The 72089-nt window shown below is 35.5% G+C and overlaps 3 protein-coding genes across 3 annotated transcripts; 1 reads left to right on the top strand and 2 right to left on the bottom strand.

Moving 5' to 3' along the window:
• Positions 1–22551: 22551 nt before the first annotated feature.
• On the bottom strand, positions 22552–28917 carry LOC104599740 (uncharacterized). The gene is made up of 2 exons (XM_010262410.3): positions 28477–28917; positions 22552–28009 (listed from the first exon to the last, which is right to left on the bottom strand). Exons 1-2 carry the CDS (start codon positions 28801–28803, stop codon positions 27902–27904), a joined length of 435 nt encoding a protein of 144 aa, XP_010260712.1. The 5' UTR covers positions 28804–28917; the 3' UTR covers positions 22552–27901.
• ABI4 (Integrase-type DNA-binding superfamily protein) lies at positions 22812–24250 on the top strand. The gene has a single exon (XM_010262583.2). The coding sequence runs from the start codon at positions 22812–22814 to the stop codon at positions 23682–23684; it is 873 nt and encodes a 290-aa protein (XP_010260885.1). The 3' UTR covers positions 23685–24250.
• Positions 28918–50145: 21228 nt separating the features above from the next.
• On the bottom strand, positions 50146–51720 carry LOC104599741 (transcription factor MYB114-like). The gene is made up of 3 exons (XM_010262411.2): positions 51475–51720; positions 51272–51401; positions 50146–50856 (listed from the first exon to the last, which is right to left on the bottom strand). Exons 1-3 carry the CDS (start codon positions 51590–51592, stop codon positions 50457–50459), a joined length of 648 nt encoding a protein of 215 aa, XP_010260713.1. The 5' UTR covers positions 51593–51720; the 3' UTR covers positions 50146–50456.
• Positions 51721–72089: the final 20369 nt, after the last annotated feature.

A 72089-nucleotide genomic window follows, 5' to 3' on the forward strand; every position in this document is an offset into this window, starting at 1 on the left:
ACTCGGTTCGTAGAACCTGCATCAAACCAGCTAAAAGGACTATCTGAGCCATCCGAGCTAGACATCAGGTGTGAGAAGATCCAGGAAAGTACTCACCTGGACAAAGGCTGTAAACCACAGCATCTCGGACGAGCGGAAGACCTTGAGCGCGAACTAAAAAAACCTGGACGCGAACTGAATGCGAGCTGAAACTTAGACGCGAGCTCGAGAGAAATACAAAAGTGACAACAACTGGGGTCCCCCCCGCTATTTATACTCACAGTGACCGAAAGGCAACGGCTTAGATCAAAGCCAATCCGACGGCCTACAGCCACACTAACCACACGTCCCCCGAGACCGAGACGTGATTGGCGCACGTCTTTCTGAAACTGACAGAGCGCCGACGCGCATCTTTTCGAAACTGACGGAATGCCAGCGCACGTCTCCTCAGTAAAAGCGGTAGCGACACGTCTTTTTCAAATTTGAAAAGACGCCCGCTATCGCGCCCCCCAAGTGGCGTGCTTTTTTGAAATTCCGAAATAAAGTGCGCGTCGCCAAATCTATCAGCGTTTAGGCAGGCCGGCGCGCTTCCCGCCTAATGGACACTCGAAGAAGCCCAAGGAACCATGACAACGCACCTCGCGCCGGCAGAACCAAGATTCAAAGTGCAGGGCAAATCTACCTGACACCTTGCGAACTCCCCGCGCCAGGGCAAGACCCTTAGCACGAGGAGTGGGGGGCAATTGATGAAGGAAGATTTGGCCCGACCTCGCAAATCATGCCACGTGGCAAAAAACAAGTAGCTTGGCACTTAAAACAGCGTACCGAGGGTACAAACACCAAAGGGAAGAGACCAGTGGTCCGAACTCCCCTCAAGGAGACCGAACTCCCCTCGAGGAGACCAACTCCCCACAAGGGGCCCGAACTCCCTACTTAGAGCTCGAACTCCCTACGAGGAGCCCGAACTCCCTACAAGGGGCCTGAACTCCCTACTTAGAGCTCGAAATCCCTGCGAAGAGCCCAAACCCTCCCTTTGGCCCCGAGTCACACAAAGCAGAGACCCGAACTGGCCCGTCTTATGACAGTTCGGGACACTCCCCTATCCGAACTCAAGACTTCACCTCACGCACCGCTCCAGGCACTTCACCTCCAGAGCCTTGAACTGGACGAACCACACTATACCTGACACCAAAGGAGTCCGTATCCAGGGGTGGCGCACCTGACTAACCTGGGATCTGACACTTGATGGCCGCACTTCAACGGCCACCTGCCACCATCACCTGCCACCGCCATCTCCAGTTACAGAGACGGCTTCGACAAAAAGGGTAGTGACGGTTCTGCCCCAGCAGAGGCAATGACGCCCGAACTGGCAGAAGCACGGAAATCATCATTCCCAACCTGACAGAAGTCTAGGAGTGAGTGCGCGAGGTGGTTATAAAAGGCTCTCCACCCCCCCAAAGAGGAGGTATGCAAACTTTGCGCTATCTAGTTTTATCTTGCCTTTGAAGGATTCTAACTTAAGCTTCGGAGCCTTTACACCGGCTTCTCCCCGGAGTTTCCCCATCTCCTCCGTTTCAGGTTCCCCGCTACTTAGTTCAGAGGTAAGGTCGTTGACAGCTAAGACCGGCCGGATTGCGCATCATCAGAACCAGATTCAGTAGTTAATTAAAAGATAGGTTTTTTTTTCTTGGAAAATTCCCAATCAATATCCTCTACTTTGGCTCGAATGACAATTTGGTCCCTGAACTTTAAAATGTGGCAATCCGGTATCTAAACTTTCAAAATGTGACAATCCAATATCCAAACTTTCAAAATGTGACAATCTAGTATTTGTCGTTAACAGTCTGTTAATCAACCGATAAGTGACATTTGAAAAGTCAAAAATGCCCTTTGAACGCCACTTAATTCTCTTTATCAACCATCCAAATGTTGACAAAAAAACTGACAATCTCAAATCCTAGCCTCTTCTATTCAGAAAAGGTGACTGTTTAGAAGAATTTAGAATTTGAGACTACTCATTTTATCGTCAATGTTTGGATGGTTGATAAAGAGAATAAGATGGCATTCTTAAGGCATTTTTGACTTTTTCAAATGTCACTTAACGACTGATTAACGAACTAGTTAACATTAGGTACTAGGTACTGGATTGTCACATTTTGAAAGTTTAGATACTAAATTGTCGCATTTTAAAATTTGGGGACCAAATTGTAACTTGAGCCAAAGTACAAGGTACTGATTAGGAATTTTCCCTTCTTTTTTCTTTTTATAACTAAACTGTGAAGGGAAGGGAGATCCATCATATGGATGGCCGAACCATGCAGGGTGGTTGGGCGAAATTTCAAAAATTTATTTTCTCCCTTTCAGGAATCGTATTCCCAGTTTTAGAAAAATTGCATTTTTCAATGATCGTTCTTGATCCAAACTAGACCAGATCTGAAACCAAAAGAAAATGAGAGCAATACCTGATACAGAATCCCCACGTGTAGCTTCCAAAGTAGGTGTTCACACCCAAAGAGGGTACCAAAACCCGCTTCCATTGAAGATGGCGTAGCTTGAGATGAAGCAGGTTCAGCAATGCAGTCCTTTAGCAAGAACTGCAATCCAACGGCTTGGATCAAACAAGGGAGGTGAGTACAAAATAGATCTGATATTTTCTTACTTATATCAAAATCAGAACTGATCTCTATCAGTTCAAGAATGAAGGACGAATTAGGGTTAGGGCGGCAAGAGCAGTAGGAGAGAGAGAACTGAGAGCATTGTGTAAAAAAATTGGAGTAGTTCGCCCTCCTCTTATTTATATAGATCTTAAAGAGTTGATCTCCTAATCTGATTAGGAGTTTCCTAATCCAAATCTTTATTTGGATATGGACTTTTTAAGTGGATAAGACTTATCCTCTTATCCTTATCTACTGATCCAATCCCATATTCATACCCAAATTTGCCTATGATGATTAATCCAATTAGTCTTTGGGCTTTAGGCCCATTAAGCAAGTGGCTCACGTCCTTTTATTAATTGGTGGTTAACTTGACTCTCTTTGTATGGTGTGGGACCCTAACATTGACCTCACAAAAGCCATATGGGTTCAGCCTAACTTTTGTGACAAAGCCTGGCCGAATTCATTACTAAACACAGTGAACCCCTAAGTCCATCAGTATGGGCTCTTAATGCACCCGACATTTACACTAAATGGTCTTTGAGTCCAGCCATCTTATGAAGGCCCAAGGACAATGGTCTTAAGTGAGATTAGCCCATCAGGTATAATAGCCCTAATTGGTCTTACACTTAACCTCTCAACCCATAATGATCAAACACTACCCGATAAGAGAGGACATCTCCTTGGGTTGCAAAGTACAGTTTTGCACTCTCTGCTCGGATGGATCCAGAGAATTAAAATTTTTTGCAAACCTTTTTCATAAAACATAATATATATATATATATATATATATATATATATATATATATTTTATATAAATATATTTTGCAAAAACAAATATCAAACACGGTTGAAATTGACTACCAACAGTTTTGATTTCCATCAGAGAGAATGCAATCCCCAATCATTCACTTTGTCCGACAAAGGGGCTGATCCTGTCACTATGATCACCCACTCGAGTGAATTCTCAGACTGCCCCAACATATCTAGGTTTTGATCCCTGCTAAGGATCTCACTGATTGGCATATCAAAGACAACCCAATCTAACACCCAGTGCATTACCATAATCGAGTCTAGGGGTTAGGTATAACTTTCCAGTTTTGCCCACTAGTCTCCAAGGTCCAGGGCATAACTAGAAAATGGTCTGAGTTCAATGTTTCAAGTAAACACACACTACACGTGCTTCGGGTCTCACTCAGACAACTGAGACAAGGTACCCCAACTGGCTTGGCAACACACTTGTGTCAGCCTTGGCAGGATAAACCTCCCCAGGTTTATCAAACAGCTATGAACATTCTAAACTAACACGAGTCTCATAAGTGTCTAGTTTAAAGGTAATTACACAGAAACATACCAGGTATAACATGAATCAAATTTTATACTTTTATTCATTTACAATAAATGTCTAATGTACATCAATCTAATTGGAGCTAAGGACATATAATGTGTAACAAACTTATCACATTATAATACTGACAAATTTTTTTTAAGGACAGGTAATTAGACTTATAAGGCAGAATTTTGGATTAAAAAATGTATGTTGGCAGTTGTAACAACTCATGACAGACGACAATTTACTTCATATGTTTGTAGAAATGAAGGTTTCGTGCACAACTGAGCTTGAAAGGACACCGGCAAAAATTTGAATTGTTCTTGTTTTCCATCTTTCATTAATTAGTTTATTTTTTATAGAGAGAAATCGGCTTGTTAGTTTAATAACTTTATAATCTTAATATTGTATCTATGGATGTGGGTAGTAGGTAATCTGTACCTTATATAATATTAGAAGTTGACATTTGCAAACATTTGAAAATTGGGAGTTTGAATTTGAATTATGCTAGCGCGTGATCTAGCTAGAATTAAGTATGTGGCAACTATATCTACGTATCATTTTTTTTTGTAATAATATTATTTTATTGAAGATTTATTATTTATCTAGTAATTATATTTAATTTAATTTTTTTTATTTTATGTAATTAAAACAGATTTAATTTAATTATAATTTAAAATCCTTAATAATGACTTTTAATTATTTGAATTGCGAAATTGACTTACAAAGATTTATATATACTTGCCCCATATATTTTTGGAGTGAAAACTTTATATGCATGTGTCTAAAGTTAACACATGTTTTGAAAATGGAATTAAGTAATCTCACTTTTTCCTAATAGCAGTAGGTAGACATGTTTGAAGAATAAACTTCCATTTAAGGCCTCGTTTGTTTCTGGATTCTATTAAGGGGAGAGTCGGTCAATATGGGATTGTCTTGCATTTCTTTTGAGAATTTAGGTGGGATTCACGATAAATATGTTTTTCTCGGGTATCACTTATCCAAGGAGTATTACCCTTCTCCAACTTGGGAAAGTTTACTTTCAACTTTCCCGAGTGGAGAGTAAATTCTCAAATTACAATTACTCAAACATACCCATTAAACATTCTTTTAAAAGAATATAGTCCAAAAAACATGGACTTGGGCCCAAGGGTAAAAATGATAAAAGATGAAAAAATTTATAACTTGTCCAAAAAAGAGGCAGTTGAGACCAAAGAACATGGGAAAGTTGAAAAAGCTCATTTTCTGAGTAAATTTAACAAAAAAAGAATATAAGTAAGTGCACTTACTCGGGTAAATGGCTTCCTAATGAACAAACCAGGCCTAATAATGAAAGGTAAACACTTTCTATTGCACCGCTCCTCTAAAGTTTTCTTGGAGGAGTGGTGCTGTTGTTGATGATTGCTCACATTTAGTGTTCAAGTTTTGATTGATTTGTTTATTTTTTCAGATGTACTTATTATCAGGTTCGTGGTTTTAAAACTGACCCGGAAATGGAGTTATTTTGACTATTGGTTATCAAGTCAAACATTCTGACGGTCATCTAGTTTGAACCCTGGTCAAATGGTTTTTGGGTCTAAGATCAGATCCAGAGCCATGACCAGTTCTCAGCTGGTCAAATGGTTCGATAGTCCAGTCCAGTCTAGTTTTCAAGACCGTGATCAGGTTTCTAATGTCTTAGTTCAAAGTTCTGTTGGATATGTGAGTCGATCAATCTGGATAGGTAGAGTGTTCCAGAGTGTATTGCTTCTTTCAATAAGTTTTTCAGTTAAAAAAAGGGACCATGTTTGGTTTGAAGGAAAATGTATGAAAATGAAGAAAAAGGTGGGGAAACCTATACAAGGTTTGTAAAGATTTTCCTTCTATTCCCTACTTTTTTCTTCAAACCAAATACAACCTTAGTTATTGGCTTGTTGTAGTAGAGAATTGGGACCGAATCCAGCCTCCACTGGGGTTTGTATTAGGACGGGCTACCCCACTGTATAGTCCCATTAAAAAATAGGCATCTGCCATATGAAAAAAAAAACACTAAAAGTATAAAACTTAGGAATGAAAAGGGCCTTTTGCTAATAAACTCATGCATTGGATGGGGCCCAATTTCTAGATACAATACAAAATTTTAACTAAACATAAGAATATATTTGAATATAATCAGATGGGATGGGGTTGAATTCAGATTTAACCTAATTAGAAATTAATCAAATTCAGATTATCTCTCTAATTGGATTGGATATGATCTCAGTAATCAGAAGCACTTTGCAACCCTAGGGAGAGAATAAGTGATGGATATGACTATCCTTAATTTAATTGAAAAAAAAAAAGTTCAACCAGTTAACTTAAAGGAATCAAATGTGAATTATATCAGGTCAAAATAAAGGTATAAATGATGTTTTATACTTTTTTTTAGGTTTGTTGATTTTTTTACAGGATTGAGGATTTAGAAACATTTAAACAATCATATGAGAATCTTTTTCAAAGTTAACCAACAGAATGCTAAGAGGTTCTCAGGGAGATAATTGCCATTACCCCAAATTATAGGCTAATAATCTATAATATACCCTTATATTTAATAGCTAAGTGGCACTTGCAAGAGGAAAAGGCATGATTATAATGGGGAGAGTGTTAAGGAAACAGATCCATCCTAGCACGAATCAGCCCACAACGAATCTAAGGTCCATGAGAACAAATCTAAATCACTACCTTGTGATTAGACCTGGCAATCGAGTTGTGTGGGTCGGGTTCGGGTTGGGTTAAATTATTTCGGGTTGAATTTTGGGTTGGGTTGTCAAATGCTAGACCCTAATTCTAAATGTTTGGGTTTGGGTTGATTCATGGGTCAATTCAGGTCATCCTAAAAAATAATTAAAATTAAAAAAAAATTACATGAAAAATGTCAAAATTAAAAGAATTAACCTTAAATTTTCAAATATAAAATAAAAGCTTGAACATTTAACAATTTAAAGAGTAAATAATTAAAAGTAAAGACTAAATAAAAAAATTGAAGAGTGGAAACTTCTAACAATGCATAAACAATCCCAATTAAACTTGATAATCGGGTCAACGGTTTGACCCATGACCCAACCCAACCCAACTCAGTTTTTTTCGGGTTGGGTCAGGTTGGGGCGATTTTACATTCAGGTTGCTAAATATAAGACCCTAACCCTATTTTTTCGGATTGGGCTGAATCGGGTTCGCGGGTTGGATCAACTTTTTGCCAGGTCTACTTGTGATCTTTATTTGTAATAAAAATACTCTTTTTTAGGAGTTCACTTTCCCTCCTTCAAGGACGGACGAAAGCATTCGTCCCAAGATTTTTATTGGGCCAGCTGGATTTATTAATCCACGTCAGAATTGCTTGTCCCAATGCGTTTAAATGAGAAACGGTTGGTTATGGCGTTTATCTAACGACGTCAGGTTAGATCTAATTTGAATAACTCCAACTATTTTCAACTTTTACAACTTACATCTATTTGGGTTTGAGTTTTTTTCCCAAAATCAAAAGTAAGAGAAGAGGGAGGCCGAACTTACTTCTCCCCATCACCATTGCAGAGCACATGAAAAGCACAACCATTTTCATAATACGAACCGGTTAGCCTTTATTTTTTATTGTCTATTTTTTGTTTTTTCATTCTGGTTTCTGTTACGCCAATAAACCTTTTCATTTCCGCCTATTACCCCTTTGTTTTTATTATTAGAACAAGTTAGCTTTAAGCCTTTAAACAAAAAATCTTCTTTGTTCTGCCGATAACTTAGATCTAAAACCATATTTCATCTTTTTTTTTGCTTGATATATTATATAGTTTTCAGAATGGTGAGACAGAGTTATTGGCGTAACAGAAATCAGAATGAAAAAATAGACAATAAAAAAATAAAAGCTAACCAGTTCCTGCAATGATGATTGGGAGGAGTAAGGTCGGTCTCCCTCTTCTCTTTGTTTTTTTGATTTTGGGAAAAAAAAAAAAAAAAAAGAAAAACTCAAACCCTAATAGACGCAAGCCGTAACCAATAGTTGCTCATTTAACTGTTGAGACAAGCAACTCTGACGTGGATTAATAGATCCAGCTGGCCCAATAAAAATCTTGGGACTGATGCTTTCATCCATCCTTTGAATGAACTAAAGTGAACTCCTTTTTTGGAAAGAGAGTATGGATTTTAACGCTATGTTTGGTTTGAAGGAAAGAATAGAGAAAGGAAGGGAAATGCAAAAAAATCTATACAAGATTTGTAAAGGTTTTTTTTTCTTTTCTTTCCCAACTTTTTCTTTCAAACCAAACATAGCCTTAAATGGTAGATACTTCTACTTCTACTCTAAGGTTACCTCTAAGAAAAAAAAAATCAAACACAAAACAAAAAATATCAATAAATTTTTATGATAAATAATGGATGTCAAACAAAATTTATGGGAATACTGGCCCCAGGACCTTTGATTAGTGGGGTAGGCATTATCATACCAACAATTTAGTTATAACATTTGCGTGATTAAAGTAAAAAATTGAGATTAAAATTATTGCTAGAAAACAAAGTTGAAATTATCTTTTTTATAGAAAAAGAGGAGTTACACAAAACGGGGTAACTCTACCCAAGAATCAGAAAAACAAATTACACCAAGTACTTATTCAAAAAGTACTTAAAAATAAGTGTTTATTATTTTTAAGTGCATATTCAAAGATCATGCAGGATACAAAGTTGAAATTAGAAAATCCAACTCGATTGTCTTTTATCCTGGTTTTTCTGGCGTTCTCAAGAATAAAGAGATATAAGGATCTAACAAATTAAAAAAAAAAACATTGTTCCTGCTAACACAAGGACAGTTAGGATGATTGTTGCATAAACTTATTATCAGTTCGCGGCTTGGAAGAGGAAATCAAATGACTGAAGTACTGAAGTGTTTCTTGTATGTACCCCTCTCCTCCCATCAGTTGTTGTGCATCAGATCCTCAATCAGGCGAACTAATGAAACAAATGAAGACCCACTTTCCATCAAAACCGCTCTGTTCTTCTCTCCCATCTCCTAATTAACCCTTCTTTTCACCCCACTGTCACCAGCCATGAGAGACCTTCTACTTCTCTCCACCTCTTCTGCACTCGCCAAGTCCACACCGTTCCTGTACTCCATCCTTAACTCCACAGCCAACCCCAATTCCTTCACCAACTCAAACGTATTTAAATGTTGCTCCGCATAGAGTGGCCTTGTCGCCAGCTGTACACCATACCAGAGACTCTCCAATATCGAGTTCCATCCACAGTGAGATACAAACCCTCCGATGGCTGGGTGGAGTTTACATTCTGTGAACGCGTGGGTTCACGGGAAGTGTCAACCCACCAATATGCGTTGAATACATCACCACTAATGGCTTAACAGGTAGGCTAACGGGAATTAATGGAGTTATCTTCTTAATGGCCATTTTAGTGGTTGGATCAGGCATTAAAAGTTATAGTACCTGGCCATCCTTTGCTACTCTGTTGCCATCCGGATATGTGCTTGGTCGCAAGATTCTTCTACTAGGTCGAGTTCGACACAAAATTTTCATTGTTTGTCTTCTCGTTGTAGAGTTCTGTGCAGAGAGTGGGGATCCAATCTCCATGGGGATCATCGCTTCAACTCTGAACGTCAGGCTGAACGGGCTGGGTCTCTCTAGTGGTCGTGCGCGGTGTGGTTCTATAAGCCTAGAGGATGCTCAGCAGCTCTTCGACCCACTTGCTTTTGCCTTATTGAGCCTTGTCTTTAGGCCGTAGAGCAAGGTTCAATTGGTCACTTTGGTCTAACCGCTGCCCTGTGGCCGATGAACTATAGTGGTCCAGTGGTCTATTTTGAGCTCAGTGCAGAAGGCTTCAAACTTCCGGTCAGTGAAATGGGAGCTGTTGTCGGTGATGAGGACCCGAGGGATGTTGAAGCAATAGACAATGTTCCTCCATAGGAAGCCTTGGGCATTCTACGAGGAGGTATTTCTTCTGTTCAGCCATGGTTGGGAACATTCCGAGGATGTCCATCTCCCATTGGGCAAAGGGCCATGTACTTGGGATGGGCGTGAGAAGGGCCATTGACGAATGGTGGAGATTCGAGTGCCTTTGGTAGTAGTTGCATCTTAGAACGAGTTGAGTTGCGTCTTGCTTCATGGTGGGCCAAAAGTAACCCTACCGGAGTGTCTTGTATGCCAGGGTTCATGCGTCAGGGTGGTCTCCGCAGATACCCTCGTGTATCTCCCTAAGAACATAGTCAGCTTCGGTTGGGGGGAGACACCTCAGGTAGGGGAGAGTATGTGACCGACAGTAGAGTTGACCATAGATGAGGCAATATTGGGCCAACCTATGGGTGAACATTTTTGTTTCGATTCAGTCCCTAGGAAGGGTGTTGTCCTGGACATACTGTATGATTGGATCCATCAACGACAGTTCCTGTTGGACAAGGAGGACCAATAGGGCTGCTTCCAAGATGTTGGATTGCACTAGGGTGTCCATCTTGACCATGGTGCTAAGGTCGGTGCATAGTGAGCTGGCAAGCTTTGATAGGGCATCAGCTCAGATGTTCTCGGCTCTGGGGATTTGTTGTATGGTGAAGTGCTTGAGCAGTCCAGTGAGCTCTTGTACTTTTTGTAGATAGCTTTCCATGGTGGGCTCCCGCATCTCGAACAGACCAATGACCTAGTTTAGTTGAACACCAATTGGAGTCACTGAAGGCTTCCACGCGCCCCACTCTAACGTCCACTGCCATCCGAAGCCTAGCTATCAAGGCCCCGTATTCCACTTTGTTATTCGATGCCTTGAACTTGAACCTCAGGGCGTGCTCGAGGGCGATGCCATCTGTGTAGAGGAGAGTGAAGTCGGCGCCGCTTCCTTGCTGATTGGGTGATCCATCCACATTGAGGGTCCAAACCAATGGAACTCCGGCCGGATCTTGAGCTAAGATTGTGCATTTGGCCAAAAAATCATCTAGGGCCTGGGCTTTGATGGAAAGTCGAGGTGTGTAGTCGATGTCAAACTCGCTCAGCTCCATGATCCACTTGATTAACCATCCTGACGTCTCCGACCTGTGCAACACCTGCTTGAGCGGCTGGTCGGTGAGTACTCGGATGTTATGTGCCTAGAAGTACGACCTGAATTTCCTTGCCAAGGTGACCTTTTCGAGGTTTGAGTACCGTATCTCTACACCGGTGTGGACCTTGCTGGTGTAGTAGATTGGCCTCTAGGTATGGCCTTCCTCCTTCACTAAGACCAAACTGACCACTTCATCGCAAGCAGACAGGTAGAGCAAGAGCTAGTCTCCTGGGTTCAATTTCGTGAGTAGTGGTGGCAAGCTCAGGTAGTGCTTCAACTCTTGGAAGGACCATTCGCACTCCTCAGTCCACTGAAAATCTTTTACCTTTTTCAGCGCCTTGAAGAAGGGCATAATGGTAATGGCCAAGATCTTCTTTGGATCCGTCTGGTGAGGCACTACACTTATTTGTACATCCGCGGGGACTGCATGTCCAAGATGGTCTGAATCTTCTTTGGATTCACTTCAATTCCCCTTTACGTAACCATGAAACCCAAGAATTTATCGAAGCTGATGCCGAAGGCACATTTCATCAAGTTTAACCTCATCTGATATTTCCTAAGGGTGTCGAAGACTTCCTTTAGGTCGGCCAGGTGTTGCTTAGTTTTCTTGCTCTTCACCAGCATGTCATCCAAGTAGGCTTCCACATTTCTATCAAGGTTTTCCTTGAATATGTGGTTCACCAGCCTTTGATAAGTGGCGTCGGCGTTCTTTAGGCCAAAGGCATCACCATATAGTAGTATAGTCCTCAACCCATGATGAAGGCGGTCTTCTCCTAGTCGTCTGCATGCATCTAGATTTGATTATAACTAGAGAAGGCGTCCATGATGCTTAGGAGCTCATGCCCCGCCGTTATGTCAATAAGCCGATCGATCCTCAACAGGGGGAAGCTATCTTTCGGGCAAGCCCTATTCAGGTCAGTGAAGTCGATGCAGATTCTCTTCTCATTGGCTTTCTTGACTATCAGAACGTTTACTAGCCAGTCCGGGTATGTCACCTCTCGGACGAAGCTGGCGTCGAGTAGTTTTTATACTTCTTTGTTGATCACTTGCCACCGTTCGAGGCGAAGCTCCTCTTCTTCTATTTCACGAGTCGGTAACGTAGGTTGGTGTTTAGGCAGTGCATGAGGACCTTTGGGTCGATTCTCGACATGTCTACGGATGACCAGGCGAACATGTTGGCGTTGTCCTTGAGGAGTTGCACAATGTCGTCTTTGAGGATGTTGACTGGCGTCAGGAGGTCCTTTCTGATGTCGAGCTATTCGAAGGCTTCCTCAAAGAGGATGTTGGCCAAGCTCCTTGTATCCACCAGTATCCTTTGGACTTTAAAGTTGGTGATTTTGGCGGTTATTACCAGCATGTCATTGTGCAGTGTCTGCACTCCCCTGAGGTTGTCATTGGTAAAGGTGATGGGAGTGTCCTATCACGGTCTCTTCACTTCCATGTCCTTGACCTAATTAAATCTGGCATAGGCCTTGCGGGGCAAGTTGCTCTCTCTAGAGGCTATCCCACCTGAGATGACAATGACGACTTTGGCTGGGGGAGCACGGGCTGGTGGTACATCAGTGCGGTGTGGTTCTTCCTTCGGCTTGTGCTCTTTGATGTCTATGAACCCGCCGAGAGACCCCCGCCAAACGAGGTCCTCCAAGTGGTGGTGTAGGTCTTAACAACTTTCAATCTCATGGTCATAGTCTCAATGGAAGTTGTAGTATTTGTCTCGGTTCCTCTTGTTGTTTTGGGACTTCATCTTTTTAGGCCACCTAACAAAGTTGCGATCACAGATCTACATCAGTATGTCGGCCAAAGACGCATTCTGTGGAGTAAAATTCTGGTACATTGGTGGTGGGGTCCTTGGTCTGTAGTCAGGCCGACGGTCCTACCTCTTGCTATCTCAGTCCGATCTCCAATCATTGTGGTCTTTTCGCTTTCAATCATACTTGTCCTCTTCACTCCCGCATAGTGCTTAGGTTTCCTCAGCATTCATGTACTTTTGCACGTTCTTCATGAGTGCGGCTAGGTTGGGTGGAGGATTTTTTTGCAGCAAGAAGCTGAACATTGAAGAACGCATCCTGCTCATGATGGCAGTTATGGTCACTGACTGGTCCAGAGCTCGAACCTGAAGGGTCTCGGCTTTGAACCTTGCTAAGTACTCTCTCAAATAATCTCCTTTCTTCTAGCGCACTTGCATGAGGCTGGACGAAATCTTCTAGTGCCTTTGGATGGTGGTGAAGTGTGTTTCCAACTATTCCTAAGGGGAAATGGACTACAGCAGAAGGGAGGCGTACCAGGTTCTAGCAACCCCGTGGAGGGTGGCGATGAAGGCCTTGCACATGATACCCTCATATGAGTCGTGTAGCATCATTATTGCCTTGAACACTTCGATGTGATCGTTAGGGTCTGAGGTTCCACCGTTTGGAGGAAGCTCGTTGACGATCTCTTAGACGAAGATGGGTTCTTACATGGGCTGCTGGTTGTGGTGCTGATCTATTGGTTAGGCCGTCGGAGGAGCCACACTACGATCCACTTGACTGCATTCCAGTTCAGCCAACCATTCTCGTAGATCTTTGATCTTGGCAACTTGATCGGTTGGGGCTATTTCTGTAGGCATTTCGGTTTAGGGATTGCTCGCTAATCTTGTACCTAGTTGGATTCAGCTATCGAGAGAAGGGACTGGTGCATGTGCTGGTCGAGACGTTCTTTTGTCAAGATCCTACTAACGAAGTGGTGGGATCTGCTGTGGGCGCCATAAGTGGGACCGTGCTTGGGAATCAAACTTTCGTGATGGTGATTAGGCTCTCTTTTGGTCCACACGATGCCTTTTGGGGTCCTCAATTTGAGGATCAACCATCGTAGGCGTCGATGCGATGAGGCGAGGAGTTAGGGGAGCCTAAACCAACTGCCCCAGCATCTCCATCATGGCTAGGATATGATCAACCTTCTGCTACATGGCCTAGAACTGGGTGGGGTTGACCGTAGCCTAGGGCTAAGATTCTCGAGGTGGAGATGTACAGAATGAATGGAATCCCCGAGACGGGGAACAAGCTGTAGAGCGATCGAATGCATTTTTTGACATGATTGCGTTTGGTGCACGTTAGGAGGTTAGGGAATCGGCTTTTTGTATGGTTCCCACAGACGGAGCCAATCTGATGATGTCTGATAAGTGTTCTGAACAGAGGTTGTAGTCAGATAGTCTTGCTAGTTCGATGAGACCGAGATGGAAGGATGAAACCGCACATCAAAGTCTGGAATCACAGGAAGAGTTAGAGGCCCAAGGAGTCATTCCCCTACTAGGCACTCCGACGCTCAAGTGACTGAGTGGCAAAGAGATCAGTCAAGACGAGCCGAGGTGAATGAAAGAAGGGTGCTTGATTGAGTTATGAGTCCAAAAGTCCCTTACTGTGAGTATGGCATACCTATTTTATAGTAGGATATCTATGTTCTGGTCGGATAGGGCTTCTGGGGTTGTCGAGATGAGGTTGTCCGCCGAGGTCCCTGGGGGGTTCCCTCTTCCCTAGTAGAGTCCACTTCCTTGTCCGTATGGGACACTCCTTCCTGGTTGTTCTCATCCTTCACACGGTTTTAGGTGATGATGCTAATGTGGCCTTGAGGGGCGGCCACGGAGTTGGTCACGTGGCCATCTTAGCAACCAACCAAACAACGAGATTCCCTGTAATTTTAGGACTTGCATCCATATTTATAGTATGAAAATGTTTCAAAGTACTTTGCGTTGTAAGTCAAAAATCAAAGAACAAAAAAGAGTGAAAATATAAAAAGGAAACATGAAAAGAAAATAAGGCAATCTCATGTTGATTAAATTAATTGGAGAGAGAAATAGATTTTACCTTATTTTTCCTCTATTTTATAGAGATAAGTATAACTACAAGGTTATATTTGTATACACTAGTAATTAAGTACGTGCTTTGCATGAGAGAATTTCTTCTTCATATTAATTACTTGAATTTTAGATACATCATAGTTAAGATAGAAATTGAAAATTAACAAAAGTAACAATATGATTAAAACTAAACTTAAATGCTTGTTGTAAATGTGCACATGCATTGCACATGGAAATTTTAAATTATAAAAACAGTTATTATTATTATTATTATTATTATTATTAACTTTTTGTATTCCATTTCTATCATAAATAAAAATAATTTTTATTTTAAAAATTATGTTTGTTTAATATGATGAATATAGAACATTAGAAATGTTTTCAAATGCTTTCGAAAAAATTCTACACTTTTTCATTTTTTATGTTCTATCTTTTTTTTAAATATTTATTATTCACTTATGACATCATGAGTTTCTTTGAAAAGTTAGACCATTAACCCACCATCTAAATAAGAAAATAGCTTTGTTTTCATATCAGTTTTAAGTTATATATTACATCCACATTATATAAATAATTTCTACTTATCATACTTAATTTTTGTTTGACAAAATCAATATATAATTTTTTATATATTCTTTTGATTACTTGTACTTTTTATTTTTTTTAAAGATTTATTATTTAGCTATCATATCATCAATTAATCCATTTGACCTAAAGCACTAACCCACCACCCAAAAAGAAAAATAGTTTGATTTCCATGTTGACATAATTTTGTATTACATTTTCATCATTGATAGAATTATTTCTTATGCATAATACTTATTTTTGTGCAATATAATAAATGTATAATATTAGATATGTACCCAATATTTTACTTTTTATAAATATATAACATTAGATATGTGCCCAAATGTTTCTCTATTTTTTTATTTTTGTAATTAATTCTTTGTATTTGTTATTTTTAAAAATTTTATTATTTGGTTATGGCGTCATTTCATTTCTAGGTTGATTTTAAATTTGGCATTCCATTTTCAACATTAATAAGAATACTTCTTACATTTTATACTTGCTTTTGTTTAGTATAATGAATATACAATATTAGAGATATGCCCAATTAAATCTTTTTATTTTTAATTGTATTATATATTTAATTTATTTTATTATTTAATTATGACATTATTTATTAACCCATTTGACCCCATATGGTAGAATTGTTTATCTATCACCGGAAGGGAAGAAAATGGTTTTGTTTTTAAATTCTTTTTTTTTAATATTTATTTTTATACTATTAAAGTTAATGTTATGGATTTAATTAGTAGAATTTAATGATGAGAAAAATATATTTTAAATATAGGATTTAATGAGATAATATACCTTAGATATGAGATTCAATGAGTGAAAATAGGAAAATAGTTTTATTTTCAATTAGTTTTAAATTTTACATTCCATTTCCATCATTAATAAAATCCTTTCTTATTTATCATACCTATTCTTGTTTAATATGCCGGATATATAATGTTAAAAATGTTCCCATTTTTTTAATTTTTATATTTTTTTTGCATTTTATCTATTTTTGCATTTTATTATTTAATTATGAGAACATGGATTGTCCCATTTGACCCAAAATGATTTAATTTCTTACCACCACCAAGATGAAAACACTTTTTTCAAGGTATATTTTAAAAGTATAAGTTTTTGTGTTATTAAAATTATTAATTTATTATATATGGATTTAATTAATAGATGAAGGTGAAGGTGAATACAAGTTAATACCTTAAATGTTGGATTTAATGAAAGGGAATTAAATGCATTGAATATCTTAAAATTACATCTTTTGAAGTCATTTAATATCAATAACCAATTACTCTATTTGACCTATTTTTTATCAATAAATTTAAATATGGAGGGGTAAATTTTGTCCTCAAAAAATTCTAAAAATATTATTGAGGCTATTCGTACTTTTTTAAAGTAGTATCGATATAGATGTTAACCTATATACATACTTATTTTGCAAATATATTAACATATATACGTAAATATATGTATACGTATTTGCATACATACATATATACATACATACGTATTTTAGCGTAGGTTCATTAACTAACCCAAGCCCGGCCCAGGCCCGAACCCAACCTAAGTGCATAAAATTACAATGTGGGTTGGGCTCAAGTTGGAAAGATTGGGCTTGAAGCTCAATCTAGGCTTAGGCCTTAAGTCCAAATTTTAGGGCTAGGCCCAGGGTGACTATAAACCCGACCCAACCCACCCAACTTGCACCCCTAGGTGTGGTAGGTGATCTTTCTAGCAATATCATCTCTATATGATATTGTGACACTAGATCTCGCAGCACTTACCATTGAGGTGATCTTGCAATGTGGAGAACATCACTAAACAAGCATGACCCAAGGTTTCAATTAAGGCAATCAAACTGAGCTCTAATCAAATAGTTAAGGAGGAAATTCGATTAGGCTTGATTCAAGTTCGATTCTTATCAAGCTCAAATTGAGTTCAAACCTTGGGGTAAGCTCGATTAGTTATTCAAGCTTGAGCTCAACCAATAAAAAGTTTGGCTTGAAAGCTCACGAGTTTGGCTCGATTAACACATACATACATACATATATACATACATACATATGCACATATATTATAGAATATAAAAATATATTTTATAATATATAAATATATTTTTATATTTTATATAATATAAGAATATACTATATATTATAAAAAATATCATATATATAATATACAAATATATTTATTTTCAAGCTTTTGAGCCAAACTTAATCTCAATGAATATTTAATCAAATATAGTTTGAGTCGAATTCGAGCTCAAACTCAAACATAATAATATTTTAGGCAAGTCGAGCCAAGACATGCCAAAGTTTGGCTTGGCTCGACTCGATTGCACCCCTAGTCTCAATGCATTTGCGATATCATTACATTATAGCGTGAGTCTTTCCTAGCCTCAACCTCGTTTGGCTAGTTCGTTCTCGTTTTCACGTCTCGACCATAAAATAAAAGAAAATTTTATTTAAAAAAAAATTGAAAAGAGAGGTTAGAAAAATCTTGGCCCAAAACAAAGGTTGAGCCAGCAAAAGTGAGCTATATAAAAATTACAACCCAACCAAATGCCCATAATCACAAATGTACCCAAACCAAAATCAAAACACTCCCAACAAAAGTTAAAACAACATTGAATAACCCAACTATGACCCAAAGAAAACTACTTACTTATAGGTTCAAAGTATCGACACGTATCAGCCGATATGTATCATTCCGGGACCTCTTTGATACGCCCCTATAGTGGGTGTATCGGGGTTTTGACCGGTTCAGGAGGTGGAGGAGCCCTAAATCGGGCCCCCTGAATCAGTTTTGAAAAAAAAATAAAATAAGTAAAAAAAAAAAAGGTATCAATTCGCCCGATACGCCCATATTGATATTTTTAGCCCCAAGACTCAGCTTGAACCAAATTATCAACATAGAGGTCCACTAGTCTTCGCAATTTTGGGTTTCTAGGAATGCCATTCAAATCTATACATCTCAATTAGGATTTAGGAGTTACCTTTCAACATTTATATAGAGAAGCAAATCAAGCAGCGGATTAGTTAGTGCGTAATGTTTTTTCTGATAATTTTATTGGTATTAATTGTATTCCTTAGGATCTAAATCTACCAAAAAAAAACTATACATCTCCTCAACCGGTTCCTTTGCACCCTCTTCAAGGAATTCAGCATTAATCATAGAAATGCACCTGTCTTCAAAGTTTTTGGCTATCAGGCAACCCACCAAATCTGTATGTTTCCTCAGCTGAATCCTTTAGCATCTTCAACATCTTCATAGATTCCTCGTTCAAGCCATACCAATAACCCTTGGAAGATATGCAAATTAGAGAACAGTTAGGCTTCAAAAACTTACCCACTCGATCCAATTGACCAAAAATATGCAAAGGGGCATTTTCCCATTTACAAGAAATTACATTACAAATACAATTAAATACAATTAAGAAGAATAACTAAGGAAAGAATATACATGTAGATTGTAGAGAATTAGTCCCAAGTTTCAAAATATCGATACAGGGTGATACATTAGTAGGGCGTATTAGCCTGTATTAGTATTGTTTTTAAGTGTTTTTTTTTCGAAATGGTTTAGAGGGGCCGGTTTAAGGCTCCAATACGATACATATCGATCGATACGGGCCAATACATGATAAAATTTTGAACCTTGACTGGTCCTAATATATACGAAGCTAAGACCTTCCATTTTGCTACCTCTACCAAAGGGTCCCAAGAGCAATTTTGTCCCTCACAAGATAGTCAAGCTTTATATATATGCTTAGTACAAGCATGAAAGAGAGGATTGATTGACATGTGGAGAGTACTCAAGTTGTCACAAAATGGTTGAGGTAGAGCCAGTAAGGATATGCCTATGTCTTCTTGTAAGAGAACATATGCTTAATACAAGCATCAAATACAGGATTACTGCTTGACATGTGAATAGCCTTCGAGTTGTCCCAAAATAGTTGAGGTGGAGCTGGTATAGGCTCAGGAGTACAAATACAAATATGTAGAGTGTAAAACCTTGTATTTTGTATTACTTTGTATGTATTGTATTTGTAATTCTTTTCAAACTGAGCCATAAGTGGGCCATGTAACCTCAACCATGGTGTTTAAAACCGACCTGGTGACTGAACCGGTCAGGGGTCTAGTTAGCGGTTCGAACGGGCTGACCGTTCAGCCCGTTCTGAAAAAAAAAATTTTAAAAGTTGAAAAATGGTCAAAACCGTTCGAACGGTTAACCGGCCGGTTCAGCAGTTTGCTGACCAAAATCAACGATTTTGAGGAAAAATAGAACCAATCAGATGACCAAACATCTGATCAAGGGTTCCAAGAAAACACAGTAACCTGTAATGTTGCCTCCGGTAATGGGACATCTGGCCCAATCTGCATCACAAAAATGGAGTCCAATATCAAGGGTTCCCTTGATGTTTCTTTGCTTTAGATTCTCTTTATGCCAATTAGCAATAGCAGGGGTCTATATGTTGGCATACACGATTGATAGGTAGACATAGAGATAGATCTGGCTATATGATAGTGAGATATAGGCACCCATCACTTGTCTATATATGGTGGGAACAATGGATCTATTATGGCCATGATGCAAGGTCTCCTTAGATGGAAATCACATCCTTTGTACCCTTGGAATAAAAAATTTTCTCTGCCAGATCAATAACAATCCATCATATCATTTAGTACAGAAAATTTTCTATACCAAGGGTACAGAGAAATAGAGAATCATTGTGTTGGGAGAGAAACACTCCACCATTTAACTGATGCAATTTAATACCTAAGAAAAATGAAAGATTCCCCTATATTTGTGATTCAATCTTATCAATCAATTATTGCAATAGATAATCATTGTCATTGGTTATAACTAGCAATATCATCAACATAGAGCAACAAACGCAATATCATCAATTGAACTTTGAGAACATCTCCTCTATTTACATGTCCCTATTCATGGGGAGATATTCCCAATGTACAACTATAATGATGTGTGGGTAAGTGTGGGCAAATTCTTGTTGGGAGGAAATCTGGATTGTTATCTCTAGCCTTGGACCTCCTCTTTTGCATGCTTTGTCCGGTGTAATTGCAACTTTTTGCGCCCAACCCTCAACCAACCTGCATGTGAATGATGATTTTGCTTCACCCTAGCTACGACGTTATCATTAATTGATTCAAACATTAGATTAAAAGAATTGCACAACTTACATCACAAATATAATTAGTTGATGAACTATTGATTAGCTTTAGTGCACTGCATTTACTATGATTTTTGTGATAACAATGAGTAACATATCAACCCAAGGTGGTCTATGTAAATCATCAAATCCATGTTAAAAGTAAAATAAAAATAATTAAGCAAATCTAAAAATAATGAATATAAAAAAGTTCCTTATTATTCCAGAAATAAAAGCATAAAATGTCATTAGCTAGAATTGAAATCCATGTCTATCTAAGAGACTTAACTATAGGCTTTGACTTTCCATTGTTCTAAAAGTTGGACTAAAATGGAGGGTTATGTGCGACTGTGATCTCTAATGTGGTGTTTGAAATTCTGAGTCACACAGAGTGGATGATCAAACTATGATACAAAAATCCTTAGGCTCAGTTTTGGAAGGAGTACAAATACAAATATATACAGTATAAATACATACAAAATATAAGATTTTACGCTCTACATATTTTATATTTGTACTCCTTCCAAATGGAGCCTTACGATCCGTTGGACTTAATTAAAGAAAAAACAATTTAGAATCAATGATCCAATCCTTTCATGGGGAACGTTTCTGCCCGGTGCAGAACTCTGTAGATATACTATAGTTCTTTACCAGCAAAAATGATCACAATGAACCATCATGCATCGCCATGTTAATGTGCGAGGTAATATTAATTCATTTATAATCCTGACTTGAGGAAAACCTCCATTAGACAAATTTGAGTTGTGAAGTTGTGATAACCCTAATCAGTCATCAGATGACCCCATCATGGGTGTTTTTGAAAACCATTAATTTGTTCTGATTTTCAACATAACTGAATATGTATATATATATATAGTAGGAAAATATACTTAGACAGATGGTAGGACTGTAGACCCTTTTAACCTATAAATAAGAGTTAAGAAAATAATATATATAACACTCTTACCAACATATTGTGAATTAGCTAGAAAGTGTGTAGTATACAGTTTACCATTCAAACAAATAAAAATGTTGGGCCTAGTTGATTTCATCAACTATAGCATGCAGTAAGGTTTCTTTGTATTCTGAAAAATGTAAAAACAGAAGACACCAGAAAATGGGGTAATCCACAGATATCACATATCTATCAATCTGTAGCACCCAACATGGGGAAATCAAACCATTGGCCTTTCTCCCTGACACCTGCACCACCAACTAAAGGGGTCTCTCTATTGGCAACCCTACAGACCCAATATGGTTTTAACTTATTAGAAATATTTGTACATGCTCACAATATCAATCCAACTGTATGTGTATATGGTCGTAGCAGAGCTTTTAAGCAGTGTTCATAGAGGGCATCAATCAAACAGCTAGTACGTTTGAAATTTTTTTTTTGGTAAAAAAACAGTACTTTTGAATCAATCACACCAAGAAATTGGTTTCATCGGATTCATGTTCTACCCATTTCGGAACTCGTAAGTGAGAAAAGATATATATCCATATGTGATGCAGAAGAGAAAAAACATTAATAGCATAGCTTGTTGCAGCTGGCCAGGCCACCATCCAACGCCCCGTCAGAAATCGATTTTCATGCGCCAATGGGAAGGCCTCGAGCAAAAAACAAACCTGAGACTGCCTGGCGACTAGCGGTAGAGAGAGAGAGAGGAGAGGGCTACTAGTTGTATTCGTTAACCGAAACCCTAATAAAGGAATTAAGTGGGATCCATGCCGTAAGAGGAAGAAATAGTACACGTGTTGTTGATTTTCTGAACCTCATTACACGTGGTATTGATGGGATAATGGTCGATAGCATGCAAGCTAGACAAGAGAGAGAAGAGAGAGAGAGAGAGAGAGACGAACGAGGGGAGCTTTTGATTTTTGAAAAGAAGAGTTTTCAGGAGATTTATGGTGGGAGAGGTTTTGGTTACTCTGTAGATTTATGTTTGAGACGTCCAGCTTCTAGCCCTCTCTCTCTTTCTCTCTCTCTCTCTCTCTCTCTCTCTCACACTCTATTACTGAATACTGATTTTGGTTATAAGCAAAGGAGAGAGAGAGATCAGATGACCACCGCCCTCAACATATATAATAATATATGTGAAAGATGTAAAAGAGAGGGAAGGAGAGAAATCCACTACCGCCTTTGGCCTCCACAGACAAGGAAAAGAAGTTCTCTCCCTACAGACTTGCACCCAATCCTTCATTTTTATCCACCCATCTTTAGCTTGCTTAGAGACAAGCATGGACGATGCAGGCCGGAAACACCCAATCCAAGACTCATCCAATATTACTTCTATCGCCAGCACCAGCAGCAGCTCCACCACCAGTACCAGCGCCAGCACCAACGGCGGCACCACCACCACTAGTAGCGGCAGGAAGTGCAAAGGCAAGGGAGGACCAGATAATAATAAATTCAGGTACCGAGGGGTTCGGCAGAGAAGCTGGGGCAAGTGGGTCGCTGAGATAAGGGAGCCTCGTAAACGCACCCGTAAATGGCTCGGAACCTTCGCCACCGCCGAGGACGCCGCTCGGGCTTACGACCGAGCAGCTCTTGTCTTGTACGGCTCAAGGGCTCAGCTCAACTTGCAGCCCTCGCCGTCTGCGTCTCAGACCTCGCGAAGCTCTTCTTCATCCTCTTCCACTACTTTGTTAAGGCCTCTGCTTCCTCGTCCGGCTGGGTTTGGTTTCACTCTCACTCCTTCCACCTCGACGTCCTATAACGCCGTTAGTTCTTCTCTACTGTGCCCTAACGTCGTCACACATGCTCCTCAAATTGTACAACAGAACCAGTACCAGCATCAACAACAACAACAACAACAACAACATCAATATCATCCGTCTGATTTTGATTCTAATGCTGGAGCTGGATCCATCACCGCCTATTTAAACCCTAACTTCCAGGGCCGTTTGTACGATGATATTGTATCTCTGGCAGGCTCCGTCGACTCTAGCTTGTCTCTCTCTTGTCAAACGGCTGTTTCCTCTCAGCCGCCGGAAGTGCATCCGCTGCCGGTGACCGATGAATTGGGTTCTCCGACGCTATGGCCGTACCCTGATGATTACCCTACTACTTGTCTCTGGGACGATGGAGATCCTTTCTTATTCGATCTCTAAACTTCATTCCATCTATGTGGATCGATGAAACTCATGTTATTTAACATCCTGGTTATGCCCAAAAAAAGGGGAAAAAAGAGGAAAATACTCCACTAGTTCTGGGGAGATAATCCCGTTACGCTTGGAGTTGATATCTCTGCAACTTTTTAGGGAATCTGCAATGACAAGAGGCGGGTGTACTCTGCATGCAAGCTCTCTGTCTGTATTTCTATCTCCTTAAATTAGTTTTGATTTCCCATGTTTGATCTGAGACCATCTACTGAGTCCGAGTGCAACTGAGCTCGCTAGCATCATTCAACTCAGGGAGCCCAAGTCTTGAAGATGAAAAGGATGAGAGACAAAGAAACTGTAACCTCCATTATAAGAAGAATTGAACAATCTGGGTTTAGTGGCAGGTGTGGATTTTACTTGTAAGCGAGAACATTTTAAGGTATGATGATGATAACCCTAGCTTTGCATCTCAGGAGATGCATGCAGGCTTTGTATGTCAAACATGTTTGTTCATTACTTTTAATTTGATTTCATTCTTATTTAAATATTAATGAAATTGAACACTTCTCTGTCAATTTCTATACAGTACATTAGGTATTGTTAGGGGTTGGTGAATCTTCTTTTTTTTTTTTACTCTTCTTAAAGAAGAAAAAGATTTTCCCATCTCAACTGTTTAATTGCAACTTTTATATAAACCAATGTAAGCCAAAATTTCCTTCTTTTTGATGGATTACAACTGAATGAAGATTCAATTGCCATACATTATTAATAATCACTTCATCTGGTATATCTTCTTCATATCTTTGTACTCTCACCAAATTGCTTGTGACATTAATTATATGATTTGTGTAATATATGTTCCTGCTTATGAAATGTGTTTCAATTATGAACTTATTAATAGCTTACAGAATTAAGTTAGTTTTTCTTGCTGTCTTCATGCATGATCTATTCTAAGGAATATAAGGTTTCATAAATTCTTATATATATGGTGTAGGAAATGACTTTTTTTTTTCTTCCTTTTTTTCTGGGGGGGTTTACACTCCAAGAATAGGGGATTTTGCATTTATGAGTCTTGTTGATTCTTGCTACCATCATCAGTTTCAGAAGTTAAGGGGTCATTGCTTAGTGCAACGTTAAAATCTCAAGCTGAACAAGTGTGAAAATGCAGGATTCAAGTCTGAGAGAGGTCACTCCATGCAAATAAATAAACAAATAAAACCTAAGCTTAGGTCCATTTCCAGGCTTTCCAGCAACAGCAACCCTCCCAAGAAGACGATAGCCTGGGTCATAATTGGGTAATGGCCCATCAGTTTCAGTAGGAAGCAGTCCATAAAAATAAAATAAGGATTACAGGTTTACAGGAGGATACAAGTCTATGGATGTATTTTTTTTGGGCAATGTAAGCTTACACTTAATAGCTACAATACCCAAGAAATTTTGGGGAATGTACTAATGATATTAAAATGAATTTTTCTCCAGAAATCAGAAAATTAAGAAATGTGCAGAGTTTTAAAGACCCAGTAGGTCCCATCTCGTTTTCTTCATAACTGTGGACTATGGTAATGATAGTTGTGGGTAGTTGGGCAGGTTGAACTTCTGGTTTCTTAAAGAGGTAATTTTTTTATTCTTTTCTATAAGGAGGGCAGGGACAATGATAGTTAAAGAGGAAGGAAATTTCTTTACACTTTGACAGTGCACAGGTTGCTACATGGAATAATAAGTCTTTTTTCAGGTTCGTTTTTAAATTAAAATATTAGATCTTTGTACAGCCTGTACTCTTGGGAAATTTTTTACTATAAGGTGGCTCTAGGGCTGAACATTGTCGTGGACCCAAAGGGTCTCGAGACATATATTATAGGCGGGATTATCTGGAAAGATTCCCTTAATGGGCCCAATTAGGGAAGCATGTACAGTCGTACAGAGAGAGACCCAGTAAATATATAGGCTTGTTCCCTGGGTCCATCGATCATGTTAGGATGGATAGATGGGAAGTGGGATTGCCTAGTCTGGAAATCTTCCCTTAATGGGCCAAATTAGGGAAGCTTGCAGACAGAGGCCTAATAGGCTTATTCTAATAGGCCTATTGGTTTTGGGTTGGGCCTGCGGAATTGTGTCTTGTATTCTTGCTATTGGAGTTTAAACAAGTGTAGGCCTTATAATTTCATTATATTTTCTCTTTCCAGTGGACTGGATTTATACGGAATGAAGTTTGTGTTTGTTAATTATCTTGAGGAACTCTCTCTCTCTCTCTCACTCTCCAATTTTCTTCTTCCCCCACCCTAAATGCCATTCTTTGTTTGCAATGCAAATCCAAACTGAACAGAAAATTTTCACCCGGTTCACTTTTGCATCCGTTTGTGATTTACACTCTTATCTGATACAAAATTTGTACTTTTGTCTCATATGTACTCATAGGCAGTGCAAATTTTACATCTCAAAGACTAATGAAAAATTCACCACCTTCTTCCTACCTCAGTTCTCTCTCATATAATAAAGTAGGGGCCACATCAATACATCATCTATCTTCCTACCTCACTCCCAAACAAATAACCCTCGTATCTCCATTCTCTTTAATATAAGGTGGAGACAACATCATTTTACTTATTTTACTTGTCACAAAACAAATAAGATAAGAGTCAAATCTGAAGCAAAAGCAACATAGAATTTACACAGCCTATTTGCACTCCTATGCATTTACAGGAATACAAATGAAATTTGCACTGCAGACAAACTGAGCCTAAGGATGATTTCTACAGCGTATTTGAATAATATGAATTCCTTTTCTCTATTAATCTCTCTAGATTTGCACTTTCAGTACCATGTTGTTCAGAATTTCTGCATTCATATATTAATTTATAGGATTAGACTGCAGGTTAGTTATGGGTAATGGTAGTTGCAATAATTTTGTGACCCACACCTTGTTAACAAGTTATAATTGTCAATCTGACTATATCCTATAACTCATGAGTCAATTTCGGCCCATAATACCATAATTCTAGTGATCAAATGAAATGATGCATCATCATGCATGGTGTCCCCTCAAAGCCTTGGATTTTCTTGTAACACTCTACATGCTATAATTCATATTTACTAATTCTTTCATCAAGCTTTGTTTCTGCTGGCATAAAATGGGTAGTATTCAACCATAATATTTCCTGGCACCTAAATTCAAAAAATAGCCTCTATAAAATTGAATTCTGGTCCTAAATCCTCTTAAAAATTCAGGAGAGATCAGTAAGAACTAAAATACCTCCAAACAAAGAAAACTGGGAACCAATTGAAGTTGGATAAAGAACAAATTGAAAAGGCAAAACTGCAGAATCGGAGAAAATGTTTTGCAAACCAATATCCACATGGTTTGGCTTCAAGGAACCAAATATTACCAGATCGATTTTCTTCTAACTGATGTATAGTTTTAATGTAGTGTTGTTTGATATTTGATGTAGAAATGTAGGAAAACAGAGAGCACCTTGATGGAATGTTTTGAGCAAAGTGATTGTCTGTGGTTCTAACTCGGGAAAAATTCAGCAACATTTGAAGTTTTTATGGACCATTGCATCTTTGTTCAGAATTACCATGGACCATTGAATCAACATAGGTAGAACCTTTCTGAGAACTTACTGAACTGATCCATCATTTTGGAGGGTTTACAGGCTTGCTGTATTAAGCTGAGGGCTCCACGCCCACTGTAACCATCAATTTTGTAGGGTTTACACCCTTGGACTGTTCAATTATATTGAAGGACTGGATTACTTGTTGCTACTCCTTCCTGCTCTCATTGTAACCGATAATTGGGTCACTAGCTGATTGAATAACTTCAAACAAAATTCCATTGCATAGACGGTTGCAATCTACTATTTTCATGTTTTTTTGGTTGGTGACCAGATCAAATTGATAATCCATATTAATCTGCAGAAGAAAAGTATGATGATTTGCAATTGTATTATACACTCTTTCCTGTTGCGAATGAAGCAAGATAGAGCCTGTTTCTCTTGCTACAGAAATTGTGTGAGAACTAGAAGAATACATATTCAACTTCAATTATACAGATATAAATAACTCAGCAAAAATAAAAGAAAATTTATTAATCCAATCAAATCAGTTTCATTCAATGTGACGACTACACAATCAATAAAAGAATTGAACAAAAATAAAACATCTGATACAGAGAATTCTTGCCAAATTCGAAATATAAAAAGAACAATCTAGGTGATCAGCGTGACATATTAACTAAACTCCGAATTTCTCAGATAATTTTGCAGCTTTATATGAGATGGAGGATCCTTATGCTTCTTGAAATGTTTGGAGGCAGCTCTCAAGACCCTAGTCCATCCCTGAAAAACAATTTTGAAACAAATTGATGAGATAAAAAAGAAATGAATTCAAATAGCTCACGATGCAAACACTTGTTATAATAAATCAAGACAATATTCACTAAAATGTAGGGGATTAAACGTAACAACCGAGAAACAGAGCTTGGGAAACAAATTCGAGCTAAGAAAACAAGATAATCAATCAAGAAACCCAGAATACATCGATTGATGTGAACCCAGTAGAACTATTACAGCAATAGACTTTTCAATGTACACAGGAAAATATTGTATGCGGATTACAACATTCCCTCCCCCACCCTTCTCTCTTTCACTGCCAATGACCAAGGAAATTTCTTCTGTAATATAAAAACCCGAAAATTCTCAAATGGGTAGCTTTAGATTTCAACAGTCCAAAGGCCAATTCATTATCGCGATTTCAGACAAAATAAATAAATAAATTAGATGCTTGAATCAAAATAGCAGCTTACCTTTCTAGGCGTAGAACCCTTAACAGGAGTTGCACCAAGGTCGTAGCACCTCTTCTTCTTGAACGTGGTTATCTTCTTCTTAATCTTCGAGCTCATCTTCCTGATCTTCTCCTGCGCAACTTTCTCGAACCCGTCTGAGAGCTTCCTTCGTACTTCCATGGAAGTAGCAACAGAAATGGAGCTGTATCCGCGAGGAAGCAACGGCGACCATAGTTCGCTCTGCGAGTAGTCAAAATCGAAAGCAGAGTTGTCTGGGAATTTACCGAGAAGCTCTCGAGACATGGATGGCTCGAGATACTCCACTGTCACAACGCGTTCTATGATCATATCTTCCGCCTTTCTTACTTTACTGTGATTGTTCGAACGAAAAGAGAAGTTATGCTGAAGGGGGTTGGAGAACTGAGCTAACTGTCTCTGAGAGTGAAAGGGGAGGGAGAAATAATAAGGTAACGGTAACGTGTACTTTCCTCTTACTTCTTTTCTGTTTTCCGAAGTTACCGTTGGGAAATTCAAATATTTCACGACAAAAATAGGTCATTTATTTAAACATCGTCTATAGTTTGATGTATTTCCTGAGACATACCTATAATTTGCTTATCATTAAAACGCCCTCTATAATTTCCAACTGCTTTAGTGTTGAACTTGTCGGGTCCAACCCGAGTTTTTGCATGGGTTGGGCCTGAATTTTCGAGCTGTGAGCTTGGACTACGCGAAAAAAATAAGGGCTGCCCTAAACTTGGGCTTGGGTTGATGCATCAGGTAGCTTGTAACCGATTCAAGCTGAGCCCAACCCAACTTGAGCTCACCTGAGAAAAATACATGTATATGTGTATTATATTATATTTATATATATTTTTTCTAATTATATATGCATGTGTAAATGAAATTTGTATATATTTTCAATCAATTCTATTATTAAATTAGGCCCATAAAATCAAACATAAGATGGTTATGTAAAAAACAAATACATAATTTCTTTCAAACTTGACCAACCTGGCCAAGTCTGACCAACTCAGCCTAGCCTAGCCCAAGTTGAGTCCAACTTGAATTGTGTTGTTTTAAGCTTGGGTTAGGTCTAGGTTGAGAAACTAATCTCGGGTTGGGCCTGGGTTGACCTTCAACCTGCCCAAGTTTCACCTATGTGCTTTAGTCCCCATTTAGGAGGGCTTTCGTGCATGCAACAGCTTCTGGCATCACATAAGCGAGTCGGGATCTCCTGCCGAAAGCTTCCTACCCATGTCCCTACCTATTCCATAAATTTTGGACACTTGTCCACTAGCATGTGCTTCTCCTTCACATGTGCAGAATTCAATGGGATGTAATGGGACGGACGTTAAGTCCATTCCATCATAACTCACCCATTAACCCAATTATTTTTTTTAACCTAAAAATAATTAATCTTTCCCTTTCCTAAGAACCCTAATAGTCTCGTTCTCTCCATTCCACTCTCCACAGCGTACTGTTTCAGGAAACTTCACCGGCATCCTACAGTAGACAACCGGCAACCGGTGACGTGCTCACCGACAACTTATTCTCTCCATACTCCTCCATCGGTTAACCTTCTTCTTCCATTCTTCATAACGTCTTGTTCCAAAGAATTTCACCGACATCCAGCAACCGGTAACTAGAAACCGATGATGTGCTCGCCGACATCCTATTCTCTACATACTCCTCCATCGCTTAGCCTTGTTTTTCTTGTCTCCCACGGCAGTGTGGTCCTCTTCCTAAGTACAAGAGGAAAACTCTGGCGGTTACGCAACTTCATCAGTGTTTCGTTCTCTCCATACTTGTCCCTTGCGGATTAGGTCAAATGGTATGTGAGTTTCAATTTTTTGGATTCTTGAGCTCTAATGAAAATATATATTTATTCTGGACTATGACCTAAAAGAGCTTAGGAAGATGATTCTTTAATAGGATATTTGTCCAATGTTTTAAAAACCGACCTGGAGGCTGAACCATGTCTGCCTCCAGATCGTAGGTCACCAGTTTGACCGGTTAGGTTGAACGGTTCAAACCATGCCATGTCACCATATATATATATATATATATATATATGTATGTATGTATGTATGTATGTATGTATAAATATATATTTTGTCAATAAATTATGTATAAATATGTTATATATATTTTTATTTTTAATTTATATTTTTAACTTAGTTTTTAATTTTTATTTAAAAAATATTAAAAATTGTAATTTGAGGCCAATAAAGGTTTTTTTTTGCGAAAGAGCGGCGCAAGGCGCCTATGGCCCTTTGGGACGCATGGATCTCAAAAAGTTACCCAAAATAAAAAAAAAAAATCATCCCAATCGAACATCGGAGTGCAAAGTTATGGCCTCCAAAAGTTTGCATACATTGAATGTACAACCTGCGACCCGGTGACCGGGTCAAACAGGTCAATGGTTGAACCGACTGTGTTGAACGGTTCTTGACCAAGTCAATGATATTTTACTTTCTGGCAGGTCTTGATTGAACCGGACCCAGAATCTTAGCCGAGTGATGCTTCAAACGGTTTGACTGGATGGATCAACGGTGGGTTGAAAAAACTGTATTTGTCTACTTTCCGTTATGACATAGTCATAGAAGAGCTTAACATTATGACTACTTTTTTAATCTTTAATAAAATATTTGATGATTGTTTAATAAAACTAATGTTACGGGGGTTTCAGTTCTGAATTTAATAAAATATTTGATTCATTAATTAATTATTGTATATAGTTTCAATTTTGTGCCTCTGTGTAAATATATTTGAAATTTTTGGTGGACAAATTACTTGTTAACTTTAATTTTCCCCTTTATTCAAAAGATGTGGGTATTCTTTAATATGAATTGTTTCTCTTATGAGTTCTAATCAAATCAAAACCTGTATGACTTAAAAATAAATTGGTTCTTAAAAAAATTGTAGAAAAACATATTTGTAGTTGTATATATGTATTTAAATTTGTTTCCAAATTGGAAACCAAAAAGTGACATTAAATTTGTAGTTTGAAAACTTGTTTTCATTTAATCATTTAGGGAAATTGTCAAAAACTCACCATAAGTTTTCAGCATTTCTCTTAAACTCAGCATAGCTTTTCAAAATGTCTAAAACTCACCATGTCACTAACTTTATGTTAAAGAGACTAACGACTGTTAATATATTACCATTTTAACCTTCACAGAAAAATATAAAATATATACATATATTTTAATATTTAGATATAAAAAAAAGGAAAAAGTTCAAAAAAATATTTTCAAATATAAAATACATAAAAACACAGAAATTGCACACAAAATAAAAAAATATTTTCAAATTATAGAAACTATAGAAATTGAAAAACAAAATCAGAAAATAAAAATTGCAGAAAAAATACCAAAAGTTATAGGAAAACACAGAAATTGCAAATAAATAACAAAAAATACAGGAAATTTTATAGATTGTAGAAAATAGAAAATTTCAAAAAAATAGAAAAATGTAAAAAAACAGAAATTATAACAAAACATTAGAAATTATAACAAAACACTAAAATGTAAAAAAATAAAATTGAAAAATGAAAAAGACCATTTTCCTCTAACTCGCCATTCAAGGGTGATTTGGTCATAAAAATTGTTATTTATGCTGACGTGGACACCTCTGTTAAGAAACATTAACGGTGCACTAATGGAAGGTGAGTTTTGGAAAATAAAAACTTATTGACATGGTGAGTTTTAGACATTTTGAAAAGTTGTGGTAAGTTTAAGAGAAATGCTGAAAATTCATGGTGAGTTTTAGACAATTTCCCAATCATTTATTATCATGTTTCATAAATTATACAACTTCACTCCAATATAGAAACAAAAACACTAATGTTGTAAAACACCATTATACCCAAAACTCCTATTATACAATTTTAATCTTAAAATATTACTTGTTTAATAATTTGATATTATAGTATTTTAACAATTAAAATTCTTTCATGTCTAACAGGATAAAGAGAGGATAGAGAGTGGCCCACACTTTGTGCGGAAGTTGGTTTTTGATTTAGATGGAAATGAATATGAAAAGATTGATGTTAGTACAGTGTACTTATCCCAATTTTTTTTTGTATTAGGTGCTATGCACCATTAATAACTTCCCCTTGACCTCTTTTTCCCCAAAGTGCCCGTTGCGGGATTTGATTTTGTAAACCAACTAAAACACCAATGAACCAGCTCTCAATTGGTTGCCTAAATTTGAAGAAAATAAGGGCTTTGATGCAAATATACAACATAAACTCAAAGAAAATTTATCACTCATTCCTGAAAAGTTGACTCCAAATGTTGGCATGAGTTTTAAAACAGTAGGGGAAGCTTATGATTTTTATAATAAATATGCTGGAGAAATGGGCTTTAGTGCTCGAAAAGCTAATGCTATGTTCAGTTTGAATGAAATAGTAGGAAATGCAAGGAAACCTATACAAGATTTGTAAAGGTTTTCCTTCCCTTCCTTTCCTTTCCTTTCCTTACTTTTTCCTTCAAATCAAACATAGCCTAATAGAGTACCTTGCCAATGGAACAGTAAAGTGAGATTCAGCAAGTTTTGTTATTTTAGAGAAAGAAAGCGTGTTGTAGATAAACACAATCTCATTGTTAAGCAACCCCGAGTGGAAACAAGATGTGGTTGTATGGTAGTTATGAAGATAAGTCATTAAGATAATGGTAGATATTATGTGATTGGTTTTAATGAGAATCATAACCATTTGGTTACAACTCCCTCAAAGTCACATATGATATCTCAAAGAAAGATTTCTAAGGTACAAGGTAATCAAGCTATAATGGCAAATGAATCAGGAATAGCTCCCAAAGCATCAATGGAATTAATGGAAAATGAAGCTGGCAGGTGTGGAAATATTGGGTTTACTTTTGTAGATTTGAAGAATTATTTATGCTCGTATCGGATTGGGAAACTAGAGAGAGGGGAGGCAAGTGATCAGAACCAATTCATGGGGTTCAAGAGATGACCGAGAGTGGAATCAAATCGTTGTTGCCCTGGTACATCAAACCAGAAGAAGAACAAAAACCCATGTATGAAATAGTAACCAAGGCTCAGTTGCACCCCACCCCCCCACCCCACCCCCCGTGGTAACAGTTATATTGTTGTCTTCTACATGTAGAGAATGAGTCATATTCAATATTCTAAGTGGTGAACCATGGCATCCCAAGTGACCAACTGAAATCAGTTATGAGGGTTTCAAGAGCCTTATTCGATCTGTCCATGGCGAAGAAGTATGCCAACGGAAGAAGAAGAAGAAGAAAAATGGAATCCACAGGGAGACTGGAGAGTACATGTCAGAATACTTGCCACCATTCCATGGTTATAGATGCCGATGCATGGTGAGTTACTGGTGGGATGCTTAGGTTAGGGCTCAGATGAGAGGAGGTCTCTAATAGGGAGGAGTTCAAATGGCCTTGGAAGGAATTCATTTTGTTTTATAAACAACTACATAAATCAGAAACAAAATAAAAAATTATTTTCAAATTATAGAAACTATAGAAATTGAAAAACAAAATCAGAAAATAAAAATTGTAGAAAAACATCAAAAATTATATAAAAACACAAAAATTGCAAATAAATACCAAAAAATACAGGAAAATTTATAGATTGTAGAAAATAGAAAATGTAAAAAAAAAAACAGAAATTATAAAAAAAAATGGAAATTATAGCAAAATACTAAAAATGCAAAAAAAAAAGAAATTGAAAACTGAAAAAGACCCTTTTCCTCTAACTCGCAATACAAGGGTAATTTGGTCATGATAATTGTTATTTATGCTGACATGGACACCTCTTTTAAGAGGCATCAATAGTGCACCAATGGAAGGTGAGTTTTGGAAAATAAAAACTTAATGACATGGTGAGTTTTAGACATTTTGAAATGTTGTGGTGAGTTTAAGAGAATTGCTTAAAACTCGTGGTGATTTTTAGACAATTTCCCTAAAAAAATTAAATGTCACATGATGTCACATGTATACTAGTTTTAATAGAATATTAACTGATGTTTATGATAAGGGTAGAGCAGTCAATTGTCAATAGTTAAAAAGTAAGGATATATTTAGTCAATTAGCTAAACCATAAGGTAGTTTAAGAAATTTACCCAATAAATAATTAAATAGTAACGGGAGGATATTGAGGTATAAAGGTTTCAATTTAAATTGGGCCAGTATGTATATATGTATGTATGTATATGTATATGTATATATATACATATATGTGGATAAATACGTACACACACAATAAATCTTCTTTAGTGATCAAAAGTATCAAATAATTGTCCTAGCATCAGAACTCGAACAGATCTTGAAGGAATATTGCATTATTTTCTATCAAGTTTAGAGCGGCCAAATTCTTGTTCAAGCCCATTTCAATGGGCTGAAATCGAGTAAGGGTTGGGTTGGGTGAGGGTTGAATACCAACTCACCCCATATTGACCCACTAACCCATTTGTTATACATGTTTAAGCATCTCAGTGGGTCACAACCCACTCTAACCCTCACCCACCCTAACCCATCCATGTTGACCCGCTTATCCACCACATTTAGGGGTGTTCAAATTTGGATCATAAACTAAAAATCGAAGCGAACCAAAAATGAATAAGCAAATTTGGTTTGGCTAGTGCGGATTTTGGTTCGGTTTGATTTTTGAAATATGAAAAAAAAAACAGTTTTCGGTTTCAGTTTGCCTATAAAAGTTAACCGAACCGAACCGAAAATCAAACTATATAAGCTATTAGTAATAGCTTGGGGCCTTGGGTTTGGGCGTTTGGGTTGGGGCTTGGGCCTTGGGCTTTGGGCGGATAGGCCCAATCAAAATTACTAAAGAGTAAACACTAAAGTTACTTTAGTATTGTGGCCACAAGCCAGCTAGAAGACTTGACGAGTTGGGCAGTTGGGCTAGGACTAGGAGTCTGAATCTACTCTGGAGTTAAGTAGTAACCAGCCAATGGACATATATATATATATATATATTATAGGAAGGCTTTCATGCTACAGTCTCTCTATGTGACAATTTCTAAAAAGTTGCTGCTAAAGCCCACTACCACCATTTTCAATTCATTCCTAAAAAATGCAGAAAATGCAAAAGTGATTATCCACAACTACTTCTACCTACATTCTATCAATCTCAGTTAATCATTAACCCTCTACGTATCATAACAAAAGAAAATTATCTGTATTCTAATAATTATTGAAAAACTATTTTTTGAAATAAATATTTCTTGAAATTTTAATAGTTATTTAAAATATTAATAAATAATAGTTTAACATTATTGATTCCATAATGTAAATTTAACATTACTGATTCCCTGTTAGTACAGGGTCATTCACTAGTGTAATTTGGGCTACGTATTTTGGTATTTTAGTCACATTGCCCTGGAGAATCGAACTATTTAAAAAACATCCTACTGATTTGGTGCTTCTAATGGCTTAATTGATTTTCAAGTTAGGAACCTCAAGGACTACTTAAAAGAACATCCCTTGGCTTAATTGATTTATCTCTCAACCAAACTGAAAACTGAACCAAACCAAATTTAGCCAGTTTGGTTCAGTTCAGCTTTGCACTCATTTTGATTCGGTTTGGTTGAGGGACATGACCAAAGCGAATAGTCGGCTAGGTCATCGGTTTGAACCAAACTGAACCAAATCGATTGAATGTACACCCCTAACCACAATTAACAATTTTCTTTTCAATAAACAAAGAAAAAGTGCAGGAAACACAAAATTTGATGAAAATTAAAATTTAACATTTTAGCAAAAAAAGGATAAAAAATCAAAAATATATATTTCAGCTAAATCAAAATTGCAAAAAAAATACATCAATTGATAAAAATTTCAAAAACAAATTATATATCTCATCTAAAAGGAAAAATTTTTGCAAAAAAAACAAAGAAAAAGATAAAATTCAAAAAATATATATTACAATCAAAAAGAAAAAATTGTAGAAAATATATAAATTAATAAAAAAATTCAAAAAATGTTGACTTGGTTAGTAAACCACTGATCTAGACAATTGAACCACTAAACTCTCAGTGAATGGTTTTTGAGGCTTTTTTTATTTTTTATTTTTAATTTTTAATTTTTGAAAATTAAATGCCATGGGCTGATCTATTTGACTAAACGAACAAATCGTTGACCCAAAAAACAATGGCCAAAGTGGTTTTGTTTTTTGGTCAGTTTTAAAAACTTTATTTAATTGTTTTAATTTACTTATTTAGATCGATTAGCCTTGTTTATTTAACTTATTTAATTAACTTAGTTTCCTTAATTAATTTAATTTATTAATCAATTGCTTAATTTACATAGTTGGCTTAATTTACTTAATTATTTTAATTAGTGTAATTTATTTAATTATTTACTTTCTACCATCATAGACCTTGAAGTAATGTACTCAATTAATTTTATTAAATTAGACTTTTCAAACATGAATAGTGCCACATAAGTTTCACTAAAAAAAATTATATAGTTAATTAAATTTCATAAGGAATTTAAATCTAATAAAAACTTAATATACTTAAATAAATTCAATTTTTACTAATTTCAAAAATTAATAAAAAATATTAGTTTTAGACATAGTTTAATTATTTTAAAATCAATTTAAATTCCATATAAAAATAAAGAAAATTATAAAAACCTCCTTGGGTTTTCTAACAAAGTAACAATCCTATGAAACTCCCTAGTGCTTTGACCTTAACAAAAACCTCCCCTATTATTTTGAAAAGGTTCAAATACCTTCCTTTAGTCAGCATTCTAAATAAAAAAAATGTTGATGTAATCCATTAATTTTACTTCACTTCAACCTTTTTGCATTTGTCCAAGGAGAGTAAGGGGAACTATTCTTTGAAAGTTGTCTAGCAAAATAGATTAGTGGAGGGTAAAGTTGAAACCTTAAATTATGTATGATAATGCATTAACAATGATAAGGGTACGTATTTTAGTAACTTTATGTATGATAATGCACTCTAATTTTACCTAAAAATAATAATACAACAACAACAACAACAATAATAATAATAATAATAATAATGATGATGATGATGATGATAATAATAATAATAATAAACCAATAAAATTATTAAAAAATCTTTTCCAAAAAAATTAATAAAAATTAGCATTAAGATACACAAATCATAATACAAATCTATCTAGAGAATAGGAAATTAGCCACTCTCACTAAAGCACAACTTAGATTGTGACCAAATAAAATAGTAGACATAACCCCCAAAATAATACTTGAATTGAACTTAAATGGACACCATTTAATTGGAAATGTCATAAAATTCCATATTCAATTTTACTGATAAATAAAGTTGTGTCGCACAAGTCCTGACTAATAAATAAGTGTAAGTAGAGATGTACATATCTAGAAAAACAGCAGCCCAAAGCTTCAGGTTACTATTCTATACACCCAAAAAATGTATAATTCTGTGATTTAAACCCTTGAGCTCATTAAGAATAAGAACCCAGTCCATCAAATGATGACAAAAATAGGACAATGATGCACTTAAGGCTGAGTTTGGAAGGAGTCCAAATGCAAATATGTAGAGTGCAAAACCTTATATTTTGTATTATTTTGTATGTATTTACGTTGTACATATTTGCGTTTGTATTCTTTCCAAACTGAGCCTAAAGGCCTAAGAGTTTTCTAACCCTTCTTTTAATTCTTTCCTAGTCAGACAAATAGGAGTTGAGAAGAGTAAAAACCTTATTACAAGACTTACAATTAATGGTGAAGTGAAAACTGGGTTGAATATAGAGCTTGTTTTGTTTCGTGGTTGTGATAGGCATTTATCAAAATGCTGTCATATCATCACCAAATCAGCATTTAGCCCATTATAGTGATCCTGCATCAAGGTTTTTAAAACTGAATTGGACTATGAACCGGTCAAGGGTTCAGTTCTCGGGTCGAACGGTCTAACCATTCGAACTGAACAGACAACCCGCTCTACAAAAAAATAAAAAATTTAAAATAAATGAAAAAAATGAAAAATAACTAAAGTGTTGGGTGGTTCAAACGGTTTGACCGCCTGAATCAGCGGTTTACTGATCAAATCAATGGTTTTTGACGAAATAACAATTTTGGGGTAAAACGGACTAGTTCCCGGTTTTTCCGGTCTAACCATCCAATCTGGTCTAATTTTGAAAACTATGGTATGTATAGACACTCACAAAAGCTGGACTTGATTTATGTGTGTGCCTACCGTTGGGGGAAGCTTCATTTTAACGCTTCCCCCAACGATTAGACATTTATTCATTATTGTGCTGGTGTAGCCTTAATAACACCTAGTGATGCTTACTTGTCATAAACGATTAATATTATTACTTTTCTCGGTTTTAAAACAAATCAAATACAAACGTTTAGTTAATAAACCAAAACTCTACCAAACACATACATAATGTAACGAAATTATATAAAAGCAACTTTATCAAAATATGGTGGATGGTCATGAACATAATTACCACAGTAATGCATATGGAGTATGGGAGGCAAGTGAGAAGTGAACAACTGAACTACCTACTAACTACCTACTGTGTCATCGGCGCTAAACCTATTGACGGGTTGATCTCACACCTCCTTTTTGGGAGTGATGTCAATAAAATAAAATTAATTACAACGTGAAGATTGCTAGAAATCAAATGTCAATAAAATAAAATAAAAGTTGATAAAATAATCTTACACCAGTCCCTATGCTTGGGTTTTGAACTTTAGATGCCTTCTTAATTAAACTTTGGATGTTTTGTTTTTAATCATAAAAATTAAAGGCACATGTTCCTTATTTATGTTTACATGTATATAGTAAGTTTGCCAAGTCTACCTACAATTAATTATTGTCCTTGAATTTAGAAACATCTACAGTTGATCTTAATGCTCATTTTGTGAAGAGTGGCATCATGGCATATATATATATATATTTAGATATGGTGTACTAATGGCAAGATTCTTAAATTTTATAAATCTCTTAATTTACATGCATAATAAAGAAAATAATGATTGATTAATACAAGTGGATTAATGGTAATTAACTAATATATGAAAATAAGAGGTCATGTGTGTTGGATTTTAATTATATTAGAGATTAAATACAATGGGGTTTGATTGATTAATTAATTATATGAAAATAATTTTTTCTCTTACTAAAAAACCAATTTTAAACTTGTCCCACATTAGAAAATTATTAAACTTGTTTAAGTTTTTAAATAGAAGATTATTTACATGTTTTAGAAATATAAGGAGTATAGTATGGAGGCTTGCTACCGTGTACACATGTGCACAATGAGGCACTTTAGAGGTGCACTTTGCTCGCATTTCACTTGGTCCGCATAATGCAACTTTGACTTTTGGTGGGAGGCTACAAATTGATAATTTCAACAGTCACGATTTGATCAGGTGTGATCAAGAGGCACTATTCAAAGTTAACACTCATTAACTGTTAACTACATTTTAATAGTCACAATATTTGAAATTGTAACTATTCAAATAGCCTTTTCTGAACCAACACCTTTCTCTTCTCCATGACTCTTCAGAAACTATTTAAAGAATGTGAATCAAGCAATTGAACACACAAGTTTTCGAAAATCACTCTTGTCTCTCTAAGTTCGATCTGCTATTGTCTTACATAAGGTTTCATCGGAGACTTTTCAACTTTGTTGGTTGCAAATTTTCGTCCAAGGCTCTGTTGTATCTTGGGAACGAATTTACTTGTAATCCAACAGCAAACTCAGTAAAACTGAGTGGAGGAAAATAACGCTCTAAAGACAGTGTCTTCAGACACGTCTCAGAGCGCTTCTTCTCCAAGTTTTTGTGACCCCATTTTCCCAACAATGTGTTTGAATTTTGCTAAACATATTTCAAATTTTCTATTAGTTAAGGACTTGGACGGTTTCATGAAATTAGGACTGGGTCATTGGTTTTTCGATTAAATTGTCCAGTCATCCAATTTTCACCAATTTTTTAATGAAAACAATTATTAGGGTATGACAAACTGGCCAAGGTCCCAAGTCACGGTTCAACCGGTCTGGTCCATTTTTCTAAACACTGGTTTTATATTGTATATATATGTTTCTACCCAAACCCCACATTGGGGGAGCCTTCGTGCACTATGTTGCTATATTTGTATTTGCAGTTTACCAAAGTGAAGCCAATTGTTTGAAGAATATTAACAAGCCTGTACATATTCTAAAAACTAAATAAAAAATAACCTGCGCATATTCTTAGCTAAGCGTGCACCTTTGATTCGCAAGACCGAAATTGATTATCATAAATACAAGTTTTGCATTTAAAAAAAAAAAAGAATAAGAATAACACGAATAGAAATTCTTTCACCTAAATGCTTGCATGCACCTACTCTCTTTTCTCATGCATGCGTCTTATTTATTTTTTAGTTTAACATATAAAAATCAAATAACCATCTCATGTCTTTAATATCTCTAATAAAATCCTCTCTCTCTCCTTTGTCTAACAGATTAAGGGTATTAATATATTAGGTTGGTAGGGTTAAGGACCGACCAATTCAAGCCAATTAGATCATGCCGAGGTCAAAGTCCAAGCTTTCTGATCAATAACCATCTGCCACACTAACCTGTTCTTCCTATTTTAAATTCAAAATATTTTTAACAGATTGTTATTGGTCTGATACAGAAAATTTTCTATGCCAAAGGTTCAGAGGATGTGATTTTAACAGTACAACTTGTGGTAGCTTCCAATAGGTTTGGTTGGCTTTGGTTAGGTTGTTCATATTTCAAGGTCACTTTAATTAAGGTTGACATTTTTAGCTTGGCCTAGCCTGTAAGATATGGCATATTATATATATATATATATCATATTATATTTTTGTAATATATTATATTATATCATATAATATAAAATTGAATAATTTTTGTAATATATTTAAAATTTTAGGCCACCAAGCCCAAACTATGATTGTGTAACAGCTCGAGTTTTGGACCATGATTATCAAACACTTTTTTTCATGGTTTTTAAAACCGACCCGGAGGCTGAACTGGTCAGGGGTGTCTGGTTACCGGGTTGAATGGTTCGACCATTCGAGTTGAACGGCCGACCCATTCTGAAAAAAAATTAAAAAAATAAAAAACGATCAAAACCGTTCGAATGGTTCAAACGATTAACCGCCCGGGTCAGCGGTTTGTTGACCCAAATCAACGTTTTTGGACAAATTTCCGGTTTTGAGGAAAGTCGAAACCAATCACTTGACTAGTTCCCGGTTTTTCTAGTCCGGTCCGATTTTGAAAACCATGCTTTTTTTCTCTAGTAAAATGAATTCCCAAACACTTCTTGGTATGCATAAATTAGTGAAGCCTAAATTATTCATTCGAACTCCTTTTGGCTCAGGTTATGGATAGTAGTGAAGCATACATGGGAGCCATATTTGAAACTTTATTTTTTGTTATGTTAAAAGAAAGTGAGGGATGGTAGGCAAGGGTGTCAATGTACCAGTTTTGGATTGGGCCCCGTCCAGTCCAAAATCAATTTGAAGAGATTGGACGGACCAACAAGATATATTGAATTGGACCAATTCGGTCCAAAATATTAATTAGATTGGATTGGACCTGGTCCATCCGTAACAAATTTATATTGGATTGGGTTGGATTAAGGCATTAAGCCAATATTTGGTCCGATAAGATAAGAATATATGTGTCAATGAACCGGGTTTGGGTTGAAACCAATCTAAATCAAAATGAATTTGAACAAATTGGATGGTCCAAACATTTTATTGGACCATTTCAAATTGGTCCAAAACACTTATTGGATTGGATTGGACCTGGTCCATTTATAATGGATTCACATTGGACCGGATTAGATTGGACCAAATCCAATCCAATTGACACCCCTTATTGGTAGGCTTTGGTGGCGAAGTTTGATGCTATGGATGCTATTTTGTCTTTAAATGGAAATGGGTCTATGCATGGTCTCTCGTTATACTCTCAATTGATTGAATAAATTAGTGTAGCTATTTTGTCTTGTTTTGTTGTAATAATAGTAAAGAGAGCAGATGGAACTTATCGGTAATCGCTTTCCAAACCGAAGTTGTAGTGGTTTGAAGTTGTTGCAGAAACTCGAAATTGGGAATTGTAAGAAGATGGAGGGCTAAGTCGTGCCCTTGGTCACTCTCATTAAAATCGTATTTGCCCCCTATGGTGCATCCAGGTGATCGCAAACCGGTCGTCAAGATAAAACAACCCATAGGCCACTAGTAGGCATGCACTTGCTTACCAGACTTCCACGAACCACAGAAGATTGATGCTCAAATTTCTCAAAGAAAACAAGAATGTCGAAAATGGTGTGTGTATACTGGGTTGGCCAGCACTGTTCTTATACAGACACAAGGAGGAAGAAGAGACACAAAAAAAGAAAACATTTTAATTTGAAATTAAATTCAAAATTGGAAAGACTCAATTTAAAAAAGAAAAGGTGTAATTCGATTAGACCAAAAAGATTCGGTGCATCGCACCCGCGCCCGTGCCCCAGCCCGGCTCGGCATGTCTGTGTAAAAAGTACCCCCAACCCCCACCTCACATGCATGGAATATATATAGTCCTCTACTCCTATGGGTCCCTACCCATAGAGGGAGCAAAACTACAAATATACTCCACTTCCACTCCTTTCCCAAGCAATGTGGGACAATGTGTCATTCAAGGATGGGAAGAGGAAATGACAAAAAACAAGAGAGGGAGGAGAGAAATTCTTGTAAATTTGAATCTCCCTCCAAAAATCCCCCACAATAATCAAAATTACAAGAAGATCGAACAGTCTAGAAATCGCAATGAGAAAAGTATTCATGGACTTCAATCAACACTTAGGTATGACAGGCTACGTTACAGAGTACGGGTGGAGTCAAACTCCTTCAACCTTTCCTCCTTATCGTAACTAGCTAACCGGCCAACCAACTCAACTCACCAGTTTTTTAGTGGTACTTTTGTTTTGGAACATTTTGGCCTTGTTCCCCTCTTGGAATCATGAGGGTTTTAGAGAATCAACCCTAGATCTCTCTTAGAAGTGGAAACACTTCACACTCACTTAGGTCAGTTATTAGTGAGCACTGCTCACACTATTCCTAACTGATTAAGAGCCTTATGCTCAACCTCCTCAATCTGCAGTGAGCACTATCTTACCTCAGCATCTGAAATGGGACACAAATGATCGTGCTTTCCCAAGTCATCTAGTGATTTGTTTTTACCCATTCAACCTAATTCCAGGGATCTCCTTTCACATAGGTTGGGTGTCCATCACTAATGACTTTGTAACAGGCTTTAGCCCCATTACTACCGATGCCTCATAAACCACCTTAGAAACTTGTGGTTTGGTTAACAAATCTGTAAGGTTCTTTTCAGACCTTACAAAATCCAAAGTGATTGTACCTTCACTGAGGTATTGTCTTACTAGGTTATGCTTTAAGCGGATGTGCCTTCTTTTACCATTGTACGTCTAGTTCTTGGCTCTAGTTATTGCTACTTGGCTATCACAATGGAAAAATATGGGTGGAACTGGCCGCAGCCAAAGTGGTATATCTGCCAGTAAGTTCCTTAGCCACTCTGCCTCGAACCCCGCCAATTCTAGTGCAATGAACTTGACCACCATTATTGAACTTGTATTGCATGACTACTTTACCGATTTCCACGATACTACTCCTCCACCTTGAGTAAACACATATCCACTGGTGGAAGTATTATCCTTTGAATCTGAAGTCCAATTCGCATCAGTAAAACCTTCTAAAATAGGAGGAAAACTTGAGTAATGTAAACCAAAGTTTATGGTTCCTTTTAAATATTTTAATAATTAAAGTTTCTCAATGTTCTTTTCCAGGATTATGAGTATGCTAACTTAATTTTTCCACAGCTATAGCTATGTCTGGTCTTGTACAATTCATTAAGTAAGATACAGATCCAATTATACTTGTATACTCCTTTTGTGAAACAGGTTCTCCTACATGTTTCTTTAAGTGAATAGTACAGTCAAGAGGTATTTTAACCGATTTATAATCATAGTGTCCAAATTTCCTAAGAATACTCTCTACATAATGTGATTGAGAGAGAATAAAGCTTCATTGTTCTTTATGGATTTTAATCCCCAAGATTACATCAACCTCACTCAAGTCCTTGGTATCAATTTTGGACATTAGAAATTGTTTTATTTCTTTTACTACCTCTAGACTAATTCCCATTATTAGCATATCAAGATATAGACAGATCATGAATCCTGTATTATTTTTAAAACTGCTATAGTCACATCTATCATAATCATTTCTACTATATCCATTAGTTACTAACACATTATCAAATTTTTCATGCCATTGTTCGGGAGCTTGTTTTAAGCCATACAAAGACTTAATTAATTTACATACTTTATTTTTTTGTCTTAGCATTATAAAGCCTTCAGGTTGCCTAATGTAAATTTCTTCCTCTAATTCCCCATTTAAGAAAATTGTTTTCACATCCATTTGATGAACTGCCAGCTTGTAAATGGATGCTATAGCGAACAAAACCCTAATTATTGTTAATCTTGCAACCGGGGAGTAAGTGTCAAAGAAGTCTACATCTTTCTTTTGTTTGAACCCCTAAGCAACTAATCTGGCCTTGAATTTGCCTATTGTGCCATCTAGTTTAGTTTTTTCTTAAAGATCCACTTACAATCTAATGCATTAGTTCTAGGTGAGAGATTTACAAGTTCCCAAGTGTGATTAGTAACTAAAGAGTCTATTTCACTTTTTATGGCTTCTTTCCAGAAAAACTACATCAGGTGAAGTTACAACTTCCTGATAGGTTACTGGGTCCTTGTCCACCAGAAATGTGAACATTTTATCACCCAAGTTTGTTTCTCTTTTTTGTCTTTTACTTCTCCTTAAGTCTGGGTCTTGCCTAAGTGAAGTACTGATTCCTTGAGCACTCACTTGTTCTTGGTTTCTAACTTGGTTTTGGGAAGGTTTCCTATTTAATGTTTCTTTTCTCTAAGGGAAGATGTGTTCAAAGAACTCTGCATCTCGGGACTCTATTATTGTGTTATTTTTGACAATATTTTCAATTATTTTAATTACAAAGAACCGACAAGCCGCACAATTGTGTGCATATCCAATGAACACATAGTCACAGGTTTTCAGTCCTAATTTCTTTCTTTTAGGTTTAGGTATTCCAACATTTGCTAGGCAGCCCCAAACTTTTAGGTAGTTCAGACTAGGTTTTCTGTTGTGCCAAAGTTCAAAGGGATCTGTCATTTCTTCTTAGGTGGTATTTTATTATATAAGTGATAAGCTGTTAGGATTGCTTCCCCCCACAAATTCAGAGGTGCACCTAAACTAATTAGCATTGCATTCATCATTTCTTTTAGTGTTCTGTTAAGACTTTTTGCAATGCCATTAGATTCAGGTTGATAGGGAGTTGTGGTTTCTTGTATGATTCCATTTTATTCAAAGAATTCTAATAGTTTGTCCATCATACTCAGTTCCTCTGTCTATTCTAAGTCTTTTTATTTTCTTTCCTAACTGATTTTCTACTTTAGTTTTGTAATTTATAAAAGCTTGTTCAACCTCATCTTTTGATATAAGTAGAACTACTCTTGCATATCTAGAGAAGTCATTTGCAAAAGTTATATAGTATCTTTTTCCTCCTCTAACTTCATGACATTTAAGGTCTCCTAGATCACTATGTATAAGTTGTAATAGTTTAGTTTCTCTTTGTATACTTTTACGAGGTTTCTTAATAAATTTTTCTTCTACACATATTTGGCACTTTTCATTTGTAAAATTAATAGGAATATTCAAAACTCCTAATTTACATAGTTGTTTCAAATAAAGAGCATTACGATGCCTTAGTCTAGCATGCCAAATATCAAAAGATTCAACAATATAAGCAGAAGAAGTCATTTTATTCATAATAATATCAGAGATGTTCAGTACAAATAATCCACCAGTATTGTACCATTTTCCAATAAATACATTATTTTTAGTCAACATGGCCTTGTCTGCTTCAAATGTGAGTTCTAGTCCTACTTTGTTGAGGAGTTCTCTCGATACCAAGTTCTATCGGATCTCTGGCACATGCAGTACATCATTTAGCATTAGGATTTTTCTTGAAGTCAGTTTCAGGAGCACCTTTCCTTTGCCGATGACCTTCAAAGTTTGTGAGTTTCCTATGAAGAGTTTCTCTATTTCAGGCTGAGTTGTATACTCATAGAAGGAATTATGGTCCCCACATATGTGCTTGGTAGCACTAGTGTCCAGTACCCACTCCTTCGACTTATCAACTAAGTTTACCTCAATTACCACTGTTGTGATAACATCCTTAATCAAATTGACTTTCGATTTACCAGAATCCTTCCTCTTTTGATACTAGCAGTTCTTCTTGTAATGTCCGGGTTTGCCACATACATAGAAATTTCCTTTCTTTTGTTATTTCTTGAATTTTTAATCATTTTTCACATTCAAATTCTTTTTGAATTTTGTAGTCTTTTCCTCCACCAAATTGGTTTTGGAAAACTGGTCCTCATCTTTCTTTCTGTTCTTTTCTTCAATCTTAATTCAGACCACTACTTGGTCCAAAGTAGTGTCATTCCTCTTGTAATTCATACTAGTCTTGAAATAATTCCATGTATGTGGCAGTTTCTCTATGAGAGAACCGACAATGAATTCATCTGGCAGTAACATGCCTTCCTTTGCTAGTTCCCCCACAAGAACCTGGAACTCATCTATTTGAGCAGACACGTCCATGTCTTCCTTCATGGTAAAGTGCAGGAAGTTGGCAATTACATATTTCTTATTTCCAGCATTTTCCAAAGCATACTTAGTGTCCAATGCATTCTAAATTTCATAGGCATAATTGTAGGAAGAATAAACATTGTACAGTTTATTGGACAAGCAGTTAAGGATATGATTGGTGTAGAGGTGGTCAGTTGTAGTCTAGTGTTCTGCAACAACAGAGCGGGCTGGCTCCTCCATGTTTGATGGGTTGGTTCGGTCAAAGCAAAGGCTACCCCTAACTATTCTAAGGCAAACAGCAGGCATTGTCTCCAACACTTGTAGTTGGTTCCATTGAATGGTTCAATCTTAAAGAAATCGGGAATTATTAACAGTATCCGGTTTCTCATGAAGGGGTTAGAAGTGATAGGTTCCATAAATACAGTTTTAAGATTGTTGTAATAATAGTAAAGAGAGTAGATGGAACTTATCGGTAATCGCTTTCCAAACCGAAGTTGCAGTGGTGTGAAGATGTTACAGGAACTCGAAACTGGGAATTGCAGGTAGATGGAGGGCTGAGTCATGCCACTTGGTCAATCTCCTTAAAACCGTATTCGCCCCCTATGGTGCAGCTGGGTGATCGCAAACCGGTTACCAAGATAAAATAGCCCACAAGCCACTAGTAGACGTGCACTCGCTTGCCAGACCTTTGCGAACCACAGAAGATTGATGCTTAGATTTCTTAAAGAAAACAAGAATGTCGAAAATGGTGTGTGTATACTAGGTTGACCAACACTCTTCTTATAGAATGCTCTCAGACCCGAATGGACACAGATGTGTCCTTTTAGACAAGAGACTCTTCAGAACAGTACACCTGTTCGAAGAGACACAAGGAGGAAGAAGAGACACAAAAAAAAACGTTTTAATTCGAAATTAAATTCAAAATTAAAAAGACTCAATTTAAAAAAGAAAAGGTATAATTCGGTTAGAGCAAAAATGTTACACGCACCCGCCCTAGGCTGTTCGCGCATGTGAAAAGCACCTCCAACCCCCCTCACATGCATGGAATATATATAGTCCTCTCCTCTTATCGGTCCTTACCCATAGAGGGAGCAAAACTACAAATATACTCTACTTCCACTCCTTTCTCAAACAATGTGGGACAATGAGTCATTCAAGGGTGGGAAGAGGAAGTGACAAAAAACAAGAAAATGAGAAGAGAGATTCTTGTAAATTTGAATCTCCATCCAACGTGTTTTCATATATATCTTTTGTGAATTGAATTATGATGCATTCATTAATATTGGTTGTACGTTGAATTCAGATCTCAACCAATCATGTTAACGTATGCTTAAACATTCAGTTGTTCACATTTTGCAATTAACAAGATTTACTTACCATCACATTCAACTATTCAGGTCTTTTGCCTTCTTTTATACACATATTTGCGGATCTGAAAATTGTAAAGTTCATATTATAACAGGCTAAGCAATGAGGGAGCCTGGGATTTTTTTTTTTTTTGGGTGGGGGGGAGGAGGGAGTGGGGAGTCATATAGGTTTTTTTGGCTTACGGTAATGATCAAGAAGTTATATTAAAGCATTATATTATATAGATTTACAGCATAAACAACACAAGTAGAGAGTAGAGTGAGAAGAAAAAACTTTCGTACAATCACTTTCAGCGATGGATGATGAATCCACGTCTCCTTGCTTTTGTCAAAACTTTTGAATCTGGAATTAGGTGGTTTTAAATCCACTATGAAAAGGTGATTGTACATACAATTTAAATTTAATAGGAGCGAAAGTTCTCTCGTGTGAGAGAGGAGGGCATTCACGGGATTACCTTTCCTTTGATCTGCCTTATTATTGACAAAAATAAATGAAAGAGGGAGTAGAGGAGGTAAGGTTTGGAGAGAAATGGAGTGAGAGGGTTTGGGAGTTAAGTACTTAAGTGGAGGAGGGTATTATAAGAGAGTGAGAGTTAGAGAGCAGTCTTGAGTCTTGACAATTTTAATGGGATTTTCATCTTTTGGACGGCCCAAGGACCCGCTTTATTAGGTGGGGGAAGGTTGATTCCATCCCTGTGGTCAGGCTTTGCATATAGAAGATTGAAGGTTTGGTGGGAAGCTTGCTCCATTTCTCTCATAAGTCATCATCATTTGGATTACTTCATCCTAGATCTTTTGCCTCTTCAGGCTTAGATGTACAGGCAGTAGCAGTCCAGGAATTAAGATACCTCAAAAAAGATTCATTTTGGGTCTATTGAGGGCATGCATGTTTGGGAGTGCTTAAAAACAAGTGTTTATTGGAAACAAGTGCTTATTTGGGTGGGGACCACACCATTAAGCATTTATTAGTGTTTGGAAAATAAGCCTGAAATAAGTGTTTATTTTAAAAATAAGGGCTTATTTTCTAAGTCCAAATTTTCAGCTTTTTTTTTTTTTAAATTCTCATACAATAATCACTTATTCAATTTTTTCTCCCATAATTGTCCCCAGTAAATTTTTAGAATTCTAATTATAACCCTTTTATGAAGGCACTCTTATAAAAGTAATTTTATGAAAATTACTTTTTTGAAAGTAAAGTATTTTCACAAAAGCACTTTTATGAACGTATTTTTATGAAAGCACTTTTACGAAAACACTTTTACAAAAGCACTTTTATGAATGTACTTTTATGAAAGTATTTTTACAAAAATACTTTTACGAAGGTACTTTTATGAAAGTACTTTTATAAAAACACTTTTACGAAAGTACTTTTATCAGAGCACTTTTATAAAAGTACCTTTTACGAAAGTACTTTTACGAAAGTACTTTTACGAAAGTACTTTTACGAAAGCACTTTTATATAAGTGATTTTATAAAAGAACTTTTATAAAAGTATTTTGCAGAAATACTTTTATCAAAGTACTGTTACGAAATCACTTTTGTAAAAGTACTTTTATAAAAGCACTTTCATTCACATTGGATTGGATACTTTGAAAGTTTGAAAGAAAATGAAGGACAAAAGAGTCGCAATTACTTATTTAGATGCCTATTGGAGAAAAATATCACCAAACATCCAATATAAAATAAGTGTTTATTTTTTAAAATAAACACATGCCAAATACAAATAAGTGCTTATTTGAATAAACACTTATTTTTAACATAAACACTCCCAAACATGGCCTAATTCCTTATAGACAGCAGGGGGATCCTCGAACACAAACAGGCCATTAGGACACCGATTAGCAAGGTTTAAAGCGTATCATCATAGAGAAAACATGAAATTAAGGAAAGAAGCCAACATTGAAGACAAAGCTGATGATTTATTCACTTAACAAACTCCATATTTCCCCGTCTTGAACTAATTCTTCAAAACCTACTAAAAAGTCTTCATTATTCACAGCCATCTCTTTATCTTCAGCACTTGATTTTGTTTTCATTTCTTCTCCCTCTAGCAAAAGCCTCTTCCAAAAGGTTAATGTCTCTTCTTCTCCAGATTCTTCTTCATCCACTTGTCTCTGGTGATCCCCGCCGGTAGAGTCTGAGACACCCGTCGTCCACTCCGATGAATTTGCAGCGGAGGTTTGAGGGCCAGCCAGTTGGGTTGTCAAGTTCGATGGCAGCAGTTGCTCCGATTTGAGTTTCTTGCTCAAGTGCGAATTCCAGTAGTTCTTAACGTCGTTAGCTGTTCTTCCAGGAATTCTAGCTGCAATTAGCGACCATCTGACACATATACACACAATGTTAAATTCTAGCTGCAGTGAAAAACAAACACACCGACGTTTGCAATTAATTCGATACATCACATCAGATGATTTTTTATTTGAAATGGTGGCTGTTCAGAATTCACCACTGGGGTCGCTGAACTGTTCCGGCACCACAATGTTTTATCAAATTCTAACCACATAAACATTAATTGAGAGAGAGAGAAGATATATTTTTTCTTCCAACCGTGTGAAGAAGAAACCGACAAATGAAAGGAAGCATTTAGCTCAACAATTATTGATCAGTACTCCTTAACAGAGGAGATAAGAAATAATATAAGAACAAGCAAAAGACAGTGCTCTTCATCAGTTTTCCGAATTTCATCGAACTATGTCAATCTGAGAAAAAGAAAAAGAAGCTCAAAATTAATTACCTGTTGCCCAAGAGCTTATGGAGTCTGATTATGAGGTCAACCTCATCAACTGCGAAGTTACCACGCTTAATGTTGGGACGAAGATAGTTCAACCATCTTAACCTGCAACTCTTACGACAGCGATCGAGACCTGCAACATAGCAAAAACCATTAACCTTCATTCATTCTGGGAACCAGACATTGCTTTGGTCGATCCAACTTGCCTGCTCTTGCTGGGATGTGCTTCCACTTTCCTTCTCCATATATCTCTACACATCTTTTGAGCAATTTATCTTCTTCTTCAGTCCAGCAACCTTTCCTATAATTTTTCATCCTACCCATAATCGATCGATCTGGTTCTCACACTCTCACACCCACATTACCTTTTAATTTTCTACTCTCGACTCTTTGAGTTCATCAGTTTCAAACTTTCAATCTATATTGGCCTTGAGTTTACCCACGTGCCTTGGTAACCTAAAATGACAAACCTTTTCCCATTTTCTATTACTCAATTATATGATGTGGGGACGCTTTTTAATTTATTATTATTTGATCAACAACAACTCTTCTTTCTTTGAACCCATCTACCAGTCCTATACTAGAGCGGATTAGCTGGAGACAGAAACATACACACCCGGCTGAATTACCAATCACGGTTGAACACGCCAGTGCTACATGTTATGTTAGTTCTCTCTCTATTTCTAAGAAAAACAAGCATTTCCAACGTTTTCGAATTGCTATTGACCTGGACGGTCGGACTGTTCGGCCCAAAAATTGTCCAAACAACCGATTTCATTTTATCAAAACCCGGAATTTGATTAAAAACCATTGAAAAAATCAATAAACAGTTGACCCGGATGGTCGAACCATCGACCCATTCAATAGTTTTGACCGTATTTTTTATTGTTTTTATTATTTTTAATTTTACTGTTAGAACGGACCATCTGTTTAAATCGGACGATCAGACCATTATCCCAGAAACCAGTGGCCAATTCCATTTCTGAATCGTTTTTTAAAACGTTGATTTCCAAGAGGATATATAGCAAAGGAAAGGGCATTTGTACGTCACAGTTTGACATGTTTAAACCAAACAAGTTAGGAGTCAAGAGAGGAGAAGTATGTGCTTAGAAAACTTGATTTCTTCTCTATTATAAATGGTTTTGTGCATCAATAAATAAAGCTCCTTTGTCTATTGGTAGTCATGAAAGGTTGCTTTGCTATATACTATATCTTATAAAACAACTTCCGTTAAGGACCAAAGACTTACTTTTAAGATAGGGGATTACAGGATCGTGGACTTGGACAATACAGTTTGATGTGTTCTTTTCAATGAATTCCAAGATAGTTAAATTCAATTACTGATACCTTAAGGCCGGGGTGCTTAGAAGTGCTTAGAAGTGCTTTCTATAAGTGCATCCCCTCATGTACCATGGTTTCCTCTTTCATTTGTTGTTATATTGGGTCTTATAGTAAATGAGGATATCTGAAAGTTAGTTGTTTGGGTAACTGATACCTCGTTGTTAGGTGGGTAAACAACTTATTCACGTACTTGTTGAAGCCGATTAGACTTGTTCATGGGCCGGGTAGCCCAACGGCCTGGCCCGGTCCCCAGACGGGCTTGGGTATGTTTTTAGCCAGCGGGCTTGACCTCGGGCCTAAAAGCCCAACTCGATTACTTTTTGGGCCGAGCTTGGGATTTGTCAAAAAATCCCAGCCCATGAACAGGTCTAAAGTCGATAAGCGCTCTCTCCCTCTCACCTCTCTCTTTAGTCGGGTAACTAGTAGCGTACAAGAATGATGGAAGCTAAGTTCCCAAACAAGTTTTACTTGGAAAACACTTGCCTGGGTATCCAGACAATTAAAAACAAACAAGGCCTTAATACAAGTTAATTTGTCATGTTATCAATATCTTGTAAGAAAATCCATGAATTTTTCTTTTTTTCCTTTTCATTATTTTCTTTTCTTTTTTTTTTCAGTAAGCCATAGGCAATTCATTCAACAATTCCTATTCGTTGGGCCATTCCCATGCCCCCGGATAGGGATGTCAGCAGTCTAGTTTTGAGTTGAACCAAACCCTATCTAAATCAAAATCAATTTGGATGAATTAGACAGACCAATAAGACATTGAATTGGACCGGTCTAGGCTTAATGGCCCAAAGTATTTATTGGATTGGATTGGATTAAACCTGATCCATCTATAAAGGATTTATATTGAATTGGGTAATTGGATTGAACCAATATCTGGTCCATAGATAAAAGATAAGAATACAGGTGCCAAAGGACCAATCCAAACTTGGGCAAAAGCATTCATCGGATTGGATTTTACTGTAGGCAATGCCTTTTATGAAGGTCTCTGTGTGTGGTTTCTTAGTTCAATTTGCACCATATATGCATCGAAGTTGACCTAGATTCTCCCTAACCTATCAAAACTGCTAAGTGGAGTTCAAATCAACCCCCCACGAGATTATCTCCTACAATATCCTACAACATATATTGGAAACAATGATAATCTTATGGGGGCATGATTTGGTATCGCCAAAGTGCAATGCCTTTCATGGGCAATGCAAATTACAAAGCGGCTGTTGGAACGGTGGGACTTTGTACTGATGGAAGTCGTAGTCAACATTGATGTTTGCAGGAAGGTTCTGTCCCACCTTCCCTCTAGCTCAATACATCTTTTTGTCCCTACATCAGCTAACAATGCTCATATTAGCTAAGCATCGTCAGACGTGGTCCACTGTTCCTCCTTTCCTTCGGTAGGACATTTTAAGGAAAATGCATGGATTGAATATATGTGGACGCTAATGCCATAAGACATATATGCAATGACAGGAGCTGTACCATGGTTTTTAAAATCGGATCGGATCGGATAGTCGGACTGGAAAAATCAGGAATCAATCATTTGATCGGTTCTGTTTTTTTCAAAAATCGGATTTCGTTTTAAAACTGTTGATTTTGGTCAGTAAACCGTTAAATCGGATGGTTAATTGTTCGAATCGTTTGTACGGTTTTGACCGTTTTTTATTATTTTGAATTTTTTTTTATTTTTCTATCAAAACGGGCCGAACATTTGATTCAAATGATAAAACCGTTTGCCCCGGTAACCGAACCCCTGACCGGTTCAGTCACCATCGGTTTTAAAAACCATGAGCTGTACAATACTTACAGTCCCATCATACGACATATACGCAATCTCACACATGTTGAAAACCAGTGAATAGGAGTTTAGGACCACCATTTAATTGGGTACAGAGGGTATGGCCCAATACGAGCCTAATGGGTACCAATGGGAGATCCCCATTAAAATCAGCTTTATGCAGTAAATTTGAAACCACAGATATATGGATCTTAAGCACAATCAGAAGAATATGACTGGATGGAGCATGAGAGCCCATATCATTTCCTCTCAATGGAATAGAGATGGGGATGATTTTTTTCTACTCTAAAGAGGATGGAGAAATTTATATCCCTATCGGTTGAGATGGGGTGAGTATTCCTCGCTTCATAGACTCACCAATCCCCATCCTGTTGCCATTCCTATGCCCATAAGCAAATCTTGTAAATTAGGCCTCCAAGTCAATAAAATTTTACCAATAGACAAATCATTGTAAAGAAACTAAGATTGGAAGGGGAACAAATACAAAATACACAGATTTGTATTTGTACTCTTTCCAAACTGAGCCATAACAGAAGATATCAACTTATGTGGTTTGACCTTTTGCCTATGTTGACAGGCGAGATAGGTGGATTCTTTACTATGAAAAATATGAGAAATAATAGATATTTGTTGTGGTTTATACCCCAAGCAAATTCTTAGGCTATGTTTGGTTGCAATGCAAATAAATTTACATTGATGTAAAACTGTGGTAGTGCACATTATTTGAGTGTAAATTCTGACCTATTTTTGTATCAGATTTTATCCTTTTTTTATTGTATTAAAAATGAAGTATATTAAGACATGAAGGAGAATAAAGTAAAACCCATAACTAAATTAAATGAGAATTTGCATTTTTTTTCATTTACACTCCCATACATTCATTTGTACTAGTGCAAATAAAATTGCACTGCAACCAAACACAGCCTTAATCTCTGTACGCATTCTCTTTTTCCTCAAACCTGACAAACCCTTGTAAAGGAAAAAGACTATTTTTCAAAGACCACCATCTTTCTCTCAAGTTCTCTCTCCTCTAAAAAGATCTACCTCTTTTTCCCCAAAGAGACTCTCTTTTCTCCTAGAAGAGGCATTTTTCCACATACAAAAGAAAGAAACCTTTTACATACTAGTTTAGTTGTCAATGGAACTAACTAGTATGCAACAACTTTCACATCTATCTATTGGTCTCTAAAAACCATAATAATGATTCTCAACTGGTTAGAACCTAAAAGTCATGTTTTCTTTAGGCTGTGTTTGGTTGCAATGCAAATAAATTTGTATTGATGCAAAATTATGGCAGTGTAAATGATTTGAGTGTAAATTCTGACTTATTTTTGTTTTAAATTTTAGCTTATTTTGTTTGATTGTAGTACAAATGAAGTGAATTAAGACATGAATCAGAATAAAATAAAACTCCAAATAAAATTAAGCAAGAATTTACATTTTTTTTTTCATTTGCACTCTATGTATCTATACTAGTACAAATAAAATTGCATTGCAACCAAATGCAACCTTAAAGAAAAGAAGGGGGGCATGGACCTTACCCTTGGTTTAAAGTCATGTAACCAAGTTATTTTGTTATTTATTTAAATATAACATGTAACATATAACCGAATCTGTTTAAGTTGTACAAAAGTAATTAAGAAATGACGGTTTAGCTCAGGGTCAGAAGTACAGTTGGGAATTGATGTCGATTGATGGGCGGGCATTGATGAAATTCAAAGCCTGAAAGGATTTTAGAGACATGGATTGACACATAACAGACTATGGCCGCGGGGCATCGTTTTCACATATTGCATTTACGGATCCACATGACTTGACTGGCGCAATACGAATTTGGATTGCCTACTTTTTTGAGTCACAGACGAAAAAAAGACTATCTCACTCTCTTCTCATTATTTTCTTCCTTTTTCTTTTTTTCTTGTATAATTATATCACCATTTTTCATGTATGTTTGGTGAGATTTTCAGATTAAGCTGTATGAATTATTTCAAGTTCAAAAGAGAATGCATAAAAGACCTTTGACACCACTTATAAGAAGTGATCCATTTTTAAGTTGAAGGGATAAGGGTATATGGATTATGGATTGAAGTAGTAAAAATGATTTATGTGTTGATAATTTAAAAATAGATATGGCACTAAACAAAACAGAATGATGAAACAAGACCGATTTACCACAAAAGCAATTAATATGGTTAGGGTTTTAATTACTTTTGGGAGAATGACGATGGTTCAGTCCAGGGTCAGAATTTTTAGGCCCAAAGTACAATTGGGGTGGGTGTCAGGAATTGATGTTAATTCACAGGCAAGCATTGGTGTGTAGAGTGGGGGGTTTTGACATTTTGAATGTTTATAGCTCTGCAGTGAAAATCAGAAATCTGCATTGAACCTGTTCATACTCCGTTTTGTTTTTTGTTTCGTTTTGTCCTCTCAATTCTGTTTGTCTGATGTAGAAATCTGAATTGGATACAGCTATTGTACCCGATTTGTTAATGTGGCGATGATGGGTTTTTTGTTTTCCATTTTGTTCTTTCAGTTCTGTTTGTTTGCTTTGCAAATCTGAATTGGATACAACTTTTGTACCTGGTTTATTTGTGATTAATTAAGATTTACACTTCTGCTTTGCTACAAAAACTTCCACCTTTTTGTCTCATTTGCAGTCATTGGCTTCCATCTACCTTGATTGCATCCATCTTCCCCTCACCTTGTAATTAAATTTACACCACCTTCTTATTCTCTTTCAGATAAGCTAGGGATTACATCATTTTATCTCCTCCATTGTTTAAAGTATTAATACACCCAAGGGGGTGTTCCTTTTTTGGATTTTGAGATGAGGGAAAGTTGATTTCCATTGACCAAGAATCTCATGTTCTTTTTTCAGATTTATGTGGGGACCAGGGAAAGTGTATTTTCCTGGGTATCATTTACCAGGGTAAGTCATACCCATCTCCTAGGAGGGTAAATAACTTTCCCACTTAGGGGGAAGTTGTCAACACTTAAAAGGGACAAAAATGCCCCTTTTAATAATGGATTTTTATGGCTAAAATGGTCATTACCTTATTTACATGAGAAATTAAAGAATATGGGTAAATGCACTTACCTGGGTAAGTAAGTGTTTCCCAGGAAAAACTTACCTAGGTAACTGCATTTACTCGGATAAATAACTTACCAAAAAACGAACAGGGCCCAAATGTATCAATAGGGGTGTATCAGTACTTTTAAACCATGCATGCATTCTTTATTTTTATTATTTTTTTCAAAAAAAAATCATTTTTATAGATATTTTTATATTATTTAATAAATAAAATAAAGAATTTTCTAAAAACGCATTTAAATAGATATATCAGAACCCTCACAATACGATCAGATATGGGAGTGTATCATATCAATAGTTTGAACCTTGCTCTTATCTTATTCCTCTCAAAGCAATAATAACCTTCCTCTTACTTCCATTCTCTTTTACAAATGTGGGCACCACGACATTTTACTTCTTAATAACAAACAAGACAACCAAATCAAAAGCAAAAGCAAACTGAAGTTTGCAATCAGCTCATTTAGGTATTGGGCCCAAATAGGGATGATCATGGGTTGGGACGGGATCATCCCTATAGCATCAAGGCCTTCTCGAGCCCGACTACGCCCATATCTTGGTCCGGGCTCGCCCAGACATCTAGTGGTGATACTTTCTCTCCGGGGGTTTACTCAATCTCCTGGCATTGGCTTCCATAAGACTCTCTCTAGTCGTTAAACAAATTGTAAGACAGTGAATTTATACAAGTACATCAACCTGACCAATCCAAAATAAATCCAGATCAAACCAGATTCGGTTAAACCAATTATATGCTAACTATTTACAAATTTACAAATAATTTGAGAATTAGGACCTTTTTAGAATGATAATATTTAAGAACATTCTAAATGATAACTAAGAACATATGCATAATAGTAAAATTGGCAAAATACAATGAATAAGAAGATTCTGAAAAATGAAGACCCAAAACACTATAAATAGGGCACCATACTCACATGGGGGCCCATTAATAACCTATTGGCAATACTCATCAATATTGCAACCATTCTACCAAGTCCGAATCCAATAGGCACAACATAGGAAGAACATTCAATGAGAATTTTATAAATATTCCGAAATCTTTTTTAAGGATAGGTTGGGGGTATTTCAAGGGACAGGTGTCAAAAAAATTAAAATTGCTCATTTAACGTACTTACAATGGCATGCCTACCTGATCCAGACTCCATTCTAACCCATTATGGAGGAGAGAGAACCCAGACTCTCTCTCTCTCTCTCTCTCTTCTACTGACCTTAGCAACCATCACCCTTCCTTTGGACTTTGGAGTTAGACCACCATGATCGCCTCATCTAAGCCGGTTGGCTTACACTCGTTATAGTCTGTACAGTTCTTAGCATTGCTACTTCTTTTAGATAGTTAATTCACCAATGTGACTTTAATAATGCCTATCTGAATGGTTTATTGATGAACATATTCACATGAGGCAGCCTAAGCAATTCGAAGACCTTAATTATCCTCACCATGTTTGCAAGTTGAGCATGGCACTTTATGGGTTTCATCAGGAACCACAACCCTACTTTGCCTATTAGAGTTTTTCTCTTAATATGGGATTTCGTACTTCTACCTCCAATCCACCCTTCCGCCTAGAGTAAAGTTTGGGGATAAAAAAAAGTATTTCTATTTTCGATCTCTCATTGTTTGTGTGGCACCATCAAGGTATTCCCGCTTACATTTTAATTTATGTGGATGACATATTAATCACTAGCAATTGCTCCACCTTCATTGATGCTATACCGGAGGCATTATTAATTTACTTTTTCGAACTCATTTGGATGGTGCCAAACCTATGTTTTCTCCCCTAGCTGCTTCTAGTAGGTTTTTTGGTCTTAATGGTTAGCTGCTTTCAGTCCTAACTGAGTATAGGAGTGTCGTTGGTGCACTTCAGTACATCACATTAAGGTTTTCCAGTTCTTGCACTATCCAACCTCTTTTCATTGGGAGGTTGTTAAAGGAATCCTCCATTACCAGAAAGATACTGACCCAAACTCATTGCTTATTCTGACGCTGATGCTGATTGGGCCAGTTGCCCAGATAACTGTCGTTCTATTGATGGCTATGGTACTTTCTTGGGTAACCATCCAAGAAGCAATCCATAATTTATTGTTCTAGTACAGAGATCGAGTTTCGGGCCATGGCCAATGTGGCAACTGAGTTACTTTGGACTCACTCATTGCTTACTAACTTGGGTGTTTCATTGCCTTCTCCAATATTAAGTTGGTATGGTAATGTGGGAGCAATTTATCGTACAGCTCTTTCAAATATGAATTAGAAATACTGAAATTGATTTTCACTTTCGATCTATTACTCAAGAAAACAACTTGATGCCAGGTATCTTTCATCGGATGATCAAATTGCAGGTCTATTCACAAAGACTTTGTTGCCACAGAATTTCCATGTATTTCTATCCAAGCTACCAATTAAATCCACCCAGCTCAGCTAGACCATCTGGGTCATAGACTGTATATACTTAGCTCTAGGGGTGTCAATTAGATTGGGTTTGGTCCAATCCGATCTAGTTCAATGTAAGTTCATTATAAATGGATCAACTTCAATCCAATCCAATGAATGTTTTGGACTAATTTCGGTCGATCCAGTTCAATGTTTAGACCATTCAATCTGTTCAAATTTATTTTGATTTAGATTGGTTTTAACCCAAACCCAGCCCATTGGTAAATATATTCTTATCTATGTCAATGGATTAGATATTGACTTAATCCAACCCAATCCAATATATATAAATTTGTTACAAACGGATCAGATTCAATCCAATCTAATAAATATTTTGGATCAGATTAATCCAATGCATTATGTCATATTGGTCTGTCCAAATTAATTTTTAACTGGACGGGATCCAATCCAAAACGGGTTCATTGACACCCTTATTTAGCTCTCATCACTTGTATAGTTGATATATAATTCTTATCGGCTGTATTCTCTTATCTTTTGTAACTCTCTCAGTCATGTGCTTGTAGAACTCCTACCATTATATAAAGTGCTCCCTAGTGATCGAATCACTCACTGGGTTTTCTGAATTTGTCTTGTCATTATACCATCAAACTAAACAGCTTTAATGAAAATATATATAATATTTAGATCAATTTTATATATAAATTTCATGCGTACACATACTAATATATCATTAGACTTGATAACTTAGTCCAAACATAAATAAATATATATATATATATATATATATATATATATATATATATATTCAAATCTAATTTAATTGTATAATAAAATAATCAGATATATAATAATAATTAACAGTCCTGGTGTAGAAAATCTTTAAAGTAGCTAGGCCCAAATCAACAAATTAATGGCCACAGGTATTTCTATGCGTCGAAAATTATCAGTCAGAGAAAGAAATAGTACTGAGAATTCACTCATTGTTGGGCTTTTCCTCCATTTATATATTACAGTTGGACCACAAAATTTGCAAGTATCCGTTGGTGTATCAACAAGTCCAAGGCGGCTCTCCGTTTTGCAGGTGAAGCCAAAATATGAAGAATTATGACTGACTTATTGCACTACTGTGGAGACGATCAAGACTGGAAGGTTTGCTAGGTTAAGACTATTGCAATAAGTGGTACCAAAAGTTCGGAGCTTTTCCAGTCAACCTTTAAAATCTTATCCAATAGATAGAAGCAGCCTCCGGGTAAACCAATAGATTCATATAAGTGGATATTTCAGAAATTCTCATGGATAAGACCATGTTTTGTTTTTTTCGTATTACATAATTTAATTACAGATTAAGGGGTGGGAATACAACAGGATGCATGTGAGGTTATGCACTGATCTCTAGACCTGGCAAAAAATTGATCTAACCTACAAATTCGACCTAACTCAACCCAAAAAACAGGGTTAAGGTCTCATATGTGAGAATGACCTGATCTGACCTGGAAAAAATGAGTTGGGATGGGTCATGGGTCAACCAGCTGACTCGATTGTCAGATCTAATTAAGACTATTTATGCATTGTTAGAAGTTTTTACTCTTTAATTTTTTTTTTCTATTTAGTCTTTACTTTATTGTTTAGTGTTTACTCTTTAAATTGTTAAATGTTCAATATCTTATATTTGGAATTTTAAGGTTAATTCCTTTAATTTTAGCATTTTCATGTATTTTTTTAAATTTCAATTATTTTTTTGGGATGACCTGAATTGACCAATGGGTCAATCCTAACCCGAACATTTAGGATTAGGATCTAACATTTGGCAACCCAATCCAAAATCAACCTGAACTGTCTTAACCCAATCTGAACCTGACCCATCCAACCTAATTGCCAGGTCTGCTGATCTGGCCACGGAGAGAAGTTGCAGTTGTGGAGGATTATCTCGTAACTCTGTATTTGGAGAGACTGTACTGAATGATCATCTCAGCCACTGGGTCTATCAACGGGACCATGTACGAGTGCTGCAAATAAAACCCATTTGATTAAGAGTGCAACTTGGGCAGGCTTGGATTGAGCTTTTTGTCAAATTTTAAATGGGCCTGCTCTAAAGGCCAGAACCTGGAGCAATATAAAATGCTAACTCGGGCCAACCCAAATTACACCCTACGTGTGATCGGATCTGAACACAAAACGTAAGCCTAGTTAATGATGTTAATTAAATGGCTTGAGCCATTTTAACTAATTAACCTGATAATTAATTATGAGGCTCATCACTCGTTGTAACTAACCTGAAAATTAAATGGCTTTCAGCTATGTGATCTTCTCTGAGATACAAAAGTAACCGGCCGGCCGGCCACATGTAGGGCTTGGATTATATGATGATTATTGGGTTGATTTCTATATATACACATTTTTCTTATTTATTGTTTTATTCACTGAAAGACAAAGACAGATCATACAATTCAACTGTTTTAGCCATTATTTGTTTTGAAAGAAACCTAGCTACTAGGTGGGAATTAAATCAGATAGAATGGTAGATTTCAAAAACTCAAGAACAATGTGATCTATTAAGAGAAACACCAAATCAGCAAGCACCATTAATTTCTAAGCCACAAACAGAAGAGTAGCTATAGATTGAGCATCACCTTTTAGTATAAAATCAGACACTTCAAATCATACACTAGCAAATGAAAGACCCCTGAAAAAAGGGAGTTTGGCTGTTTGGTGGAAAAAACAGAATACAGCCTGGGCTGTTTTAAAGCATCCATCACATGACATGTACCTCATTTATTTCTTTATTTGTCTTTTCTAATTAATATAAAAGAATATAGATTATAATTACACTTTTACCCTTTACCTGTAGCAGCATCTACATTAGTAATCTTGATTACACCAAGGGGTTTGCTCCAAGTAGGTCGTGGACAAAATAGTAGATTAATAAGAAAATTTGCCAAAAGGGCATACAATGCAAAATATTACTTAAAAAGGTTGATGTTTTATCTTTTTTTTTCTTTTCTTTTTTTGAAAGATAAATGCTCATAGCCTATTTCATCCATCAATCAACTTAGGGTCCATTTGGTTTGTAGTCAGAGTCGAAATCGAAATTCTTCAGAATTTGGAATTAGAATGGTCCATTCCCATAATCTGTTTGGTTTAGATAGGAATGGGAATGATAATTGAAATCAGCAGGAATGGGATTTCAGGGAGGGGGAGGGAATGACCATTTCCTCAAATGGGGGAATGTTATTCCAACAGAAAAGAAAATGGAATTCTGATTCCATCCAACCAAACATCAGAATAACCCATTCCAATTCCAATTCCAAACAGTTAATTCTCATATGTTTTATCTTTTGTACTTTAACAGGTTGGATTCTTTACAATATTTCTATCCCCAATTCCTTGCTTAATTTACATAAAGAGATCAACTTCACTACATACTAGATGGTGGGATGAAAGAAAGGGAGAAATGGAAAAAAAAAAAAAACAAATTAAACAAATAAAATTCATTGTTGTCATGGCTATGGACTGGCCAATTACATACAATAGTAGAGTTCAAAAACTCAGTAACAATCCAATTATTTGATTTAACGTGCAATAAATATTTGAAATGCACGTACTGTAGTTAAGCTCTTTTATTTATTATATTCAATGGTGGATACAGAACCTTTGATCAATTGGGGCAGACATTATGATAACATGAACTTAGCCATGACACTTGACCAATAATTAAAACAAAAAAAAAAGAGATTAAAATATATATTTTCACCCTAGCTAAATATTTTAAAACAAATAAATAGACATGCAATTATCCTCACCAAGTTTTCATATTTTGGAAGGGTTGCATAATCAACTCATTACTTATCAATGATATTAGATACATATCTCTTAATATATGTAATTAAGGTTGCGTTTGAAAACGATGCAAATAAGTGTGAATGCAAATATATAGAGTATAAAATGGTTCATGTAATTTGCAAAATTGGGTTAATTTTGCACTGACAAATTTATCTTTTTACCATATAGACTTTTAGCTGTAATGGATGTAAACATGAATTCCAATAAAGCATATGTTGTTTTTTTTTTTTTCAAAAGCCTACTTGAATGCAAATTTACTTCTTTTTTATTGATGTATTTTTACATCCTATTATCAATGTAAATATGCATTAGTCTGTCATTTGTCAATGCATAAATGTAATATTGCCAAACATAGGCAAAAGTGAACCAGAGTGCAAATTTATCCTGAATTAGGATTTACACTTTATTTACATCATTTCCAAACGCAGCCTTAGTAATTATTTATCCAACAATCTCCCATTTGATTAATTAGTTGGCCTTTCACCACCTTCATTGCTGAAAATGCAATTTCTTTGGTAGTTGTGCCAACGGGTAAAATCAATGCTACTTTCACAAGCAAATAAACGAATCAATAAACAAGATTCCTTCTCGTCTCAACTAACTTCTCTTCAAGACTAATAATCTGCCCCAAGTTTAAAAGTTTGCTAATATTAGAGGTCGCTAGCTTGATAGAACTATAGAAAAATCTTTCCATTTTTAGTACTTTGGCATCAATTTCAAATCACCATTCAACTGGTGGTCCTTAACCTAATAGTTGTTATTTTGGTTGCCAATCACTGTTGCTCTAATAGCTAGTCTGTTACTCTTAGGGGGTGTTCTTTTTTTGGATTTTGAAAGGGGGGAAAGTTGGTCAATGGGATTTTGGTTCCCATTGACCAAGAATTCCATGTTTTTTTTTCAGATTTATGTGGGGACTAAAGAAAGTTTATTTTCTTGAGTATTAACACTTGAATGAGATAAAATGGTCATTACCTTATTTATATGTGAAATAAAAGAACATGGGAAAATGCACTTACCCAGGCAAGTGTTTTCCAAGAAAAACTTACCCAAGTAATTGCATTTATCCGGACAAATAATTTACCAAAAAGTGAAGGAAGCCTTTTTGTTGACCACTGTGAAATGGCAGTGAGATATGAGAAGAAATAGAACGGCAAGATTAATCTAATGATGTAAAATGAGAGAAAAAAAAAAAAAGAAAAACTGAAAAAATGTAAAAGCTAAAATCCTAAATCCCAAATCTCACAACTTGGTTGACATAAGACAGAGACATGGATATCATTCTTGTATATATATTTTTTTATTTCTTATGTATTCATCTTTAAAAGAAGACTCCAGCCAAGTTTTATTCACCCATCGACCCCTACTATTTTATTTGAGTGGGGGCAATTATGAAATTAAATTTTTAAATTTCTTCATAATTATACAATATGTTTTCAAATCTCAATATGGGGGCAATCATTCAATCAAACCGTACGCTTTTGTTTCATCAGCCATTATTATTAAAGAAGCCTGACATCGTACCAACTTGATCCGATAAATTTCAATACGTACCATAAAACAAGTTTCGATACCTTACCAACTCGATCTGCCTACTTTTATCTCTATTATACATGGGGAATATCCCATTCGCTGCATAGTATTATGTAGGGAAGATGTTCTACGGGATCCCGAGTTCATTGTACATCCCACTATAAAATTGGGGCCCTCACAAATTTAGGACCTGCTATGTATGAGATGTGCTGTGTTAAATATTATTGGTAGGGTGTTGGAAAGCTATTCAAAACCTTCAACTATGTTACATTCACTAACGTTGGCTGCACATTAAACGCAAATATCAACCATTCATGTAAAAGATAGTTTGTTTGCTTTACATCGGTTCACATACTCCCAGATTTAACAATATATATTTACCATCATGTTTAATCAATCACATCTTTTGCTATACGATACAATGGATGCATCATAGATTTTGCCTTTAAGGCTATGTTTGGAAGGAGTACAAATACAAATTTGTAAAGTATAAAACCATGTATTTTATATTATTCTGTATACATTTGCATTGTACAAATTTGTATTTATACTCCTTCCAAACTGAGCCTAAAGAATATTGATTACAAGTATACTCTTTTGCCATATAGCAGCATCTACATTAAGTTTGATTACACCCAAGTCTCAAAATTTCAGCACACCCCAATAAGTTGTATCGGCATTTTGAACCTCGTGCGTTATATTTTTGTTTTAGATTTTTTTTTGTTTCAATTTTCAGGGAGATGGGAAATATGGGTATATATATATATATATATATATATTAAAACAAAGTGGTCAAGATTTTTTCTCATTTTTTGATTTTTTTATTCCATGTCATTTTTTTAAAGAACCAATGAGATGCTCTCCTTCCCCAATGATACAATATGTATTAATAAGAATTTAATATTGTTATTTAAATACTTAAATAACAAAATATTTAACATAACTATATTTTAAATAGTTAAATTAACGAAATTATGCAATAAAATAAAAAAATCATAACATAATGTTCAAATAAATAATAATTTAATATTTTTATAAAATTATGTAATAATAGTATAAACTTTAAAATAATTATTAAAAACAAAAATAATTATAATAGATTTAATAATATTCATATTATTAATAGTTTTATACTTTTACAAAAATCATCAAGAAATTATGTACTAACAATATATATTATGATTTTCCAGATTATTCAAATGAAATGTTATTCAAATAATAAAAATTTAACATTAAAAAATAAAATATTATTTCAATATTTCAATAACTAAATATCTTAAATTCAAATAATGAGTATTTCAAAATATTTTATATATTATTTAAATATTTAAGTAACTAAATATTTTAAATAACGAAATATTTAAAATAACTATATTTTTAATAGTTAAAATAACGGAATTATGCAATAAAATAAAAAAATCATAACATAATGTTCAAATTAATATTGATTTAATATTTTTACAAAATTAATAATGAAATTATGTAAGAGTAGAATAGACTTTAAAATAATTATTAAAAACACAAAAAATAATTATAATAGATTTAATAATATTCATATAATTAATAGTTTTATATTTTTACAAATTTCATCACGAAATTATGTACTAACAATATAAATTATGATTTTCCAGATTATTCAAATTAAATGTTATTCAAATAATAGAAATTTAACATTAAAAAAAAAACAAAATATTATTTCAATATTTCAATAACTAAATATCTCAAATAATAAAATACTAAAAGTAGCTAAATAATTACATAGAAAAAAGTTTATTTATTTAAATATTTTAATAACTAAATATCTTAAATTTAAATAATGAGTATTTTTAAATATTTTATATATTACTTAAATATTTAAATAACTAAGTATTTTAAATAACGAATTATTTAACATAACTATATTTTAAATAGTTAAAATAACGAAATTATGCAATAAAATTATTAATAATAATTTAATATTTTTGCAAAATTAATAATGAAATTATGTAAAAATAGTATAAACTGTAAAATATTTATTAAAAACACAAAAGAAATAGTTAAAATAGATTTAATAATATTCATATTATTAATGCTTTTATATTTTTACAAAATTCATCATGAGATTATGTACTAACAATATAAATTATGATTTCTCAGATTACTCAAATTAAATGTTATTCAAATAACAGAAATTTAAGATTAAAAAATAAAATATTATTTAAATATTTCAATAACTTATTATCTTAAACCCAAATAATGAGTATTTTTAAATATTTATATACTATTTAAATATTAATAACTAAATATTTTAAATAATGAAATATTTAAAATAACTATATTTTAAATAGTTAAAGTAACGAAATTATGCAATAAATTAAAAATTTTACAATAAAAAAAAATCATAACATAATATTAAAATTAATAATAATTTAAAATTTTACAAAATTAATAATGAAATTATGTAATAATAGAATAAATTATAATTTTATAGATTATTAAATTCAATTAATAATTAAAATCATAAAATTTAACTAAGGATATATTTAAATAACTAAATAATATTTTCAATAACCAATTTCACTTATATCAATTAATAATTCTAGAAAAATAATTTTCAAAAAATAATATTCATTAATAATGATTTTAAAATCTTAATCTATATTTATTATATAGTTAATATACTCAAATTAATATTTATTGTATTTTAAGAAATTATTTATAGTTTTTTGATAAATATATTTTCAGTAATTATGTATAAATCTATATTTTTTTGTTATTTAACAAAAAAATTTTAATAATTATTTGATATTAAACTACAGTTATTTAAATTTTTAAATTAAATTTATTATACTTATTGTGTTTACTGTATTTTTGTTGTACTTTATTCATTGATATTTACTAGAGATTAAACTATTATTTGAGATTACAATATTTATTGGCTGACTTAATATATTTTTTTAGTATTTTTGTGATTATTGTAATTATTTTATTTTTATTATCAATATACTTTCAATTATTGTGCATTTTCGCTAAGTTTTTAATAATTATTGGATATTAAACTATTTTTATTTATTAATATTAAAATATTAATTTAGATGAAATTAGGAGTGTTGATCACGGTCTAGTTTAGTTTGGTTGTAGGCTATTTGGCCAACCAAATTGACATGGTCAGGTTGAGGAGTTGGTTACCCTAAATGTACTGACCATTAGTGGAAACCAACTAAATCGGGTTGTATTGGTTTAGGTTGATTTTTGGTTTGTTCAATTGGTTTAAAAGATTATATTGAAAACTCAATTTTAAATTTTAAAAATTACATTAATATTATTAAAAATTAAATTTATAATATAAAATATTTGAGACTAAGAAATATGGGAATTTCCCCACTTCCCTGTATTAAATAATTATATTTAAAATATAAAAATATTACTATATATCTATGATTAGGTCATTCGATTTTGGTCAATTTACAAATGGCCACAACGAAACTGATCTCAATTTCAACCGAAAATATTAGAAACTGAGCAATTCGAGTCGAGTTGGTCGGGTTGATTGGTTTCATTAGTTCGATGAACAAGCTTAACTGAAATAGATTATTATTTTTGTATTGTAAAAAGTTATTAAAAGTATTATAAAATATAAATAATTAATCAATTTTTTAAAAGTTAAAAATATAAAACAAGTGTATACTCTTATGTGTTTTATTGTTTAGCTTTCTTTAACAAAACCCCACCCGCTAATTTAACATATAAAATAAATGTTTTAGAACAATTCCCCATAAAATAAGTATATTGGTAATGATACAATATGTATTAATGGATGTTGGCCAATATAATACATAACAAGATTTTAAACCTTGACTACACCACTAATGGGTTTGCTCCAAGTAGCTCGCCAACAAAAGTAGATTAATGCAAAATGTGACTTAAAGAGGGTTGACATTATCTTTTTTTTTTTAAAAAAGAATAAATTCCAACAGGTCATTCCATTCATCAATCAATTTAGGGTCTGTTTATTTTAAGGGAATAGTGGTTTGGAATTAGAATCAGAATGAGCTATTCTAATTCTAACTATTTGGTTGGATAGAATGAGAATCCCATTCTTGTTCCTGGTGGAATGGCATTACTCTATTCGTTTATCTTGAAAGTAAAATCCCATTCCAGTTGATTTCAATTTCAATTCTAATTTTCATATAAACCAAACAAAGCTTTGGGAACAAACCATTTAGAGACAACATGGTAGCTCGAGTGAACTAATGAATGGATGAAAGAAAAGGAGAAAAGCAAAAACCGAATTAAATGAATATTCGTTGTTGTCATGGTTATGGACTGGCCACAATTAGATAATTTTGAATGTATAAAATCTTGTTGCCAATACACCTCAAAGGAATCTCTAGTGGTCCTAGGATGAACTGGATGGTGGAAATCTCTCCAACAAATAAGAGAAATGAGAAAGAAAGAAGGAAACAAAAGAAAGAAAAAAGCCATCCTCAATTTAACTTTGTTATATATTACAGTCAAAACGGCATCTATATATGAAAATTATAATCAATTCATTACCTAAATAAAGTCTAATCTCATCCAATCCATGCTTGCATATTCTCTTAATCTCTTCATTAAGAGAAGTCTTTTTTTAATCACCTTTTGATTGTTCTAAGTTGAATGTAAGAGGTTGTTTTGATATATACATGGCATGAATATTGATCTATAACAACTTCACATCTCTTGTCCTATTATTAACAGTCTCAAGTCGTAGATGTGTAAATCGGGCCGTGCCACCCGTGGCCTAGTACAAATTTGGACCGGTTCGACACGACGATCCATGGGCCATGTTGGGCTTGGGATTTTAGGTCCACGGGCCGGCACAATATATATATATACATATATATATATGTATATGTATATGTATATATACATATACATATATATATATGTATTTAATTATTGCATATATAAGTAATTTTACACACAAAATTCATATAAAATTAAAATTTTAAGTCTTTTGTCAATTTTTGAATAAATAGTTTTGGCCTAATGCATGGTCCAACCTGGCCGAAGGCTCGACCCACGGGCCTGGGCCGTGGGCTGTGCCGGGCCGACCCCCAAATTTTTCACCGGGGAGGGTGACACGACTCATGATGGCCCACAAGTCAGCACGGCACGACCCGCATTTTGCGCGAACTGCCCATGGGCCATGCCATGCTGGCCCGGCACACCCACTTTACACCTCTACATACATCTATTTATTCAATGAAAAAAAAAAGAAGAAAAGAAAAAGGCATCACAAATCTACTTGGTGTGATTCATCCAATCCATCTAATTAATTGTAAGTTGCAATCTATCCAAACTTACCCATTTAAGATGCGGTTTGAATATGGGTTTAGTTATCCATTTGAATGATCCAAAGTGATCGAACAATCCTAATTACTTATACTTAAAACCAATGGATGATTTTGAGATCCAATAGTGGATCTTGTATAAAAAGCATACAGCTGAAATCATTCATACATGTTTATAGCGTGTGAAATGGAGATCCAACAAGATCCACTGTTGGCATAGCCCCTTACAGATCAAACCCTTTCAAAATTCTATTGGCATAGCCCCTTACAGAAGCAACAATTTGTCAATTGCAAGTGAAGGCTCTCAAAGGAATGTGAGAAGGTGATATGCACTTAACCTGGAAGCCAACCTATAAAACTGGATTCTGATGTATTTGGGTTTATTGGAAGCTTCAGTAAATGTCTTCATAATCATCACCATCAATTATATTTCATGACTAAACCAGGCATGTCAGCAAAAAATAGTAGTGACAAGAAATACAGGTCTGCAAAAAGCACTATTTTCGTCAGTTCAAATCGATGATGAACAACTATCATTGACATCAAACGACAGACTTACCAGCATCCACAACAACAGTGTGTAAAGAGACTCTGCGAGGGAAACAACATCGTGTGTTCTCCTCTCAATGTGAAGTCGTGCTTAGGGTTTTAGGTAGCATTTCTTTTTTGGAATAGTGGTCCACAATGCATCAAATTAGAGTTACATCCGGCCACATCAACAGACACATCATCGCTAGGTAAGCTTTGCGTTTCAAGAAACGGTGTACCATTGGGGGAAGCGAGATTTTGAAGCTTCCCCCAACAGCTCCGTTCACGGAAATCAAGGTGTTAATGTTTCTTATCATTTATTTGATAACCGTTGAAACCAAACAATGGTTTCATGTGCAATAAATGCAAATTCTTATATGATGCTGATGTGGAGGTGTTTTCTCAACAAATGCCCATGAACCAAGCATGCTCTTACTTCTCCATATCCTCAGTTCCTCACTATCTTCTCTCTCCCTCTTCTCACTTACATTTTTTCTCTCTCTTTTATTTCTGTTTCCTCTCTCTCTTGTTTTCTCTTCTCTTTCTTTATCATTGAAGTCTAGTTTTTGTATTTGGATCGAACCAACCTTTTTAGCATTATGCCTTTAGCAGGGATGTAATTGGATCGGATCATATTTGAGTCAGGATATATATGAATAGTAAATACAATCTGATCCATAGATAAACATCGATTCAAATTCGAATCCATTAATAATGTTGGATATCGGATCAGATCTTTTTGGATCAAAATGGGGTGATTCAAATTCAATCAGATTCTATTATTCAATCCGATCCAATCTAAAAATCTAATAGGAGTATATCCAAATCCAACAAAATAAGATTGCATTTCAGATTTCCCTACTCTAGTTTGCGGGGATGCCTCCTAGGTGACAAATGGATGGGTTGGATTAGATGTGGATTGGAAGCCAACCTAACACATCCATGTTGATTCATTTGAGAAATAAAATGTTGAA

The sequence above is a fragment of the Nelumbo nucifera genome, chromosome 7 (assembly GCF_055504915.1).
Source record: "Nelumbo nucifera cultivar China Antique chromosome 7, China Antique-T2T, whole genome shotgun sequence".
Classification (NCBI taxonomy): Eukaryota; Viridiplantae; Streptophyta; class Magnoliopsida; order Proteales; family Nelumbonaceae; genus Nelumbo; species Nelumbo nucifera.

Coding starts and splice junctions, on each gene's coding strand:
- LOC104599740 (XM_010262410.3), bottom strand. CDS start 28,803: ATGATCATAGAACGCGTTGTGACAGTGGAGTATCTCGAGCCATCCATG. Junction 28,010..28,476: donor AGGGTTCTACGCCTAGAAAG/GTAAGCTGCTAT, acceptor ATTGTTTTTCAG/GGATGGACTAGGGTCTTGAG.
- ABI4 (XM_010262583.2), top strand. CDS start 22,812: ATGGACGATGCAGGCCGGAAACACCCAATCCAAGACTCATCCAATATT.
- LOC104599741 (XM_010262411.2), bottom strand. CDS start 51,592: ATGGGTAGGATGAAAAATTATAGGAAAGGTTGCTGGACTGAAGAAGAA. Junction 51,402..51,474: donor GCACATCCCAGCAAGAGCAG/GCAAGTTGGATC, acceptor GCTATGTTGCAG/GTCTCGATCGCTGTCGTAAG. Junction 50,857..51,271: donor CATAAGCTCTTGGGCAACAG/GTAATTAATTTT, acceptor TATATGTGTCAG/ATGGTCGCTAATTGCAGCTA.